Source organism: Rattus norvegicus, chromosome 18 (assembly GCF_036323735.1).
Source record: "Rattus norvegicus strain BN/NHsdMcwi chromosome 18, GRCr8, whole genome shotgun sequence".
NCBI lineage: Eukaryota > Metazoa > Chordata > Mammalia > Rodentia > Muridae > Rattus > Rattus norvegicus.
This window is the reverse complement of record NC_086036.1, coordinates 11925820-11997908: the sequence shown is the minus strand read 5'-3', so window position 1 is coordinate 11997908 and position 72089 is coordinate 11925820. Positions and strand designations below refer to the sequence as shown.

The 72089-nt window shown below is 40.6% G+C and overlaps 2 protein-coding genes across 2 annotated transcripts in view; both read right to left on the bottom strand.

Moving 5' to 3' along the window:
- Nucleotides 1–2007, bottom strand: part of Dsg4 (desmoglein 4) — a 37007-nt gene extending 35000 nt beyond the window's left edge. The window contains 1 exon segment of the mRNA NM_199490.2: nt 1828–2007. Coding sequence (NP_955784.1) covers nt 1828–1875 — 48 coding nt within the window. The 5' untranslated portion in view covers nt 1876–2007.
- A 15446-nt stretch (nt 2008–17453) lies between these two features.
- Dsg1 (desmoglein 1) lies at nt 17454–49811 on the bottom strand. The gene is made up of 15 exons (XM_063277680.1): nt 48106–49811; nt 39361–39396; nt 38802–38933; nt 37575–37730; nt 36142–36286; nt 33750–33916; nt 32154–32288; nt 31673–31858; nt 29012–29271; nt 28567–28706; nt 26901–27245; nt 24772–24908; nt 24333–24405; nt 21835–22043; nt 17454–20753 (listed from the first exon to the last, which is right to left on the bottom strand). The coding sequence occupies exons 1-15, from the start codon at nt 48151–48153 to the stop codon at nt 19740–19742; spliced, it is 3183 nt and encodes a 1060-aa protein (XP_063133750.1). The 5' UTR covers nt 48154–49811; the 3' UTR covers nt 17454–19739.
- Between the last annotated feature and the right edge of the window lie 22278 nt (nt 49812–72089).

Sequence of the window (72089 nt, the reverse complement as noted above, 5' to 3'; positions counted from 1 at the left end):
ATGTACATTCTCCTCAATCTTTTTGTCTTGAGGTATGCTGCACATCTTCACTCCCCATTTGCAGACATTACAACGGAAGCTTTGCAAATGTTTAAGAGCATACATCTTTCACAGTTACCATCCAAACCCAGCACAAAAAACTTCAGTTTCAGTGAGAATTGAAGAAGAATTCAGCATCAGTGACCATTAACATTACCATGGGAAAATAGATTAGCACTACCCAAGGGAGATCCTGAGAACCTGAATTATGATTCTCATTCCAGATCAAAGAAATGAACTCTTCAATTACACAATTTTATTGTTAAGCATGCCTGTGAAGAAAGCCATAGCCAGATCGAGTGCCTATACATTGTGTCTAAACTCTTGAGAAGTATAGTTTTCCATGCCTACCCTAAAGGTGTACCAGGGAAAGCATGAAAACAGCCACAAAAGCATAGTAAGAGGAGCATATTGTCAGTTGACTCTAGCTATGAAGTACCCAGTAGCTTCTGGAATTTTCTTTCAGCCCCCTTATATTAAACAATTCTTTTATTTTTTCAAACTGGCCATTGCAATAAGGCAGTGCACTGATACCTGGCATTTTCTAAACTCTTTTAAAGAATTGTTTTAATAATCTGTCCTCTAAATGGAGAATGGAATGTTCTTCCACTGTTCCCATGTTCCATTTCAAGCTTGGGCTCTGTGCCCTTGGGCAGTGTTGGTACCTGTGCCACACTTGCAGTCCATTACAAAGCTCTGGAATGATCTTACTGTGCCAACTGGCCAGGGCTGCACCCCCATCCTCCCAGCCCTGCCTGACTACCATGCCTGGCTGATAGAACTGCTAAGAACAATGTTCTGATAAACCAGGATAATGCCCCTTGCCTGAGTTAGCAAAGGTGTCAGTTTGCAAGTTTCTGTTAGCGCACATAGGTGGACATTTCTCAGAGACGGGTAGACAACCAGGTATTTGATTTTCTTTGAAAAAGGGATGCCTTCCTCCCCTTATCATTATCTTATTTGGAAGATGCTCTTTGACTTCTATGCTCTGTCATTTGATCATCAGTTGGCTTAAATTTGATCCAGTCCAAACCGTTTTAATTGTTTCTTCAAGCAAAATTTTCTAATTGGAAATGGTTTGATTCCTTGTCTATGCTGAGCTTGGCTTTCCCTACAGACGTAGGATTAGAAGTAGTTGTCACCTTTCTTCCAAGAATATGAGACGCTGGCTATGTTCACAGCGGGGCCACTGCAGAGTGGGACAGAAATAATTCTATAGCCAAGGCACAAGTGTTTACTTTAAATAAACAGATCATTTAAATGTTCCCTTCCTGGCCTTTAGGGATGCTTTTTTAATGAGACTTAAATATTTCATAAAAAGTTGCAACATAATTTTGACAAAGTTGACAGTCCTCTTCTTTGTACGACACTCATAGGGGATTAACCATTTATCAGAGGGTAGTAGCTGTTTATCAGAATTGGGCTTGATCAATTTCTGCCCCCTTCAGATTTCAAGCCCTCTGAAATTTTCATAACAACCTGTCTAATTTAAGTATAAATAAAAAGAAGTGGAATTATTTTTATGCCCAATCGTGGAGTTTAGAAGTTCCCTAGTAATATGATTTGATGTCATGCTGGATCAATTTAATTCTGCCCATTCTCACTCTCCTTCAACCCATCAAGTCCCTCGTGCCACAGAGAGGTCTTGGGGACCTACAGAGGCTGGGCTCTTTGCCAGATCTTTGCAGAAAGCAGATTAAAATAAGAAAGTCCATATAGAAACCTGAAGGTGGACAGAAAAAACAAGAGCTAGACCCTTTTCTTCCCAGACCTCAATTTTCCACTTACCATAAATAGGATCAGAAGGCAAATATTTCTGAAGAGAAGCCAGTCCATTGCGTAGAGTCTCTCTTGGCTTCGAACCCCAGTGAGAATCAGTTCTAGTCCTGGTCTTCCAGATCCCAAATTAGTCTTCGCAGCAGGATGTGCTAGGAGATGTTCTGTCAGGAGGGCATGGATGATAACTGTGGTGCTCCCTGGGCACAGGGATGAAGATATTCTATAATGACTCTGTTTCTCCACCCCAAACTCCTGGGCTGGTCTGGAAGGCTGGCATTGTTTGGGCTCTGGGTAAGAACTTAGACACACCTTGATTCTTATTGCAATGAAACCCTTTGTTGGACACCAAAGAAAAATCTTATAGAGTGAGGGCAAGATTTACAGGGAAGATACCCAATGAATAATAAATTACTCACAACATGAAAAATAATTAAAACGCTAGGGCCTATCATCATGGTGAATAAAATTAGAAGGCTCCTTCTGACTGCCAACATTGTAAAAGCAAAATTACATAGACCAACAACACACACACACACACACACACACACACACACACACACACACACACACACATGTCCACTACCCAACCAGCTTCAAGTGATGGAACCTTTAGCACAGGACATCTTAAAAAGGCACCAGACCCAACACTGACAGGAAAAATGAGTGCTAGAAGTCTCTTCATTTTTGTGATTTCTGCTTTCTGCTTAAGAAGTCCTGTGGTTGAAAGGCCATCTCAACTTTAAAGATTTCCTGGAATAGGCATTTAAGTTGAAGAGCATCTGATTTAACCAGGACTGGTGTGTTCCTTTCCAAAACCAAACCTCTAGGATACAATGGAACTTAGTTATTTTTACTGCTCATGGAATTTGTATGAGAAATTGATGACAATTTCAAGCCAAGTAATTGAGTAAATCACGCAAATGAAGGGTGTGTTTTAAATCTCCACACATATCTATTAAGAAGCTGAACATAGAAATTAGATTACTTTGAGAAAACAAGAACCAAAATAGTATCTAGATAATTTTGATAGTCATTTTTGTCTTCTAATTTTTTTCGTCTTTGTGAAAGCACACCTTGAGTGGAGTGTAGAGTTTCTAATGGGGGAAGTGCAGTTTGGCAGTCAGACCCACACATAGAAAGAAATGTAATTAAATGTTCTCTAATTGCTAATCCACCCCGACTAGAAAATTTCAAAGAGAAATTGCACTTTCTATCCCTTGTCACTGTAATGTAGAGACTAGGCTGACTACACTAATGGAGTATTTCTAAAGGTGCTTGGTCTCTTGAGAAACTTGGCTTAACATTTTCGGAAGCAGAGGGCAGAACATAGGCAATTAGAAGGCTAGTGTGGTATGCTGAAATGAAGAGAAATTAATTATATGTTTAGAACACTCTTAAGAAAGACAGAAGGGAGTTTTGTTCACGTAGTGGGAAAAAATAAATTGTTACAAAGAGACAGTATTTGAAGATACCTATCGGAGTGAAGCTTTAATTTTTAGAGTATCTGTCTAATTTAAAGTTACGTAAAGTGAACAAATGAAACATGTCCAGTATCAGTTTTAAAATGCTTCTTCAGATAGTCCCAAGTTACTTGAAGGGAGGCGCTATGGAAACTAAGCCCCTACAAATGGATTTCCAATCTAAGCACCAACTGCACTGTCTCAATGAACAGTTGGAAGGACAGAAGTCAGCTTGAGATCAGCTCCAGTTTATTTTAGTGTGTTTAATGGCAGAGCAGGCATTTGAGTTGGCCTGGTGTTTGGGGTAGACTGTCTAGAACAGCAAGCAAACAGCACTTTCCGGCAGTTTACTAACCCATGGTTGAGCATGCTATATAGGGCCTTAAATGTAAACACAGAGAAATAATATGTGCCCAAGTAACCATTTAAAGAAATTCTTTTATCATTGTTTTATGTGGAAATTAACTTTTATTTTCATGATTTTGTGTGTGTTATGTGTGTGTATGTGTGTGTGTGTATTTGTGTGGTATATGAGTGTGTGTATAGAATCTTGGAAAATATGACCCCCGTATCTATTATACAAGCTGTTTTTCTTTTATATCTAGACCAGAGCTGTGCCCAATTTTCACTAAGAACACGTACGGCTTGTTACACATCGATGACAATGAACTGTGGATGATTGGGACACAGGAAATGTCTCTTGATTCCCAGGGTGTGGGAAGTCCACATGATGTGGCTAACTGGAGACCCTGTGCAAGCAACAGTGGAAACAATTCTTTTCTACCCACAATGTCAAGCTTTTCATTGGCTCTAACTCCACTGCGGTCCTTTAAAAGTTATTCATTCGCCAACTTACTATGGAATAAGAAAGACAGTGAGAATTTGTGTGTGTTGCATGTGGAATGTCCCTTGGCTATCAATTCAGTGTATGTTTCTAACCTTACAGACATTTTGCCAACACACGCGCAGATGGTTTGTATCTCAGAAATTTATGATGTAAGGCTGCCTCAAATTTGAATCCTAGAAGCACTGGAGAATGTAAAGTGTCTCAAACTAATGGACTTCTACACTTAATATAATATGGCAGGCACACACATACACACACACACACACACACACACACACACACACACACACACATTTACTAGCTAGTTTACCACAGCTCCTGAATATAAAACGTTTTTTGGTCTTTTCATAAAGGGAATATCAGAGGTTGTTGGAGCATATTTAGAAATTTCAGCATTCAGTTATTGTGTTCTGGGGATAGCAAATAAAATTAAATACAGGAGACTTAAATCCTTCAATTATTTCTTATATTAATTAATTGTATGCATGTGCCATGCCACACATGTGGAATGCAGAGGACAACCTGAGGGAATCGGGTCTGCCATTCTACCATGTCAGTCCTAGGATTCTGGTTTTCAAACCCATGTCATCAGGCTTGGTGACCAGCACCTTTGCCTGCTGAACCATCTTGCCAGGCTGTGTATGACTTGATTGCCATGAGAAATCACAGTGGTTCTCACACCAGTCGATGTCACTACGGAAAGTGAGGTGCCAAGAAGAATTTTGAGGTGAGCTCATGGATGCAAACCATGATTCAGCCAGAGCATCAAACAAACAAATGCAACCTCCCCGGAAAACAAAAAATACCCAAAAGAAACCAAACAAACAAGTCTAAGGGAACAGAGAGAAGCCAGCAGCCAAGGGTTGCAGTGAGGGGTTTGTATTTTTGATTTTTTTCAAGGACACCCCAAGGTGATCTAAGCTGCTGTGTCTTGCTAATGTGCATTATGTAAATTTCCATGGCTTAGCTAGCTAATGTGGTAGTCTTAGTTTTGTTTTTTATTCAGGTAATATTGAATTAGGGCAATTCTATTGTTCTGAAAGAACTAAATTAACCAGTGTCTTTGTGCCACGTTGCGTTTCACAGGGGAAAACTGTTATTTATTATTTTTTATTATTGTTGTTTTCTTGTCTGGTAGATGGACATATTTTACATGTTTTCTTTTTCTGAAACACAGGTAAGGTTTTCTGTCTTTACAAATGCAATCCATAGAATGATTACAAAAACAAGCAACAGAAGCAGGTACAAGATCATTTGGTTGTGTTTCTACACTTGTAACTCTTGAGTGTAGTGTTTTCTAAAACCCAATTCTAGTCTATCAGTCTTTTTTTTATTGTTGTTGCTAAGGAGAAATACCAAAGACTAAGTACTATAAGAAGAAAAGAAATTATTATCATTATTAATTAATATTACTTTAGTTTTGGAAACTGAAAAGTACAAGAATGGAAGAACCCATTGGTGTGGCTTCTGATGAGGCTAACGCCATCCCAGGGGTCATGTCATTTAGAAAAATACAAATCAAATAAAAGTCAGAGTCCAGGTTTGCTTATTTTATAATTTGGGAAACTAACCAGATCCCTTAAGAGCCCCAGGAACACTTCCTGAGATCAGATCCAAGTGACAGGCAGTCTTGATGAAGTGTGGCCTTGGCTCTCACCACAGGCAGACAAAAATCAGCTAATCTCTTTCTCCTGGGGACTTCAGGCACTGTAAGAGCAGAGCATTAAATATTAGTGCTTGAGGTTAAGCAGAGGTCTTAGAATCCAATCTCCCTTCTCTCCCTTCCCTGTGACCTTTGTTTCAGTGATAGCTCAGACCTGCCAAAGACAGGCGATCATTCCATCCCCCACTCCAGAGCCAGTAAAGACTTCAAATGCCAGCCAGTTTTCAACATTGCCTGCATGTGTGAGGGTGAAAATTATTGGTGGCTGAATGCTACTGCTTAAAAATGACCATCCCATACGTCGGAACTCACCAAGCTGTTGTTCAGTAGTTGTTCTTATGAGCAGAATGTTATCTTAGTGAGTCCTCTACTTACTATATGTATAGCTGACATCAAGCTTGCAATATTTTCTCAGAAAAGAAATGCACCTTGAATTTTGAGGGTGTTCTGGATAGTTTATCAGTGCTCTTGCATTTTCCTCACGCTGTCTACAACAGCAGGACACTCGTCTGTCACATCCATGTGAAGCACAGTGAGAATTGCTCACACTTGTGATTTGTGAAGTAACTATACAGACACACGTTCTATTGTGACTTTCCCCAGAACAAGTTCTCTTTGGGGGGGAAAAAGGGACTGATAACATACATAGGTCAAGAGACTATGACAAGAATGTTACGTGAATATTTTCCCTCATGTTATGATAGTATAAGATCCCCAGAAAGTGGTACTTAGCCATCTACAGACAGCTTTTGAAAGATGATGTTAGAGGAAAAGAAATTTAGAAATATTTATGGTCATGGACTAGTTTGTCAAATACAATACAGTAGTGTTAGAACTGATGCCTGAAAAGTGATCTTTGTTAGCCTGGGTCTGGAAGATGGGCAAATGTAAACATCCTTTACTTTGTGTTGACCCAGTATAGCTGCTTTTGTGATGACATATCTGATGGGTCACCTTTAGCACTGAAGATAAACATCCTGTGCCCTCATTAAAGCTGATTTATGCATGGCAACCAAGAACTAGCCAGGTTATTATTAAGTTATTTGGTAAGTGTTAGAAATTATGGAGGGTAAATGTTAGTTTCCTGAGAGTTGTTAATACCATGAGGATGATGCTAGTTTGCACCCTAAAATCACAATGCACCCTAACTGAGGTGCACTGTTGATTTTCTTTGTATGTAGGATGTATTCCAAACACATGCACAGAAGAGCTTGGCTTCTGGTTCTGTGTTAATCAAAGTCTACCACTTACACGGCCACTACACACTTATCCTGAAAACGCCTCTGAATTCCTGATATTGACAGAGGCACATGTGTTATAATCACTTAGACGTCACTCTGGCTTGATCAAGGCCACTGGCTGTGCCCTTCCTTTGGCAAAGCTGTACTAGGTACATTGTTCACAATGATACATTATCTCCGTAGCTGGACAGCTCATAAAGAGGATTTGGGCAACTCAGTTTGGGGAAGAAATCCAGGAATAAGAAAATCTAAAAGTAGGTATGACTTTTGGATTGTATTTCTTGGCTAATATGGGAACTTGTCGATTTCTAGGCCTCTGGTCTACTGAGTTAGAATCTGGGGTGAGACAAAGAATTACTTTGTTCTATGCTTCCCAGATAATTCTGGGTTTGCTGGCTGGAGTTAAGACCTGTTGACTCATGGGTCATCGACACAGCTTCATGGGTAAACGTGCTTACCTCCAAGCCTGACAAGTTGAGTTTCGTCTTGTGGTGTGTTGAATGAGAATGTCCCCCATAGGATCAGGCATTTGAACATTTGACCCTCAGCTGATGACACTGGGGAGGTAGTACAGCTTTACTGGAGGAATGATGTTACTGGGGTGGCCTTCTAGAGTTCATAGTCTTCTTCTTCCAGATTGATCTGTGTGCTTCACCCTCAGGCTTGAGGATGTGATCGCTCAGATCCCTGCTCTCGTTGTCTACTGACATGCCTGTCTCCAGAGGGAAGTCTCCCTCTGTGACTGTGAGCCTAAGTAAAATTGCTCTTCCACAAGTTTCTCTTGGTCATGGCATTTATCAGAGCAACTGAAGTACATCTTCAGGATCTCCATGGTACAAGATGAGAACACATTCTTGAAGTTGCCTTCTGACCTCCTCAAATATACCATGCATATGTGTGCCTCTCCCTGTATGCCTACACAGAAAGTAAATAATGTATGGTGAAAGCATTTTAAAGCAACCAGGGATTCAGAGTCATTATCTTATTCTATGGATGACCCAGAGAAAAAGGATGTTACGTAAATATGAACCATAGTTTTTATTAAAAAATATTATTTATTTATTTTGTGTATGTGTGTTATGTGTGTTAGCATTCTTGTGTGCACTATAGTGTACATGTGAGACATAAGATAACTTGTGGGAGTTGGTTCTGTTTTTCCTCTCTTTACTGTATGATCCCTGCTGGATTGAACGTAGGTCCCCAACCTTGGTTAATTAGTATCTGAGTCATCTCGCTAGTGTGAGGACATTTTTCTAATGTAATTTAATGTCTTTTTAATGGAGGCAGGGTGAATTAGCCATTAACATTTATTTTTATATGAAAGGGTTTCTTCCTTTCCCCTTTATTCTATCTCGTTGATGATATCATTACTGCTAATTTATTTTTTTTTTTAATTTTTTTTTTTTGGTTCTTTTTTTTCGGAGCTGGGGACCGAACCCAGGGCCTTGCGCTTCCTAGGTAAGCACTCTACCACTGAGCTAAATCCCCAGCCCCTTACTGCTAATTTATAAACATGCACAACTTACTTAGAAAAAAGCACAAATGGCATCTCTAAGGAGCTTGACCTTCTATCTTCCCTCCCATGCTAATCAATGATGTGGAACCAGGTTCCCATCACCAGGTAGCTTTATAGTTGCTTCATATGTTATGGGGGATTATATTACTTTTAGAGAACACTATATTCTTATCTCAGCCCATTCACATTGCTAAAAACGCATCTAAGGCTATTTAGCTCATGCACAACAGGGATTTGCTGCTTATATCTCTGACAGCTTAGAGTTCCAAGACCACAACATTGGCAGATTCTGTGTGTTGAAAGCTCATTTTCTGTCCTACAGATGACACTTTCTTGCTGTTTGCTTTTGTGGTGGAAGAGTCAATGAGCTTCTTTGAGCCTGTCTTTGTTAGAGTAAAAATCTCATACATGGAAGCCATGTACTATGTCGATCATTTCTTGAAGGTCCCACGCCTGATATTGTCACCTTGGGTTTAGGATTATATAAGTTACTTTTTTTACGGCTGTAGTAAAATGTCTGGCAAGAGGTAGCTGAGGAGATAAAAGGTTTAATTCAGCTTACAGTTGAGGGGACACTGTCTATCACAGGGAGGAAGTCATGGCAACAGGTACTTGATGTGGCTCTTACATGTCGTCCAAAATCAAGAAGTGGAGAGAAGAATACTTGTGCTCAGCTGTCTTTCTCCTTCATGTTCAGTCCTGGACTCCTCTATATTCCAGTCTGTAGAATGGGGAAGCCCATAGTTATGGTGGCTCCTGCAATCTCAACTAATTTGCCGTAGGTAATCTTTCTTCACATGCTTAGAGGCTTGTCTTCTGGGTGATTTTAAAACCTGTCAAGTTGACAGTCAATATGAAATCTCACAAAGGTTTCACGGTACTGGTTTGGAGGCAGATAGACAATCAGATGGCATCGATTCTGAACTACAACTGCAAACTGAAACTACCAGGTACACTCACTGGATGCATAAGGCTGAGGGTCACTACAAATGTGGTCCAATTTACAAATGTGAGCTTACTTAAAACAGTGTGAGGTTTCTATGCATGTCTAATTTTTTAAAATTAGAGTTTCAGGGCCCTAGAGCTTGAACTTTGCTTGTGTTTTTGTTTTGAGACAAGCTTTCACTATGTAGCTTTGGCTGACTTGAAACTTGCTAAATACACCAGGCTGGCCTTGAACTTTTAGGAATCACCTGCTTTTACCTCCCAGGTGCTGAGATTGCAGTGTGAGCCAACACTCCTGGCTTCAAGGATCTTTAGATGACATTATCAAAAGACTGGAATGGTCTGGAAAGGTGGTGCAGCAGTGAAGAATGCTCACCTGGAAACCAGGAGGGCTGGAGTTTGGATGTGTACATCTACGTAGCGCACTTAGAGAACCACAATTCCTGTAACTGTACTTGTGCCCTCTACTGGCCTCTGTAAGCAATGGCGTATGGACCCACTGCATACACACCCACGCAGACTCACAAGCATATAAATAAAAATGTAAAAGACAAGAATTTGACTTGAAACAAACAAACAAAAAATTGGACATACTTTTTTCCTAGTTCGAATGTAGACTTCCTTAAGATGTATGAGACCTTCTTTGTGTTGCATGCGCATTTGGTCAGAGGCATGTTCCTTGAGAGGCGGGATTGTTCCCCAATTCTTACTCTGCGTCCTATTTTTATTTGGCTTCCTGGAACCGGGCAGGGTTAAATGCATGGGCTCTGCCATCTTTTCCTGAAAGTCCCCGATGCCTTCACTGGTTGTCATTATCAGGTCTGCAGTGCTGCTGTCACAGTGTATTCGTATTTTGAAAGCCTATCCTAAATTGTGCATTCCACTCTATTGACAGTTGTTAGATTAGATCCTTGTCTGCAGTTAAGTATGCTATGCCAGGGTGACAGCAGGGTGATGTGACATTTCCACCTGGTTCCACCAGTGCCACTCACCTGCTCCGGTTTTTCTGAGAGAGTTATTGAATTACTCCTAATTACAAATTTCTTCTTCTATTTTTCCAGGAGATTAAATTAGATCTATTTATGTAGCAAAGCTCGGAGATGTTAGATCCTCCTCTGAGCAGTAATTCTTTTCAACTTTCTAGTATGTCTAACCTTTAACCTATTTTATGTTTGTCAAGCTCTATGGCACCAGGTGTAGATGTGCTGTTTTCCTACACATTAACATACTTTGAATGAAAGTAACTAAATGTAGGTTTTATTTCTTATTTTTATTCTCACTCATGGAATCCTTCCTGACAGTTTTCACCTGCTATCTGAGATTTTCTTTGCTTTTAACCTGTACGTGGCTGCCCTGACACGTAAAGCACTTCATGTGTCTCCCGAGAATCTTGTCTCTTGTCCTTGCAGGCTTCACAGGACAGTCTTTCCAGGGAAGGCAGGCTCCAGGCTTTCTGTGAATTGCATTCTCCCTGTGAAATGTTCCTCCAGGCTCACGTTTGTCCTTTTCTTTGTATTGGAAGCAGCTCATTGTGAGGGCAATGAAGTCCCAGCTCCAACTGTAGATGTTGCACACAGGACTTAATCTGTTAACTGGTCGTGTGGAATAATGCTATCCGTGCCTGAGAACCGTAAAGTTCATAGCTTCTTTGCAAAGGCTGACCTCTTCTTGCCCTAAGAACCAAGAGGGCAGTCTAAAAATTACATATCCATCATGAGTAGAGCAAAGATGGAGGATTAGTTTGACATATATCATTGTAGAGGAAATATTTCTTCTCTTTTATTGCAGTAAACGTGTGGAAAGCTTTAGAAGTTTTTTTTTTAAATAAAATTTATCTCATTATTTAGGTAGTTTTAAAGATATTGTTTTTACGTTTTTATTTTAAATATCCTCCAAAAGTATGTATGTTAAAGGCCCATTTCCTAGATGGTGATGTGACTGGCAGGTGATACAGCCTATAGGGAGTGGGTCTAGTTTATCTAGGGAGTGGCCTGGGAGGGCGCACTGAGTACCTGCACACCTGTATACCTGGGTGCCTGTCGATTTCTATCTCTTTGTTTTTGGACCACAGTGCGGTGAGCAGACTCTACTACTGTGTCTGTCATGATGCTTTGCTTGGTCACAAGCCAAGCAACAGGACCAAGTAACCATGGCCTGAAGCCTCTGAAACTATTAGCTAAGAGTGACCTTTCCTCTCCTTTTTCCATATATAAAAGCTGTCTTCAGAAACACCAAAAGAGGGCATCAGATCCTATTACAGATGGTTGTGAGCCACTGTGTAGTTGCTGGGAATTGAACTCAGGACCTCTGGAAGAGCTGTCAGTGCCCTTCAGCCCTGAGCCATCTCTCCAGCCCCTCCTTTTTAAAATTTAACTTTTTATTGATTCTTTGTGCATTTCACACGATGCATTCCAATCCCACTTCTCTCCTTGTCCCTCCATACCCACCTTCTACCCTTGCAACCTCCCCTGCAAAAGAAAAAATTCTTGTGTGGAAGTTGTAGTGTTTTACAGTGTGTCCCATACCATACCCTTTTGTCCACCATTCTTGCCTTGCATGTGCTCATTGCAGTAAGCCATTGGTCTTCATTGCAGTAAGCCATTGGTCTTCATTGCAGTAAGCCATTGGTCTTCATTGCAGTAAGCCATTGGTCTTCATTGCAGTAAGCCATTGGTCTTCATTGCAGTAAGCCATTGGTCTTCATTGCAGTAAGCCATTGGTCTTCATTGCAGTAAGCCATTGGTCTTCATTGCACTAAGCCATTGGTCTTCATTGCACTAAGCCATTGGTCTTCATTGCACTAAGCCATTGGTCTTCATTGCAGTAAGCCATTGGTCTGGTTTGAGGCTTCTGCTATACTATTAATACCAGATCCCCACCAGGACTTCTCTCGTATATTCTGTTGTTGCCCTGTGTCATGGAGATCCTGCATCTTTGGATGTGTAAGGCTAGCCTCTTCTTATACTCCAGTAACTCAACAATGTGGTAGAGGTCGGGGTGGGTCAACTCAGAACCCTACATCTCAGCCTGGGTTAGCCCACCAGCTCTCCTGAGCAGAGCAAGCTCTACCACGCTGCCCTGCTAGCACATCTAATGTCACAGGCAGCAAAAGGCAGGGCCAGTTCTTCCACTCTCAGGACCCCAGGGCCAGCTCTCCTATTTGCCTCAGGTGTGGTAGGGGAGAGGGAGAGGGAATCTCTTCCTCCCTCACCCTTACCATCAGCCAGCAGGTAAGTGGCAGGGCCAGCTCTCTCATGCTTTATTTGAATTCAGCCATCAAGTACATGGCCAGAAAGTGGCATCTTTAAAGGCATGCACCACACTTGGCATTTCCATATATTTTGATCAATGTAATGTTCTTATTCTTCTTAACTTTTTCTCAAGCCAATTTCCAATGAGATTTAAGTTTTCCTGGCTGACCTGGACTGTGTCCTCATGGTCTTCTCAGACATTTTTCTGGGAATCTCATAAGACTAAAGCTCTGTTTATAATAAAGGCAATTCTCTTGCAGCCCCAGAGTCTAGGGTTTTACCACACCAGTTATAAAAACATCTAATGCTGGTCAGGAAATACTCTACAACTTTCCAAAACCATTTTTTTTTCATTTCCTCCTGAAACCAAGGCTTCCCAGCAGACCTTTGACATACAACCTCAAAAGCCACCAACATCAGTGCCTCTAGAGATACTGAACCTCAACTCTTCCTTGAGAAGTCCCCACATACTGCTAAATCCTGACTGTCCGTTGAGAAACCTCCATGGTATCTCTTACTCTTTTATGAGCACTTCTCCTTCTGTTAGCCCCCATTTTGAAATCTGTTGAAAAGTCTTCCGTTGAACTCCAACTCTGCTCTACTCTGGCTTATCCCAAAATTCTTTGCTGAGGCAACACCAAGACTCATGGCTTTTTTTGGATGGAGAGCTCAGAAAAGCACTGCTAGGCACTGCAGGATCTAACTTGGAAGCGTGTTTCTGCTCCTGCCAGTGCTGACATCATTGTGGGTTTGCCCAAAATCTATATATGGCATTGCCCAGCATCTATAAGAAGCACTGTCCAGCATCTATAAGAAACACTGTCCAGCATCTATAAGAAGCGTTGTTGGTGAATTTTCTCAATGGCTCTTCAGCTGCTCTGCTCTGCTCTGCTGTTTGCTTGCATGTCTTTGTCTTCTGCCCAGAGAGTCATAGTGTTTAACGAGTGCCACTGACACCAGAGAGAGAAATCCCCTTAGGGCTATCTATACCCTATTTCTGAGGCAAATGAAACAGTACACAGATTGTCCTCAAGACCTTTTAGATACTCCAAGACACTCCTTCACAGGACCTAGTGCAAAACTGCTTTTGTTATGCTAAATAGGCAAAATGAACCCCTGGAATTATATGCTAGGTAACTATGTCCGCATAGTGCTGTGTTAGCTTTGGTCAGAGAAGCTTCTCTTTGTAGTGGTCAGTGGTGACTGCAGAGATTCAAAACTGGTCAAAGGACTGGTAATGGAACTGTTGGATCCTTAGTCATAAGCAGGATACCTGTATCACTCCCTTCAAGGCTCGGGGAACATCACACCACAGAAGAGGTGGGAAGAATGGAGGAGAAGGAGGAGTGGGTGGCAGGGAATGGTATAAAACAGTGACTTCCAGACATGACAGCCACTGCACTCTTGAACTCATAGCAGCTATAATTACAGTGACAAGATCTGGAAAAGATTGGGCCTGTCAACAGTCTGTCATGGAAGGGGGAGGGGCATGTGAGGTCCCTTCCATCACCCCCCCCAATACAAGAGGATTTATATATACTTAATAGTTGATGGGAGGGGTAGAGATAATTTCTTCAGTTGCACAGTCATCAGTAAAGGGCCCACACTCCTGTAAACAGACCTCACCTAAGCTCATAGTGCCAATCCTAATGAAAAACACACTGGGACAACACACACACACACACACACACACACACACACACATGCTCATACATAAGCACACTCACACATATACATTCAAACCCACACACACATTCACACACTCATACACATATACACTCATACTTATTCATATACATGCACACACATAATCATACATACACACTCACACACACACACTCTCTCACATGCACATACTCACGGATACACACTCATTCACACACAGTCTCACACACAGTCACACATTCTCACACACATTCATATACACACACTCACACACATACACTCTCACACACTCACTCAGCACACTCATGCACACTCAGCACACTCTCACACTCACACCACCATGAAAGTAGAAAGGAAGGGCTGGAGAGATGGCTCAGTGGTTAAGAGCACCGACTGCTCTTCCAGAGGTCCTGAGTTCAAATCCCAGCAACCATATGGTGGCTCACAACCATCTGTAATGGGATCCGATGCCCTCTTCTGGTGTGTCTGAAGACAGCTACAGTGTACTTATATATAATGAATAAATAAATCTTTAAAAAAAGACAGTAGAAAGGAAGTAGAGGAGAAGGAGATTAGTGAGGATGGGATTGGGGCTAGAGAGGGTAATGGGAGGAGGGTTAAATACGATTGAAAAACACACACACACACACATATATCATAATGAACCCCATTATTATTTTAATTAGTATAGTGAAAGACATAAAAACTGAAACTAAACAGATAAGGAAAGACTATGGCAACTCTTGAAATTGCAGCGAAAGTATCCTTTATTATGAGGTGCCCCCCAGTCTGTCGGGCCAGGGGCAGGATACTGTGGTTTCAACATAAAACGCCTTCCATAGATTTGCCAATGGCACAGGTCAGAGAGGCAAAGGAAAGTTGGAGGCATTGTTCCTTGCTCATACCCACAGCATCCTGAGATTCCTTTTCTCCTTAGCGAGCTCATTTTGGACAAAGCCTGATCATTGATTTTTGTCACAGAAAGCAACTTGAACATGAACCAGTGAGAAGCAGAACAGAAGTTTATTGAAAGATGGCTTTTAATAGATTTAAGAACATCAGTTCCCAGACAGAGATACTGAGGGAAAGAACAAGGCACAGCAGAGACGATGGGTATGGGCTTCTCGAGGACAGATTACACCATGGTTTTTACAGTGGCGATAGGCAGGATTTGGGTTGATTATGAAGTTATTGTCTTAAATGGTTGCTAAGGAATTTCAATGGGATCCTGGGGTAGTTCCTGAGGACCACCTCATAGGCTTACAGTTGCTGAGGTGAAAGTATAGATGACAGGGATGCAGGATCTAGGGCACCTTCACTGTCTGCCATGCTAATACTCTCATTTATGAGGTTCCCAGAAAATGCCAGGGGCTGAAGGGACGATGTGCAACACGATTAAGCCTAACTCCTGCTTTATTGCTGTTTTAGCATTCTCATTACAGAAATACATCTGTAAATAGGAAACACTGTCTCTGAAGAAGTTTAAAAGGCAAACCCTATTACTATTTTCATCCATATGTCTCCTCTGTGGTGTCTCTAGGAGACATTTGGAAGAGGAGGTCGGCCAGTAACACAGAATAAGCAGAAGCTAAGAGGAGAATGAAAATGTATGTAAATATTGTGACAGCAAAATTGTCGTCTCCCTGAGTATGGAATTAAAATTATAACTGGATTCAATAAATCTTAATTATTTCTTCTAATCTAAAATCTCTCCAAGCTTTTAATTCTAGAAAGACAGTAGAGGCATGCCAATCAGTTTATGGTTAGAAACACAACTATTCAGAAATTACCAACTGTCTTAAAATAGTCAACAGATGATGAAGCAAGGAACTAGCAGCCGAACCATCCCCAAACGTTTATGGTAGAAAGAAATCACCTTTGCTTCGAACACTGCGAAAGGTGGTTATGAGAATTTAAAGTGCTTGGGGAACTGTGTAAAAATATAAGTTAAGGTAAGTACATTTTGGTCAGAGTGTTTATGCAAATACAACTAAAAGGGAGGGGATATAGAGAATCAAACAATAAATTACTCAGTGTTTCAAAGTACTCGGTGCATGGTAGGTTGATCTACTCAAGCTTCATCCTAACACCAAATGAGATCTGGAGGTAGAAGGCAGATTGAGTTTTGGTGATTGTAGTGTGGAAAGCCACATTATAAACATCCGAGAGCTATGTGCAGTGGATCCTATAAATACCAGAACTATCCCAAGGGTTAGGGCTTATTAAACACATGGGAAAGTGTGCTAAGGACTTGAGTGTTTACTTGGATTTCCAATGTCTTTCCAAAGGAGACTATAATGTTTTAAAGGTTCTATTAAAGTTATGTAAGGCATATTGGTTGTCAACCAAATCTTGGCGTGAATTCAGAAGTAAATATAACTGAAAACATCCATTCAATATAGAAGTGTGGTTTTTAAAGATGCATGATTAAAATTCTGTCCACCTATTACACTGTACATGGAGGTAAACAGCATACAACAGACATTTTGGGAGTTATATGTCAAAATCAGCTGAGTGTCATTTGATTTATGCTCAACAATAAAGCATTTGTGACATATTGACTCCCTCTTCACAAATCCAGATGTTGCATCTTGCTTTCTTTTCTTTTCTTTTTTTTTTCTTCTTTTCGGAGCTGGGGACTGAACCCAGGGCCATGCGCTCTACCACTGAGCTAAATCCCCAACCCCTTGCTTTATTTTCAAAACACATATGAATAACATTATGGTAGTATTTACTTCTTCCTTTGCTTGTGTTGCTTTGAGATTCAACCTGGTTTATGAATCACAAACTTTGCTATTTATTTGTGAAAGGATTTCATCTCTCTCCTATATGTGTGGAATAACACTCGTAGTTCAGATTGCAGCACGGTAAGAGAGGAGCAAAATCCTGCCTAAAGGGTATTGGTGAGCAACTGCCTTTCGGTGATACGATGATGTGTTTTTACAAAACAGCACTGTAAAATGCAGGACTAAACAGGGCACATCGTACAGTCTGGGAAGAAATAGTTTGGTCGGAAGTTAACTATACCAGGAAGAAGGAAGACAAGCTCTTCGTTCAAAGTTTTATTTTCCCAGGTCTTATATAACTGATGAATGATGATCACATTTATTAAAGATCGTCATATTACCACTTGTTAGGCAATGAAAAAAGTATTTGGGATTCATCAGACATCTAAGCAAAGATATAGCAAGGTTATAGCACACTAAGGCAAAAGTACACTTTCCTTTGGATGAAGGAATGAAAAAAGAAAGAAGGAAAACTATATTAATTATTTCTATCTGTTCAAACTTCCAAACCTAGGCATCTTCAAGTATATTTCAACAAATACCTTTTGAGTTATCTCCAAAAGCAAAAGAAACCAGTAAGCGAAAAATCAAAAACCAAACCATATCCTCAATGCATTACCCTAAATTTTCGAGCACAATAAAAGAAGGACTCCTTTGAGTGACTTTATTTATACCTCTGCATTTTGGCTTGCTACATGTTAGCAAAACTTTACATGTTCTATACAGTTAAAATTTGACATATTGTGGCCTTTAATATCCACTGTATCCACTCATATAGAACAAAGTAGCTCTTGCTGGAGCAACCAATTGCTCCTAGGTCTTTGATAAATGCTGTGATTCTGTGACACCCTGAGAAATGGATGGTAAGGTGATGAATATATCTTTAAAAGTTGTATACAATTCACAACTCAGGGATAGTATTTTCCCCATTCTTATATGCCATATAAACACAGCATTTTACTTTAGCCTATTTTAATGGTGAATTTGAAAACAAGAAAAGATTCCACTACCCTGCATTAATAAATGTACCTGTTTCTTAGAAAGCTTCGATTCTTCTGAGAGGTTGTAAACCAGGGAACACCAATTGGCAAACATACAGAAACAACACATCATAAATAGCACATTACTAAATTTCGAAGCTAGAAAAATATATCACACTATAACTTGTAAACTGTCTTTAAGTCAGAATGCTTAGAAGCCAAGAGATTATTAACAAAGCAAAATGAGAAACTTCCAAGTTGTGTGGATGACACATTTTAGGTAAGGAAAGGACTTGTCTAGTAGCCTAGTATCTACATCACTTTTTCCTAAAGTAACACCACTTCTGGTAAAGGGTCATGGTTAATCACTTCCAAATGACATCAGAGAGTCATTCAAAGGATGACACTAATTTCAACTTCATTAAATCATATAGTTTTCCTTTACTGAACAATTATTTTCTAACATTTCCCACTGAAGACAGTTTTCATGTTCTAAAAACAGCCCCCCCCCCCAGATCCCCTTGAAAAATTGCCCCAATGCTTAGCCATACTGCGAGCTTCTTCCCAACAGCTCAACTTAGGTACATTATCTTAACTATGGGTTTATTCACTAAAGAGCTGCACAGGAACGGGTATGACTTACTGAAGAGATAATACTGTCTTGTCTGTACTTGGGAGGAGAGTTAACACTTGTGAGGGCAGCCATGCCATTTACAACTTTCCCCTGAACCACAGTGGTATAGGCAAAAATGATTACGATACCCTTCTCCACCCAGTAAGCACTGTTCCTCAAGTCATACATAGGAAACACATGGGAGCCAGGAAAGTCCCCGACTCCACAGGAGACTTAACTAAAACCACATCTTGAGATCCAGGCTCAGTCTGTGCCAAATGAGACTCACTGTATTGTTCCTGTCTATGGGCTTTCCTCCTAGAACATACTTATAAATCTGGAAAGGATTCCATCTAATGGAGCTTAGGTGTGGCCACAGTAAGAATAACTGGTATGTTATATACATAACCATGTAGCTAGAAATCTATTAACCTTAGCCTGAATCTGTGGGAGGGCTTTTTAATTTGTATTACCTGTGAAACAGACAAGACACGTGCGAAGGAAATGTCAGATTTTCCTCACCTGTGTGAGCTCAAGCTACACATTGAAACAGTTTTGGTTAATTTCTGAACAGCGAGAAGAATTCTTCCAATCGCCACTTAAAGCCAGTGCATTTATGTAGCCACATTTTATTTATTCAACATGCTGGTGATACCCTACAGGGCACACATTAAAAAACACAGACAACCCTGTAGATCACATAGCCACAGATAAGATTGTACCTCAAGTTCACTGTCATTATTTCCTTAGTGCTAATATAAGAAAAAAATTACCACTGCTAGGGAGCACTCTTCTCCACGGTGATGTTACCGTGTGTTACTGTCACTGTGGTTCTTCCTTACTCCACAGTCTCCTATAGCCTGCTCTGCATCGTAAATTGCACTCTTAGATTTGGAGGGCAGGAGTTGGATGTAAATCACAGAGACAGTGGTGAACTGTATTCTGGGATCATGACTACTTGGTATATTGCACTGTACTGTACTTTGTGATTCGACTTCGAGCCATGCTAGGGGAGGCAGATCCAACTGCCTGGCTAAAGTGATGGTCAGAGGAACTCCTCATGTGGCCAATAGTGGCTGTCCCTCCCATGCTCATCCCGGTGCCACCATCACCTACTCCACCAGCACTCATGGTGCCTATGCCTCCAACCCCACCTATTCCAGCGGTGCCCGTAACTCCACTTACACCGGCACCAGAAACCACTCTCTCTGTCACAATCACGTTGTGGGCACTTGATAACTCAGGGGGCATGCTCAGGTTGCCTATCATGCCAGAAGTTGGTTGGATCACTCTTTCTGTCACAACTACATTTGAGGTCTCTAGAGGGTTAGGAATGGTTAGGGAGGTGGGTAGACTTGAGCCTGGTGCTATTACCCTTTCTGTCACTATAACATTTGATCCATCTCTCAAGTCGGGTATCTCTAACATCCCATGCAAATCAGCACCAGAGATGGGGCCCACCACCCTCTCTGTCACCACCACATTTGAAGCCTGTCGGTTATCATGAAAGTGGACAGAGGGTTTCAGAGTGCCAGAGGTGGTATAGGACTCCCTCACAGTGACATTACCATAGCCCAGAGGATCAGGAATTTGCATAGGATGCTGTATGCCAGGGCCAGAGGGGTAGGTGTTCTCAGAAATTACTGTGGTAGTGCCAAAATGTGGGGAGATGGGTGGGTGTCCACTAGCAAGGGGCTCTGTACGCTGGGGGCAAATTGGTTCAGTGCTCTGAGGAGGCCAAGAAGGATCGGGATCTGGGTATGAGTCTATTTCTTTTCCTAGGCTGATATCGGCCAACTTCTTAAACTTGGGCCCCAAGGTATCAAGGAAGCTTTCATCCAGATCTTCCCCGATGAAGCTGCAGCAGCCCACAGAGCCTGTAGGGGACCCCGCGCCTTCGATGTCATAGATGAGCAAACAGTCATTGGAAGGACGTCCTTCATCTTCATCCGCGTACGCATAGGCCTTCTAATTTGTACAGAACAAAGAACATTAAACAAAGAGTAACAAGGTCCCTTTTATGATTAGATGAATGTTTCTAAATTCCGATATTTACTAGAATTGCTTTAAAAGTTATTTCATAGATGCTTGAAAGAGTTCAGTTCGAAGTTATTTTAGTTATAGTTCTAATACATGTTGCTCTTTAAACGAGTGAACTTGCTTAAAATAGTGCACTTTGAAAACAAAATCATATATGAAAATCCATACACAATCTATCTTATCATAATTTAGGAGGGAAATAAAAGTAATGTGAACAAAAGAGCTGATGGGAGGAACTATTTTTGCTCTGAAAGGGAAATTTAGAGTTGACGGGTGGGTTCACTAACATTGTATTTTCTTTCATTGAGGCAAGTTGGTTGGGGTTTTGATTTTTTTTTTTTTTTTTTTTGGCAAGACAGAACAATTTGATCCTGTATTCAGGTTTTTCACTTGTCAGTATCATGTAAAGAATTTATGTGTTTGAAATTAAAATGAAAACATAATTCATAATTAACATGAAAACATAACACATTCCTAGCAATGATAAAATGTATGAACTGTGTTTGAAAAACAACATAACAAAGTAGGGGATAAACTTGTTTCTATTCTGAATGAAGGAATTAACTGCTAAAGCTTCAGAGAGGTGGGGATATCTGAACTGACTCTGGAAGGGTGCCTAGAAATGTGCAGGGAGAGCAGAAGCAATGGGGAACAACAGCCAAGCAAACAAACAAATCATAACTCAACATTTCAGAGTGGATCAAAACAATCAGAGGCCCGAGGCGAGCGGTCTCCTGTGGGCAAGGCAAGCAGGTTGGTGCTGAGGGGAAGATGGAGCTGTTAAGGTGGCGCCTGAATCATAAAATTTGGACTTCAAATTATAAACAAAATAGAGCCGTTGGCAGTGTTTAACCGGGAGAGTAAAATGCTCAGGGCAGAGCTTCAAACACATTAACCAACAAACAAGGACAGTTGAGCACGAAGAGGAGACCACTGGCCAGGCCCTTGGGAACTGGTGAGACCTCCGCATGAGGTGGATGCAGAGAAAAGCATGTGCTAAAAGCCTTACCTGGCAGAAGTAACTTTCCATGAAATTCATATTGAGGCCCCCATCTCTACATTCTCTCATTGAATTTCTTCTTAATGTTCCTGAGTATTCTTGGCATATCTCAGGTGCAGCTGATGTTTTAACTCCATCCACCAGTTCAAATCCTGTAGTTCTTTCTCCTCCTCCCAGATCTTGCATTTCTCTGCCACAATATTCATTTGTATAAACTCCTACAAACGGTGAACCCATCAAATTTAATTTTTTCTAGTGTGGTTAAGCTAAATTATCATGTATAAATTTTTTGACTCAAGTATGCATTGTGAGCAGAGAAGAGATGGATATGATGCACAGAGGAGGGATCATGAAAGTGTTAATTTCAAACCAGTGTTAATAGACAAAGTAATATTAACCATCTCGATAATTTTAGTCATCTGTTAAAAGACTTTTCTATATGATGTGCCAAAGAAGTGCAGAGAGATAATAAAAATCTGTGGGCTGAATAGTTGGATCTCAAATTGAGTCAGGTAGCTCCAATTCTAAAAATTAAATAATAGTATCAGCATACTTCTGATGTGTTCCTGGATGCCCGTGGCGTCCTGTAGAAGGCATAGGAGCCACTGAATTTCAGACAGAGGGCATAGCTACGATGAGAAAAACAGGTTGCTGGATTTATCTTGGGTGTACTTGGCTATGAAAGGGGGCGAGGAGGAGCATGCAAGATGCAGAGGTAGTGAAATAAAATGGTAATGAATTTAAATGTGGTGAACAGAAGCAGGGTTCACAGGAGGGCAGGTGCGCATGGCACAGCGCTCTAATTTGAGTCTGATGCCCTTGGTGCTACTTTAGGGTTTGTGTGAAACTTCATAGACTTAAGGAGAGAATCGATGCATAGATAATATTGGTGGTTTGATGAGCTGATGGGTCTCAGGAACCAACAGCAGAAGGGGTGGTAGGGTGGGGTGGTGGGATGTGACTCAGTGAATTTCTGTTTTCTGCATGGGGAAATATTGGCACCACTAACAAGAATAGGCACATCAGGAAGAAAAATGGGATCAGGGATCTGTTGCACAAAAGAAAGACAGATTATTGAATGCAATTCTACAAGATAGAAACATTTCTATGTCTGGTGCATTTTTAGACTCTTTAAAGTAGAGAAGTAATGCTGTCGGGGCTGGATGGCTCAGTGGTTAAAGTGCTTGCTGTACTTGCAGAAAACATGGGTTCAGCTCCCAGCATCCACATAACAGCTTACGACTGTGCGTAACTACAGCTCCAGACCATTTGATGCTATCTTATGGCCTCCAAGGGCAACACACACACACACACACACACACACACACACACACACACACACTCACACACACACACACATTGTGCACAGATATACAAGGAGACAAACACTCATATACACAAAATAAAAAGCAAATAATTAAAAAAAAGAAACAATTGCTAAAAAGACTAAGAGAAAACTGAGGAAATAAGTAACGTTTACTTTTTAAAAAGTAAAACAGTAAGACTGTTTCTACTGACAGAAGAATAAGTTATTTTCATTTATTTTTTTTATTACAGCAGTAGCTTCCTGGCTTCTGCTTGAGAGTTAGTCTAGATATTTGGTTCAAGATAATTGTAGATACCTTGTCTTAAGATTAAGCAAAGAACTCCCCTGTGTGTGTACAACCTTAGCTTTGAGAGGTTTTGAAAGTGTTTTGTCTATTTGCTTTCAGTTTAAGAATTTAAACAAATGTTTTACAGGTCAACGGTTATACTTATGCTAAGAAAGGACATATTTTTCTCTGTAAAATGTGTTGCTAGTGTTAAAAACACTGATTGAACAAACTGTGGGATAAGATTCTCTACACACAAACACTCACATACATACACACATGCACATACACACACACACATGCACATATACAGTACTTCATCTGTTAGATTATTCATGATGGTATTTTGGTACTCCTATTTATAGAAGCCTAATTAATCATCTTTCTTATGATCAAAGGAGATTTTAAAATATATAGCATGTGGGCCAGAGAGATGGCTCAGCTATTAAAGGATAGATAGGCTGACAACCAAAATTAAAATATCTAGCATGGGGCTGGAGAGATGGCTCAGCGGTTAAGAGCACTGACTGCTCTTCTAGAGGTCCTGAGTTCAAATCCCAGCAACCACATGGTGGCTCACAACCATCTGTAATGGGATCCGATGCCCTCTCCCGGTGTGACTGAAGACAGTTACAGTGAACTCATATACACAAAATAAATACATCTTAAAAATATTAAAAAAAATCTAGCATGCCAGATCAATTAACGTAGGCTTTCCTTTACCATTCGTTTAATTTAAAAATATGTCATTGGAAAAGGAAACACATTATAAAAACACATTTAAAGACCAACCCCTCCCCCACAACCCTTCCCCAAACCCAGAAAAACAAAAACCCTAAGCAGTAAGATGCCCAACCAGAGAAAACAAATCCCATCTTAGTCCCTTGAGTTGCTGGAAAGTGGTCTTTTTCTTACCTGAGTTGTCAATACATTCTATAATATTGGCATTACCAGGTGGCATTTGTGGCACACAGATGGTGGTTATACCCTAGAAGACAAGAGACAACATTTTCTCATTTAATGAGTCTTTCCTTCCTCTACTTGTATATTTTTATTCTAAAATTATCACAGAATCCCTTTTTTTTCTTTTTTTCAGAGCTGGGGACCGAACCCAGGGCCTTGCGCTTGCTACGCAAGCGCTTTACCACTGAGCTAAATCCCCAGCCCTTCGAATCTCATTTTTAAGCCTTGCCTGGTGATCTCTACTGCGTTTTGAGGTACATTTGAATCCTCTTTCTTTCTTCACTAGCTGCCCAAGAACCGCGAATTGTGTAGAATAAATAATTTCTATCACTGTAGGGCACGCCCGGAGATGGGATTTTGTTGAAATCTCATTCTTAGACTTAGCACTTACATCATGGGGTTCAGGCTGTGGCCCTTCTACGGCCCAAGTGTGAATTGCTCCATCAGAACATTCTGGAACAGGTTCGAATCCAGCTCCACCACCAGGGGCTCCTCCACAATCACAGCAGATCAACAAGAATGGAACCACTGAAGGAGAGAGAGGTAAGGGGTTAGTGGTGCACCATGTTGAAAGAAAACACTCTGATTTTCAATGGTCCAATGAGGTTCCTGAGCTGTCTGAATTTAAAGTCGCTATTACCGGAACAATGAATTAATAGTGGTTGGATCCCCAAATAACCATGATCTTGGAAACCCTAGACTGCCGTGAATTTTAATTTGCTTTACAGTATTGAGATCATATGTAAAATCATACAATTAAAATAGGTGATTTTCCCCCCCATCATCACTCAGGAAACGGCAGAGACTAAAGATAGGCATCAGCTCTGATCCTTTGCACTGCATTTACTTTCCCATTTGCACCCAGTCTCTTTCTCTATTTCAAGGGAAAATCTCACTCAACTGTCAGTTATTCTTAGGAAGGTTATTATTTTCCCCTACAGAGACATCTGTCTTCAGACATATTCTCACATAAAGGCATTCATACTTTAGCAATGTCTTTTTCTTTCTGTTTGAGTTTTTCGTTTATTTACTATTGTCATAGGATCTTGCTAGATAATTCTGAATGAAAAGATAGAAAAAAAAAGGATGTGTATTAATTGAAGGAAAAACTAAAGCAGAGAAGGTGGGGCGGGTGGGGGGCGGGGGGAGACAGAAAAAAGAAAAGGCAAAGAACCTGACTAGCTTTGCTGATTTTTGGGAAATCTGTAAGGTGGAGAGAAGAAATGAAATGTAAAGCTATTGACCCAAAGGCTTGTATACAACACTGAAAACCGTTATTAGCCACACTATCCGATTGTGGGCATTGATATCAGGGACACCTAAACTGAAAGTTAGCTGTTGTTTATGGCGATTATCAGCAGCTCTTTGGCGTTTAGTTTGCTTTAGTAAAGCAAAGAATTGACTACAAAACGTAGAGGACTATCTCTGTTCTCATGTAGTCCACACGTTTGCTAGCATTCGGGCATCTTTTGGTTTAATTTGATGAAAAGACTCCATTTCAAACTCATTATTTTTCTCATAGGACTTTCCCCGGTTCTTCTTTCTGTTTGTTATGAGCCAACATGGATGAATTCCTGTTATTTAACACTTCTTTTTGAAGTGTATTTCAAATTCTAGAGAAAGTGCTCCATTTTAAACTGTGTTCTCCCTGTGCCCAAATTTCTTTGTGGTTTACATGGATCTGTGTTGAGGAAATGTTCCCAGAGGTGAGTTCCTTAAAGTCAGAGAAAACCTAGCGAAGAAGTAGTCAGTCACTCATTAAGACGGACGAGGAGGGGCTGGCCAGGTGGCTAAGCACGGTCTCAGGGGTGAAGAGACTGTTCCCAGCATCTGCAAAGTGGCTCTCAGCCATCCATAGCTACAGTTCCAAGGAATTCGTGGGCCAGGCCCACGTGCTTTTGTTTACATTTATGTAGGCAAAAAAAACGTATACACATAAAATAAAAATAAATATATTTAAACAGAAAGAAATGAAGGTAGAAAAATATTTTAAAATTTTGTGTGAGTTCTTTCAATGTACATTTTGTGGTTAATTATTTTAATTATGTGAAGCTTGCTTTACCACCAATACTTTATGATTCTATATTTGAAAACGGCAACCGCCCAACTGCTTGGATGATAGGTGTGTGCCACCACGCTCAGCTGCAACTGTCAATGTTTATATTAACTTAACGACAGTGTGTAGGCTTCAAGATATTACCCCCCCATTCCATTCCAGTTTCTGTCATAATTTAGGGCAATATTAAATTCCACCAGGAACATCCACTGGACTCTATATTTCTGTTTCTGTCCACGACTAAGGCTACTGTAGTGGCCCCAGATGTAGCATAGCCTTCACTCGTGGGGCCTTTCCTCCCCTAGTGGTGTTGTGAAGTAAGCAAGACCAAGAGCAAAACTCAGAACAACCGGTTAGGTAATCCTTGCAAGACATACACTGTTAAGTTGAACACCTAAACGGTTTGATTTCTTTTGCTGTATTTTTTGGGAGACGCATGTCAAAAGAAATACTGGAATACTTACATCCTAAGACTAGGAACCCCATGATGAGCAGACCGATGCCGGCAGGACCAAGGTGAACGTTGTCTTCGTCGGCTTGGTAAGTGTCAGTATTGTCAATATCCCTTGTTAATGTGGTGCGTTGCGGTTCCTCAGTGGAAGTGTCTTTATATCCATTAGTCACTTGGCCACCACCATCTCCACCGCCGCCATCACCACCGCTGCCACTGCCACCGCCACCGCCACCGTCACCACCACCGCCACCGTCACCACCACCGCCACCGCCACCGCCACCACCACCACCTGTTTCCCAGCCAGTGCCATCAAGTTCAATGATGATTGTTCCAGTGCAGGTCCTCTGAAGGGAATCTGTAACAAGGTTCACAGTGGAAGAAACTACTGTCTGTACACAGCCTAGCAATTAACAGATTACAAGTGTCCACCATGCCCAGCAGCTTGTGGGGGTTCTAGAAACTCCCATCCTTGTGGGGGTTCTAGAAACTCCCATCCTTGGAAAGCAATTGCTTCACCGATTCATCTACCTCCTTTGCCCTTCTACTCAGTTTTTAAGCCAATCAGGGATTGTATTATTATAACCAACCTTAACATTATTACTGACAAAACTGTTTACTGGATAGTTTATAGTGTTGCCAGTTACATATTCTATCTAGGTTGAAAAGTGTAAAAGTACAGAAAGATGTGAAACAAAACCAGAAGCTAACCCATAGGTTCAGTACCTAATAGATACCCTTCTAGATTCCTTCAATACCAGTTGCCCTTAGTGATAAGGCCTGTGTTGTTGTACATTGATACATTGATACAATCTTATGGTTCATTCTAGTTCCAGTGGGACTTGAGATTTTACATTAAATTGTGTGCACTTTTTCATGCCATAGTACACCTTTAATTAACATAGTTTCTGTTGGGTACGTGATTTTATAGCGAATGGGCTATAGTTTCCGTCCTTAGTTACCTGCTTTCAATAGAACTGGTAAGGACACAGGTGTTATCATCTCTGTTCAGCCCTCCATATTTAGTGCTTTCCCAACGATCATTGTTACTGATTATCAGATAGGAATAAAGAAACGAGCTGAGTTTGTTTTGTGCTATTCTATAGATATGAGTCTTACTTTCACTGACAGAGCCCTAGAGCCTAGCAGGATGACTAGCATTATTTAGTTAAGACTCAGTAAATACTCTGTGAATAAAGGAAATGAAATCCCTGGAGATGTGCAGCAGACATGGTTCGAAGTCTGGTTATCTGACCTTAAAGGTCATTTAATGATGTTCATGCTATTTTTACATGTCTCGCTATTTTCTTTCCTTTTTTAAAAAAACATTTATCAGCATATATTGTTATTTCCCCATTGTGCAGAAGACTGGAGTGTAGATGGGTGAGGTGGCTTCTCTAGGATCCAATAAGCAGTAAATGATGAGACAGGTCAGTTTGAGTATCCAGTGCTCAGTTCAACAGGACAACTTCTATTGAAAAGGGGCTTTTCAAATTCACTTGTATTCTGATCACAGCTCCTTCTTCCCTGCTCTACCCTTACAAATCCTTTCCCATGTTGTCCCTTCCCCTTCTCCTCACAGGGATCTAGAAAAGAGGTTTTCTTTTTACAATAAAAATTTTAAATTGTCTAAGAATATTTATACTTGGCTTCCTCTGGAAGTTAAATTGATTTCTTACCATCTATTGATAGCATTGTTCCTTCATATCTCCCATTAAGCCTTTGGTATTGTTCCATAGTAACTCTGTTTCTTAAAGTTATTATGCCTGTTTTTGAGTCAACAACCAGCAGGCCCTCTGGGTTGTTTCCCATTACGTATCTGTATTTAAAAGAATACAGCAAAAATCAAAGCTCTCTTTCAAATCATGACATTGTAAAATTACATTTGAAAGGTTAGTATACAAAATAATGGGTTTCTTGTGCCTCTTCAAGTGCGTCTGGAAACATACTTTGTCAAATACACTTTGTGCTCAGTCAATCTCCTACCCTCCCACCCACCTCAAGCTGCCTGCCCTCCTAGCTGCTTCCCTCCCTTTCCCCAAACAGTTCTTGCTTTCATTCTTTCCCTCTCCATTCTCGTGATCCCCTAAGGTTAACATTTTAGTTAGACAATGCCATTCTTACCTAACATTGGTGGAGGTCATACCCGTGTCCAGGTCTGTAGCTGTGAACTCCCCCACTCTGTAATTTGCGTCCATTCTACTATGTACCACAAATGTCTTTGAACCTGGTCGGAACACAGAGCCCTCGACGACATTCAATACCTTCACAGTGATCATAGTCACTGTGAGTGTATATTGAGAAAGAATTGACTGGTGGAATTCAGCTACATTTCGAACACCAATACTAAGCTGTAGTTTCTGCATGGCTTCATAATCTAGGGGCTAGAAAACACAGAGAGAATTAGTTATGCTGTAAGAAAACCATTCAGTGGACAGAGAAATCCTTTGAGACAACTCAAAGACATTTGTTATGTTACTATTTGAATTATGTGTTTGAACTCAAATTCACGTGATTACCCAGTCTAGTCTTACTTGCTGGGTATTAAGTTCAAGGTAGACACATGCAAGCATAGGAAGGGGGAAAATCTAGTTGTCCTGGATCTTTTGTTGAAAAGGTTGAAAGCATGGGTCATGAGCTCCAATTGCTCACCAAACCAGTTAATTGCTTAAATTCAAAATATGATTCACTTAATACATTTGCAGTGCAAAGACAATTTGTTAGCTGACATTTCATGCTTCTGACACAGTAACTCTTTTAATAACAAAACATGAATCAAATATATTAGAGACTTAACTAGTTTTATCCCTGAAGAACTATTTAAAATATTCACCTCAGTGTGACATTTTGAATGTCAATGTTATACATAAATGCATACATATATGCTTTTCTTCAATATGTTCTAAAATTATTTCATACTATAAGATAATCAAGTAGTAAGTTTTCTTATACAAGTTGATATCCAAATCCATGCTGCATAGAATTTACTAGATGGCTGATGTATTCCTCATGCACCAAATATATCTTTTCTGAATTTTTATGAATATCTTAAATAAAATATTCATACACTGAGCTCTCCTGATCATCTAAAATTCTGGAATTTAGAATTAGTTTTATTTGCAACTTTAAACACCAATTATAACATATATAAGTGTGTGCGGTTATTACTTTTCCATAATTATAATAAAGTAGTTATCATATTACTTTTCCATAATCATAGTAAAGGATTTGATGTATACTATCATATCAGGGAAAAGCATCCTAGTTTTTAGGTAGAGATATTAAGAGCAGATAAGTTGAGTAATTTTAAGAGTAACATTAAATTGAAAGTGAATAGATTCAGAATTCATTTTCCTAGCATTCAATTTTAGATAGTACCAGAAAAAAATGAATTTAATAGATAAGGAAACCTAGGATTAAATGACGGTGTCATTTACTGGTAGTAAAAGTTAGGACAGGTTGCATGGTTTCTGAGCCTCCATATCTTTGTCACAATATAGATTTAGTATAACCTAATTTTCAAGGGATGCTGGAGGAGCTGATCAGAAGCATCTGGAACCTGTTTCAAGCAAATGGAAGCAACAGTTTCAGTGAATACAAATTTAAGAGACATGGGAGTCATGAGACCACACTTCCCTAAGGGACCGAGTCTATTGGAAATCTGCTTCATAAGGTTACTCTGAAAAGCAGACTCAAGTTGGATTAAAGATAAGTCTGGAGAGACCAGAGTGAAGGAGCTAGGGGAACCCTGGGCCTACACTAAGAGGCAGAATTCTCAGGGAATGGAGCCCACCCCTACACCCCTGTGGAGGTATGAAAGTAAGAGGTAGATGAAGAGGGACTGTGCTGTATCCTGAATGATTCACTGTGAGTGTCACATACAACTGTCAACAATTATTGAAGACTTAAAGAGGTTGAAATCTTCACTCTCAGCTTCTCCTGAGTCAGATTTCACCTTACATTGCACAGGATATCTTACTGAATGTACATGTGGTGAGTGGTTGATACAGAGGAGAACTAAAATAAGCCTGGCCAACAGCCATGGTGAAATGAGAATACGAAGGTTCTATAATTCTATGATTGTTACCGTTTAATCCCATAGAACCACACTAGCAGAATCACAATGATTTAATTTTATCATCCTGGGGGAGGGAATCAACTCTTAATTTTTATGATAAATATTCCTAAAGCATGATATTAGCATCTCAATGTTGGCATGGGCATATTTAAAAATCCGGTTTTAAAAATATTATTTAATTACTGACTTTGAAGCTGGAGAAATGGTTTAGTGGTTTAGAACACATAATGCTCTCGAAGAGGACCAGAGCTCAGATCCCAGGACAGACACTGATCAGCTAAGAACCACACAAAATTTTGGCTTGAGGGGATCTGGTACCTCTGGTTTCCGAGGGCACTACATCCATGTGCACATGCCCTTACACAGATACAGAAACACACACATGCAATTCAGAGTGATGAAGTAAATCTTTAAATAAATGTAAACAAAATTTGAAACCCTCTTATATAGAAATGCTTTTCCCAGACCTGATCTTTGGAAAGAATTGCATGCGTAAAAAGAGTTTCAAATCTTTAATGCTTGTTTTCCTGAGATTGTATAAGCATATACATTCACATTGAAATTACTTGTACTTTGCATAATTTTAAAGCTTGGCGATTTTTGTTATTTCATAGACTCATTTATGAAATGCTAATATCACTTTAACTTGATGTTATGAAATAGAAAAAGACCAGCAAAACAAATGGTTTAGGGTAATCATGCCATACCTTGACAACCTTCAGAGTTCCTACATTTGTTCTTTCATTCATTTCTATTTCAAACCAATTTCCCTCATTTCCAGTGACAAAGAAAATGACTGCCTTCCAGTTGTCCGAGTATTCTTCATCCAAATCAATGACTCTGAACTGCTGTAGATTGGAGTGCAGTGCGTTTTCTTCAATTTTGATGTCATACTGGAACAAGAGGCAAAGTATCAGAACAAAGCACGGGTGAGATCTGTGGACCAAGCTGTCTGCACCAAGCTCACAGTTAACTATTTATAGCTAACGACATCCCTGCGTGTAACTGCATACTTAGTTCAAGTCCACTTGCCCACTGAAGAAACAATTCAAGAGAAAGTGTGTGTCTCCGCTGGTGTTCTAGAGAGCAAATCTAGCAAGTGAACCTGAAAACTGAGTGAGTTCCTTAAGAACTGGGATGTGGAGAATGTAAAGTCGCGGAGTCTGATCCTTAAGAAGGATTGCTTACGGATGACTGATCCAAGTACGGAATGTTGTCATTGACATCCAGGATGCTGATGCTGCACTCGCATTCTGCAGACATGCCGTCTGCCCCACCGTCACGGTCTGAGCCTCTCACCACAAGAGAATACTGGCTGTATTGCTGAAAAAGACACATTACAGGCAATCGTACACTGGACGTAGACACTGGCTCAACATCTGCATAAATCTACCATAGAAGACAAGGTAACAGAAGGTAAAAATCGATAGATCTCATATCACTCAGTATGGAACCTGTGACGTCCATTTCTCATGACGCTTACCCAGCATGCTCTCGAAGACACAACCATGCTGTTCAAGACTTCATTACTTATTCATTGTGTGTGCAGAGAGAGAAGGGTATAGAGGATGAGACAGGCCAAAATATTTAAGGTAAGAAAGATTTAGTTCATTAAAGACGCATGCTATGAGTAATACGCCACTGAGTAGTTAAGACAAGTACAGTGGTATCTAGTGGAAGGGGGAGAATGAGAAATAGAGTCACATGATGCTTCTATTTTAATTCTATTCAGTGGCGACTCCATTTTTAGAAGTTGGTGAATGCTATGAAAGACTTATGCATAAACATATTAATTCCCACTCATGCATATAACTTCAGCACTTCTCCTTATGACTCAGCGGTTGAGAGCACTGACTGTTCTTCCAGAAGTCGTGAGTTCAAATTCCAGCAAATACATGGTGGCTCACAACCATTTGTAATGAGATCTGATACCCTCTTTTGGAGTGTCTGAAGACAGCTATAGGGTACTCATATATAATAAATAAATCTTAAAAAAAAAGAAGTTGGTAAAAGCTATGGGAAGACTTGTGCATAAACATAATTCCCATTTATGGATATAACTTCAGCACTTCTGTTTATGTTCCGCAGAATCATCAATGATTGTGGATGACCTTAACTTCTGACCCCCTTTCTTAGAGAACTCGACTGCTAAAATTATTTTGATGCTAATATCTTTTTGTTGGACTATGTAAAATAATCTGAGAGAAAAGGAAAAGGCTAGGTAGCCATACCTCTTTTTCTAAAGGTGTTTTTCAAACAAGTCAGTAAAGAAATGTAAGTAACCTAAAAACCAGACTCGTGTGTGTGTGTGTGTGTGTGTGTGGTTTGTGTGTGTGTTGTGTGTGTGTGTGTGTGTGTGGTTTGTGTGTGTGTGTGTGTTGTGTGTGTATGTGGTGTGTGTGGGTGGTGTGTGTGTGTGGTGTGTGTGTGTCTGTGTGTGTGTGTGTGGTGTGTGTGTATGTGTGTGTATGTGTTGTGTGTGTGGTGTGTGTGTGGTGTGTGTGTGTGTGTCTCTGAGTGTGTGTGTGTGTGGTGTGTGTGTGTGTTATTTTAATTGTTTATCACTAGTTTTTGTGAGTTTGTTTTGATCTTTTATTTCTTTTGGGAGAGAGGGAGGGAGAGAGAGAGAGAGAGAGAGAGAGAGAGAGAGAGAGAGAGAGAGAGAGAGAGAGAGAGAGAGAATACAACACTTGAACACATTCTTTTAGTTTTTCTTTCTCTTAAGTACCATTGCTTTAGAGTCAGTTCCTTTGAATTAAAATCCATTAAAAGACGAAGGATTACCTCTCTGTCTAGAAAATTATTCATCGTTCTGATTTCTCCAGTTTTTCTGTTGATGATGAACATTGGTGCTTCGGAAGGCTCCTGTCTTACGATCTTGAAGGCTATGAGTGAGTTTAGGTTATTGGGCTCGTCGGCGTCGGTAGCGTTGAGCTTCATTACCAGTGTGTCTAGAAATCAAGGACAGTTGGCCGGATTGGTAATGAACACCATTACAGTCCAATATGCTACCTGTGTCCATACAGCGTGCGTTAACTCTCTCCCCTTTGGACAACACCAACATACCAATGTAATAGCTCCTCCCTTTACTTTTGTCCTAATAAAAAGACCACAGTTAGAGAGGTGCCTAGACATTACAGAAGGGAAGAAGGGAGTCTGTGTCCTGACTCTGTTTATTTATCCAACATAACTTGTTTTAAGCAAGATGCTTATTGTTAAGTAAAATAGCATGAAAACACTATTAATGTGTTTCTCAACAGTGCTATAGGACCTTATTTATAGCCACATGATCTTGTCCTTACTTCCCACAGTTACAAATGAGAATGGTAATAACACCGTATTTATGAAGTTCATGTGAGAATTTAATAGCGAATGAGAATACTGACTGATGTTTACACTGAAAAATGCACTTTAAATAAATATTATTGTTCATCTTGGGCATTTAATAAGTGGCATTGTTATTTAGATTGGAATTGGCTCTTGGGTAGGTGCTGTGTAACTAGGAACTTGTAGGAAATGTTTGACCGCACACACTGCCCTGTCTGTATCTTCTTTCATAATCTAGTATATAGTATTGATGAATGACACTCGTGGGTGTGAAAGCTGTTGACATTCCTTCATCATTTGGAATGCTCTGCTACTCTAAATTGTTTTCAACATACTTTTCTAGTCTTCCAGGACATCCCATCCCTTCTCCTTTTGCTTCTTTCCCCTGGGTCATTTTTTCACCTTCCTCTTTTCTCGCCTCTCCCTCTTAGCCTCACATCTTTTGAACAATCTTCAATGGTGGGCACTGTCCCACTTAGTTACTGAGTATTTGGTAATTACATTTTTAGGTACATGGAACCATAGGGCAGCAACTGTACTCCGAGATTGTCAGAGTCCTTTCAGAGAAATGCTACAGTGGACTAGACTGCTAGTGCCACCAGGTAGCACCATTTGAGAGATATGCTTCCAGTATTTATGGTGAGCCCTATGGAATTACATTTATAACACATTTCCAATGTATAAAACCAGCAACTTGAGCAAAGCGAATCATTGTAATTGGCCTTCTGCAGCTCTGGGGTCCATGTCCACAATTCAGCCCAGAATGAATGGGGAAAAATCCAAAGAACTTACATTACATCTGACAGACTATGTAAAGACTTTTTCATGTCATGAGGACAATAAATATTTATATGTCATATTCATTGTATTAGGCATTATTGCCATATAGAAATAATTAAAAATACGTGAAGGGAAGTATGTGAACCTATGCAAACAAGATATGGTTTATAAAAAGATATGAACTCCATAGATCCCTTTATCTTTAGAGGTCCTAGAACCAAACCAGATAAAGAGGAATGACTACATTTATTATAGCTTGAGTAAAAATGGGAAGCAAAGATTTCTTGACATTCATTTGTTGTTAAGAAAAGCTCTAAGCATCAAAACAGATTACGTGTATTGAATATCTTTGAGTGACTTAAGGTAATCAACTTTGTTCTGTTTCTGGTACTTACTACTCCCCAGTTTTTACTGGGCGCTGTTTACTCCATCCCTCTGCCTTGGAAATGAGTGAGAACATATGATGTCTATTTTTTTGTGTCTGGCTTGATTTGTGTAGTGGTGATCTAAGTTACAATGCATGAGCTCTTTTGAGCTCTTCAGAATAGAGTGTCAATCTGTGTTCTATTTTGAAATGATTACAGAAGGAAGAGTATGGAATTCTTCAGTGCTTACTGGTTAATGACCGGGGAATTCTCTTGATCCTTGTTTGGTTATTATGTATTTTATTGAATAATGTACTCCCATAAGGAGGAACATTTCTTATGTCTGGGTAAAAAATAAATTGAAAGTGAGGATTTTGATCATATGTGAGTGGAATTGCCTTTCAAACACATTTGGGCAGAGAGTAAATTCCCATTTCTCCGAGCCTGTAGGCACTTGCAGATCCTGTCGGGATGTAGTGTAAGAATCTCCAAAGAGCTAGGGCACAAGGCAGACTGTCAGTCCCACTTGTTGCTTTGGAGGTGCTCCTGGGCTGACACCACAACTATGTCTTGAGTCGTTGGTTCCGGATGCTTTCTACACTTTCTCCCAGTTGATGTTTACCTTGCCACAGCTCAGCCCCGTTGCCTAGCAACAGCAATTTAGTCATCAACACATTGTTTCTTTAATAGTGCAGGTGACTCACTTGCGTTAGAGTTTTCCTCGATTTGTCCTAGAAATGTAGTCATTGAAAACACAGGAGGGTTGTCATTTATATCCATCACCCTGACTCTAAGCTCTAGTGGATTCTCCAGGTCTTGACCTTGTGCATTCAGTGCTCGGCAGTAGATCTAGACGGGAAAGGAAAAAGTCAGTGGCAAGGCATGTATTTGTCACTTCTCACAGAATGCAGGCATCCCTGGGTACCACAGGATTAAGGGACACATTATTATTATTATTATTATTATTATTATTATTATTATTATTACTTCCCACTAAAACAGCGACACGAGCAACTTATACAATCAATAAGACAAGGCAAGGAAGAGCATTCAATGCAAGTTTAAAAACATCCTGGTACGTTAGATAAAAGGAATGATGCATAGTCTATGTTTACAATCAAGCCATGCCAGAGGAGGACGTTAGAGAATGTGGTCAGGGATAGTCAGGAGCACTGTAAACAATAAGTGGCATTCTTAAGTGTTGGAATACCGATTTGGACTTGGAAGCCAAGTGATTAAAGTAATTCTAGGGACGCAGATGAGCAGTGTGAATTAAGGCAGCAAAAAGTAAGGAATATCTGAAGGTAGCTTGGAATATGATTTTTTTTCAGGGCTGGGAATCAAAGCCAGGCCTTTTCATGGAGTCAGCAAATGCTTAATCACTGAGTTTCATCCTCCGATCTTTGATGGGATTTTAATAGAAGAGACTGTAAGATCAGTGAAAAGTTTGTTTTCATTTTTATTTTATTTTTTTTTTAATTAAGAAATGTCAGCCATGTGATTGATGGAAATGGAGGCAGTCGATAGATGAGGAGAACAGAAGAGAAAAGGTAAGTCAGAGGTTAAGGCACATTAGAAGAGAGGCTACTGAAGTTGTGTGACAGTGTCTAGGAATAAAAAAGAGAGATAAGGCCAGGTAGGGATGAGTGAGTTTCTGAAGTTAATTTAGAGCTCAGATGAGTTTGATTATAATGAAATTTGTTCACATGAAACAACTGGCCTCCAGGAGCTCAAGGCTCATCCCTTGGCTTAAAAGGAGAAAGGCAGGGGGACATAGGGGACGGGGAGGGAAGGGGAGGGAAAGCTCTGATCTGGATGCAAAGTAAATAAGTTAATTAATGAAAAGAAGGAACTATTGATTTCCACTGATGTTTCTCTTTTAAAGATTGAATAGAAGTTAAAGATTTGTCCTTCCAAACAAATTAATTTGTTACAGAGCTGATGTAAACTAAGATTTTTGTTAACACATAAGGGAAACATTTCTCTATTAATATTTCCTCATCTATTGGGGTAATGAATTAAGAAAGATCTCAGAAGGCCCAATATTGAGACTCTTGAAATCAAATCTGGTATGGTCTAAGATTTTTCCAGGAATAACATCTACTTGAATAAAGATATTGACACAAAGCCCACTTACAATGAAAAAGGGGGTGACTTCACGATCAACAATGGATGTTATATTGATTTCGCCAGTCTTCTGATTAATAATGAAGATTCCATAAGGTGGTTGGTCAATTCCTACTCCGGAGATGCGGTATGTCACTGGTTGGTTTGCAGCACAATCTGAATGAATCTGTATAAAGACACAGTGAAGATGTTACAAGGGCCATGTGAACTTCTACACGCAACAGATGACAACTGTCTTCCTGGAGAACTGTTGAGTATGCGGTCTACAACATCACCTGGGAGTTTTTAGAAACGGGGAAATGATAAATAACAATGTAATAAAACAATTCCATTTCTATGTCTACCAAACAATAAAGAAACAAATGTCACCCTAAGAAGTCTTTATATACATCAGTCATAGAGGTCATAATCATCAAACATTTATAGTTTTATTTTCATATTAGTTTTGGACTCTGTGCTAGCTCTTTGTCTAGAGATAGCCTTCTTAGAGAGTTATCATGTAATGTTGGTATTTAAATTAAATATAACTTTAAAAATACAAAGATTCAGGAAAGTATTTAAATGGACTTTATAGTAGCAGGCTATTTGAAACTTCTAATTTTAAAAGTGGGGAGGAGAAGGAAAGTACCCACTCCAATAAAGGGTGGTAACTTCTAAATAGTTTATGAATATAAGCAAATCTTACAAGGGAGTTGCCTGTGTATCTGTACAAATGGCTGTTTTTACATCTCTGTGTGTGTATCTACATGTCTGTGGGGGTGAATCTGTGTGTATGTAGGGAGTAGGTTCCTGAGTTTGTGCTTTTGTGTATGAAAAAAAGAAGAAGGAGAATGAGAGGAGCTTGAGGTTATGAACGAGACAACCTCTGGATGTTTGTAAATATGGGCAAACAGGAGTTAATTCTGAGGGTTATGCAGCAGAAAGAGCACATGGTCTGACCACGTTGAGTCCTCAATGCATTTGTAAATCATGGTCCTTTTGGAGTTTAGTGTTACGCACGTTCATGGGTGTTACTTTTGCCAATGAGACAAAACGGTGTTTAGCGCTTTATTCAAGCACCCAACGTTCTTGGTTTATCCCTTTAGGAATTTTGGTTTTCATAATTTGAGTGGGGCGGTGCTGTTAGACCGTACCTTTTCAGTAATATGTGTTTACAAAGCACATGAAAACTGGGCTCTTCCAGAAGTGCGCCCTAGCCCTTGTGCGGTCCAGACTCCTGTTCTGGGTTCACACTTACTTTGGCAATTGGGTTTCTTTTTGAGTTGTCTTCTCCTTCCCGACAGGCTGCGGCGAACTTGATCCATTCTCGTTTCTGCCTTCTGATGGAATGCCACTTGATGGTACCATTTTTGGCGTTATGATCTCTTACCTTAAATAGGTAAAACGTTGTGTCTGTTAACTGTTACTTATGGGTATTCCACTGGGGATTTTGGAGGAGGAGCAATTATGTCAGGAAGAGAAGATGGATAGTTTAGTGGCAAACTAAGAACTCTGGTAATTTTAGCAGTTGGAACTGTCCCACTGTAGTGGTTTTGTATTTATAAGAATGAAGGTTTTCTTGAGGACAGCCAAGTCAACTCTCTTTTGGTCTGCTCCCTCTGTCCCTCTGTCCCTTTCCCCATTTTCTCTTTCTAGTTTTTTCTTTTCTTTTGTTTATTACATGATTTGAGACAGGGTTTCTTTCTGTAGCCCAGGGGACCGCTTATCCACAGTTCTCATGCCTCAGCCTCGGGAGTGCTGAGGTCACAAGCCTTCACTACTCTATTAGTCTGGGAAAAAAAGGTTTCAAATCTTACCTGGATTTGAAATTCACTGTTAACTTCAAGCACCACCTGTGAAAAGCAGCCACAACGGTTAACTTTAAACTATTTTAAAGTCTATATTACTCAATAAATAAAAACACACAAAATAAAAATAAGATCAAACAATACAGGTGTGGGGTAAATTAATGGCTCTAACTCTTCCTTATCTCTTTCTCCTGATCAGCAAGCGCTCTCTACATTAACACATGTGCTATGAGCAGTGTTCTGTTCAACTTAAGTTCCAGATCTGAATGTTGCAATAACTTGTGGTGAAGTAGCAGGATATATTAAGTGATTTTTAATCTAAAATTGTGATTATTTTTAAAACACTGATATTCACATGTCAAAGTAATGTGTCTGTATATTTGTTTAAGACATGGTAAAATGTACAACTAAAAACGAAACATTTTTTACATTCCTTACTTTATTTTGCACTGAGGGTTAGTTTATGTGAGTGTGAACCCTTAGGTTTTGCAAATATATTTTCAAATAAGAAGTATTCAGCTTCTAATTGAGTTTTTCATAAGAGCAAAGCCTCAAATCCATGCTTACAATCAGACTTTAGTGACGATACAAAAGCTATAGTGTACCACTAAAATATGAATAATCCCTTTTAAACAGTGATTAGCTTTTTATAGCTGGTTTCAGGTTCATCCTTAATGAAAATACGAACTTACAGTTTCCAAGAAAATGTTTTGGAAAAACTGTCAAAATGGAAAAGTTAACCAACCAACCAATCATATATTTATAGTCTACATGAGTATCGTGAAGAGAAATATTGCCCACAATATTATGTCAGTCATTGTAATTATTATTAACATTAACCGGACGATAATTAAGTAGAAGACAATGTGGCCAGTGAAATCTGCACGTTCATCGTCATCTCAAACACAGGAGGCCATTATTATCTCCTTTATACAGGCAAAGAAACTGAGATGGGGCTACCAGCTTACTGCAAAATGCAATCTTACACCGTTTAGTCTAAACATGTGTTTATTTCATAGTCAAATGTAAGACAGCCTATTTTCTCAAATAAATTATTAACTAAAACATTACCCTGATATTACATCTTTGAGAACTAAATCTCATATTAGTCATGTTTTTTGCGCTCTCTCTCTCTCTCTCTCTCTCTCTCTCTCTCTCTCTCTCTCTCGTGTGTGTGTGTGTGTATGTGTGAGTGTGTGCATGTGTATGTACTTCATGTATGAATACATGTGTGCTCAGGTGAATGCCTATGTACATGTGACCTATACAATGCTGTTGTTTGAGTTGGGCTTGAGTGCAGAACTCCTTTATCCCAGTGAGTTCTTGCTGCCTGTGTTATTTTGGGCGTTCTTTCCTTGCTTGTGCTTCTGGGTGCGATGGCGTTGCAGGGCTGCCTTATCTGTCTGTTTGGAAGTCATTTCTTCATAGCTACAGCCTGTGTACTCATCGGCTATCTGTTATTGCACTTCTTTTCCTGGAGTGAGGTGCCCGTGCCTGCCGCTTTGGGTAACTGGCCAGATGACTAAGAACTCTGCCCAGCTTTGTGAAGCTAGGTCATCCTCTTTCCCATGAGAGGCGACTTCGGCAGAAGACCAAGGTTTCACCACAGTGTCAGACTCACAATTGGATGGGTAATTAAAAAACTGCCTAGTCTGCCTTTTAAAATGTGTGTGAGCTGCTGCTGCTCCTCCTCCCCTCCTCTTTCCTTCTTCATTTTCTCAGAATGCAGAATAAACTCATACACTAAGTATTAGGCTTTTACAGACAAAACAATGACATGGAAAGATCATTATGTAGTCTAAAAGCAACACACACACACACAAACACACACACAGAGACACACACACATACAGAGCCCTATCTATATGTGTGTATATGTATATATATTCTATATAAATTCTATATAAAAATAGCCCAAAAGACACATGCACATTAATTTCTATATCACTTTTATAGCTCTATCTCATTCAAGATGTGGGTAATCAGACCTCACACAGATGCCTTTCTAGTCCTAACATCATTCTTTGTGTGCTACAGGGATGCTGAAGCATTATGGTCATGGGAAAGGCATGCTGAAATTATAGGCTTGAAAGATTACTTGGACAACAGTTGGTAGGAGCAATGGGAAGACTAAGAAATTACAGGCTAAAGGTTGTTGGGTCTTAAACACCAATCAAAGCAGAGGTGAGGAAGAGCTGAGTAGATGCAGAGGTAGTGGGAGCCAAGGGAAAAGAGCAAGGGAGAGATTCTGGACTGACAGGATCCACAAGGTTAGAGAGCAGATGGGATGGGAGATAGAGAGCAGGCAGGATCTCAGGAGCTCGCAGTGCTAAAATGTGGGATAGAACTGGAGGAAGGAGAAGGTTGGAGGTGCTGGAGGGATGCCAGATAAAGGCATGTAGCCACTAAGCAAACACCTAGCTTGGGTTTGTAATGCTGAGCTGTATCCACTCGGGCAGGGTTGTTGAAATCATAGGAGAACTGGATACTTGTAAAGTCGAAGATTCGGCAAAGAAACAGCCTGTGGCCAAGGATGGCACAGGGAACTTTGTTTAACTGGGAGTAACTGGAAAGCTGAGTGGTGGCATTGGTTGTGAAGAGACAGTGAGGAGGAAGAGAGGAGGAAAGAAAGGAGCAAGGGAGGTGGAGGGAAGAAAGGCAGGTGTGAAAGGGTACCATACAGATCGGAGGGAATAAAACGACTCACAGACACCAAAGACCAGGTGTTGAAAGACCGGATGAAAGGTTAGATGATGTTAAAAAATTGAACTGTGTGAAATTAGAGGAAATCTTGGAGTTCCAGGGTCCTTCCGGAGAACGTTTTCAACTAGACAAGACAAAGGTTGGCCTTACCAAAAGAGAACAAAGGATGAAGAGAATTTGGAAGACATACAATTTCTTTCCCAAGAATTTTGATAAGATAAAAGAACAAGACAGAATTGTAGCATTAGGTGTGGGGATCAGGAAAATTTTTGTGGAGGAGGGAGATACTACGTTTGAAAGTTGAGAAGAGATTTTGATTAGAAAGAAGCTTACTTTTAAAAGAGGTGTAAGGGGGTGGTTAGGCACGCAATGAGGAAGATGGAGATTATGATAAGTTGATTGGAAAAGCACTGTCAGAGAACACTTGTCCTAAATGACCTAAATGGTAATGTTCTGACAATGATGGAGTAGCTTGAGCTCCGAAATAATTCTGAAATTTCTGCAGTGGCAGTTTCCCCAGAGACATGGGCTGTCAAGTGTTCAGCGAGACTCTATTCTCTTGCCCACTGAAAACCTCATCTGTCTGTGTCTCCGTGTCATGTCACCAGCACTGAAAACTAAACTCTCTTGGAGTCCAAAAGTTGTATAACATCAGTAAGTAGTTCATCTCAATAGGCTCTTCCCTTCACACCTGCTTCCACAGCCAAAGTTCATTCACTTAAAAACCAAAGGACGCAAATTCATGGCACTAGACGTGAATTTTAACAAGTTTTTTATTTTATTTTATTAAAACTTGTCATTTGGCTATAATAAAATTTGGCTTGAGGGTAATTTTATGAGGAAAATATCCTATATTAATAATGAAGGAAGTGGCAGCTTGTTGAATAAAATGTCTTTGTTAAGTATTAGGTACTTTACAAGCATAAGCCAGAAAGAATGGGTAAGATAGAATGTTTCTTATAAAACAAACAACCCCCACCCCCAGAATAAACAGCAAAACAAACACACCCGTCTTTTATATTTCTTTTAGATTTCTCCGACAATGGCTATGATGTTGGGGTTGGCCATACCTCAGTGTGTTAATTTCTCCTATTTGTTCATATCTTTGAGGAACGTGTGCTATAAGGGTCTAAGACAGCATGGTGTCTTTAAAGCAGTGCTTCTTAACGTTCTCAATCAAAGGTCATAACCCTTCTGGAGGAAGAACAACCCTTTCACAGGGGTCACATGTCAGATGCCCTGCACGTAAGATTATGATTTGTAACAGTAGAAAACTATAGATACGAAGTAACATGAAATGATCTTATGGTTGTGGATCATCACAATACAAAGGAACTGTATTAAAGAGTTACAGCCTTAGGAAGCACGAGACCTTGAACATTCTGGCAAGCTTTGGTTGAAAGTTCAGGTGGAGCAACACTTTATCACAAAACATTGGGATAAGGCAACATGATTATTTCCATACTGACTTCCTTGATAGCATATAATTTTGGAGTATGTGTGGGAAAAGTAACTTGAACTATTAAAAATTTCCCTTTTGGGTTACTGTTCTGAGTAATGAGACGCCATGGAGTCGTCTTGCATTCATTGAGAGAACTGTGAGGGATGCAGAGGTTAATCTGACATGGGACTTGCCCTCAAATAGCTTAGAATTAGAGAGTTTCAAAAGCAGCAATCAGCTGTTAATTTGTAGGAATATAATTCTAATTACACAAGTATAAAAGACTACTCACGCTCGTAGAGCAATTAAGAGCATGGATCACCAGCCATTGGCATGAGAAAAGTTGGACCTATCTAAGACCATTACAAGAGTTCGCATGCCAAGCATAACTAGTACAAGTGGCATGACCCAGCACCCTGGAGGGCGTTACCTCAGCGGAGGAAGCAAAAGAAATTTACCCACAATGCCCAGCAGACCAAGTTTCCTGCCTGGGCATTAGGCAATGACAGTTAAGGTGCTGGGATGTTCAGCAACAGAGTCCTTGTTGAATAGAGAGGTGTCAGAAAGCAGGAGATGTGCATAGGGACCAGCGGGTCAGGTGCTTCTCGAGTCACCTCTACTGCATCCTTGCTTTGGCTTTTCTTGCTATTGAAACGCTTTCTTTCACACTGGGACAGCCCGAATTGCCTGGTGGTGGATTTGTCCTCTCCATTCATATAAAATGGAAAGAAGATATGACTGCTAAGTTGTCAGATTCTTAGGAAGGTTTTGCAAACACCACATTTGTGGAGATGATCCTGTGTAACTACAGTTTATATTTCACTCACCAGAGGACTAGAAACACCAATTCCATTCCCTATAACATGAGGGACTGAAATGCTATTCTCGGCAGTGTAGGTCCAGCATCAGGCTCCATGCTGGATTTTCTTCTGTTTGGTCTAGAGCAGCTGTTTAATACTTTTTCTTTTTTTCTTTTTTTTTTTTTTTGGTTCTTTTTTTCGGAGCTGGGGACCGAACCCAGGGCCTTGCGCTTCCTAGGCAAGCGCTCTACCACTGAGCTAAATCCCCAACCCCAATACTTTTTCTTACTTTTGGTGTCAGTTAACAAAAATAAGGGAACTTTCAATATCTGGTTCAAATAACATAATAAACTATGTCATAAACGAGTACCATTTTAACTCTTTCATGTATGCTTAAAAAGTTCAATCAAGTTCACATTGCGGGGTTAATCTATTGGGCATTTAGGCATTTTACTTTTAATTGAACGAAAGAGTAATATCATAAAAATCTCAGAAAAAGGGTAGACTAGAGCCTACTCTAGTGGTGCGTGCCTATAACTGAAGCATTGAGGAGGCTGAGACAAGAGGATATGTTTAAGAGTAGCATGCACTGCCTGGTGAGTGCAGGCTAGGCTGAGCTGCAGAGGAAGACCCTGAATCAAAAATTTAAAATCAAACAAAAACCAAAACTATGACTAACATTATTTTTGTTAACAGATAAAAGAAGGAGTCCCCCTCCCCGCTCCACCGTGTTCTTTTTATCCTTAAACTGTAGAAGTTGCCTCTATAGGAAAAGCTGTCTTCAGATTTATACTCATGTTTGTCAGATTAACCAGACCTGGCAACTTTGTAAGTGAAATGTCCAGCAATTGTTCGAGCTCTCAGATCCTGCTATTCTCTACCATAGAGGCTGAGGTCATCATAGGCATCACAACCATCAGCAAAGATTTTCTTTTTTTTTGTTGTTGTAAAGGTAGCACTGTTCTCTGGCAGGATAAATACAATATTCTTTCCATACATTGAGATAGATAGAAAGATAGATAGATAGACAGAAAGATAGATAGTTAGATGGTAGATAGATGATAGAAGATAGAAGATAAATAGATGATAGATTGATAAATGAGAGATAGGTGAGAGAGATAGATGAGAGAAGATGGATAGATAGATTGATAGATGAGAGATTGGTGATAGATAAGAGAAGGAGGGGTGAGGAGAAAGAAGAGGAAGAAGAGGATGAGGAAAAGGGGGGTGAGGAGGAGTAAGAGTCAGTTCATGCCTTTATCTTGCAGTGCTGCAACAGATATGAGCTACCATCTACCCAGGTGGATGTGTGAGTCAGTGGGGAGCTTATGCCGCCATCCTGGTCCTTTTAGGAGTAACTTCTCTGCTGTAGTCTCTCGGACCTAACTTACTTATTTAGGGAAGGCTTAAAGCATGACTTCCACATGTGCTGAGCAGGTCACGAAATACACCAACACATAACTGTCCAGCCCTCTAAACAGCTTTATATAAAAATATTATCAGCTCTCACATTTGAAAGAAGTTGGCATTTTTCAAATGCATTCCTAACATGGATTTTTATTTATCAACTTTTAACAGCGAATAGACTTCATATTGCTTTCCACTCTTTTACTTTGGTAAAGGTGAATACACTCAGTGAGGCTGGGGACTGAAGACTGGGATTGCAATATCTGCTAAAATTGGCAATGCAAATAGGATACCCAAGGCCTTCAAAGGGAAATATTTCACCAGAAAGAGTAGAATTAACTGGAAAGATGCTATTTTAAGTTGTTACAGTAAAAGTTTCTAAAGATGGGCTGGGGAGAAGCCTGGGTGGTGAAGAGTGTGCTCTTGCAGAAGACTGAATTCAGTCCTCAGCACCCACACTCCTTGATTAGTCAGCACTGGGAACACCTGCTCAGGGGCACCCACACACCTGTATCATACACTCACACAGACTCATTCATACACACACACACACACACACACACACACACACACACACACACACACAAGTAAAAACAGAAATAAAGATAAAATGTCTGAGAAACATGTCTTAGATTCCACAGACTTCTCTCTTCTCCTAACCAATTCTCTCTCTCTGTCTATCTGTCTGTCTGTCTCTCTCCCTCTGTCTCTGTCTCTGTCTCTCCCTGTCTGTTTCTCTCTGTCTCTGTCTCTCCCTCCCCTCCAAGTCTAGAGAATAAAACTATATATTTCCAGAACCTCTTCCCCTAGGCCAACAGTTCCATGAGGACTTTGGTAAGATGATCTATTTTATTGACAAATCAGAAATATCCTGTTTGGAGGAACTTTGTAAAATGCAGTTAATTAGAAATACTTTTATAAATGAAGAAACAAAGACTTATTCATAAATTCAATGAAGGCTAGCAGATAGGCGCTAAAACAGCACAAATGAGTGGAAATGCTACACGAAGCCTTAAGGAGTCAAATTTATATGAAATTAAAAATTAAAGCATTGGATTATTTAGCAGTACACAGGTGTCCCTGTGGTTAAATGACATGGGGTATAATAATCATTGATTTTTTTTTCCCCATAGCCCAGGTTGTGACATCACGTGAGCCTAGAAAGTCAGTTAAAAAGCATCTGGACAGCAGTCACACCTGAGGGTGACTTCGAACTAAAGCTCCTGAGACTCACTTGTAACTACACGTTAGTACTTACGAGCCCCTGCCCTTCTATCATTCCCTTCTGAGAATCGAACCCGGGGCCTGATGCCTGCTAGGCAGGTATCCCCTCATTGAGCAACATCCCCAGCCCCATGGCTCCTCCTAATAAATAAACTGAATTCAAACTAGCCAGCATATAGTAAACCAAAACTCTAACGTGGTATGATGCGAATCCACCATTGCAGTTCAAAAACCAAGCAGGTGAAAACAGTGCAGGGCCATATCCTGCCAAAAGCCAGCTGGGGAGGGATTTGCCTGGCCCTGACCCTTTGAGATGACATTTATCCCACTGGGAGAGAGTATGACTTTAAAACTCTTTGCTGAACATGAGATCAATATCCTGGTGTGGCACATTTATGAACTGTGAGAGAAAATGGGTGGCTTGGAAGGGGGCAACAATAAATCGTTCCCATGCATGGTTTGACTAACAGGTGTACGGTTCTGTGCCATATCCTGACTGGAGGACACGGACAGCAGCAATCACACCTATCCCTTAGTGAAGCTCATCCTGTCACCTGCTATGTATTTATATAAAACTCCTCCTGTATTCGCAGTTTTTGGAATTAGCAATGGAATTTTCATTCACGCTCTAAACAGCAGAGGGATTTGGCGTTAGTAAGATTCTGACAACCTCTGGGAAGGAAGAGATGGCTGGGACTGTGAGGTTCACCACCGACAGCTGTAATCCTCATGTCTATAAATCCTTTCCTGGCTTTAAAACACAATGTCATTCTGTCAATCAAAACACCCAGAGAAGGGGAAATGTTTCAATTCATAACCCAGACACATCTGGCATATCAATTTGAAAAGATCCATCCATGCGAATGAGAACTTGAACAAGCAAACACAGCAAACTTAGGTCTATCTTAAATTCAATATTTTCCCGGAGTGACCAACCATTGACTGGGATGTCAGACATGGTTTGGTGAGTGGACACTGGGGCGTTAATATGGTGTGGAGTCTTCAATTAAAGAGAGAAACGCCACTTAAAATCACAGTTCATAAAAAACCACCTTGTCATTAACATAAACTTTTAATGGTTTAGCACAGAAGTACCTGGAAATAACATTCTCTGAAAAGTCCTCGCTCGGCTAAGCTGGGGCTAGGGGGTAGGGGATGCTTGGAGCAGAATCCACTTACCAGGAAAGCAAGCAGCAGGGCAGCTCTCCTGAAGGAGTGCCAGTCCATCGCTGCAGCTGGCTTCTGTTACATCCACAGCCAACGGAGTTTGTTTGCTCTTCTCTGCTTTTTCCTTTTTTCCTTCTCCTACTCCGCTGGTGTCTGATTAAAATAATTTCCCAGTAGATGTTCTTACATGCAGGCTTTGAGGTGTTTCTGCCTTCCACTGGGAGAAGGAGGGAAGGTACGTATAACCAGTCTGGATCCCCACCCTAAAAACTTGGGCTGGTCTCAGTGAAATGCTTGACAAGATCATCATTGCTCCCAGGTAAAAGCTAAGGGACACACCCTCTGCCAGTTGAAAAGCTGCTCTCTGTGGGGGTGGGACTTGCCTCTTCTCTACTGAAGGCTTTTGGTGACAGACAGTCAAAAGGGCCAAAGCATGGGGGCTCCTGCTTGTGCTGAAAGGCTTCTCAGCTGTTCAGAAGTTCCCGCTTTTCATCAGATTAATAAGACAAGAATATTTGGACTGTCTGTGTCATTCGTAGACTCGTATAGCTTATGTTCAGAGCCAAACCCTCAGGTCATAGTAGAGAATTATAAGCTTCTCATTTTAGTAGATGTTAGGAAAGATGCAGCTAGTTCCAGAGTTATTAAGGTTAGAATTACTAATGACGAGTGAGGATTTTTAAAAAGCATTTTTGAACGAACAAGGCATAACTCTTCCGATCATTTACTGCCTTGTGTAACTCCTGCTCTCCTTTATGTGACCTGTTTAAGGCCAGGGAGCTCCCCATTTTCTCTCTATGGGTATTTTCATCTCCCTCTTTAATTTTCTCCTCTTTAAGGGCCTGTCCTTTTAAAATGCATTAAAACAAACTTGAAAACTTCACCAAGGTAGATTCGAAGGAAACAGCCACAGCCTCCAGTTAAAATCCTGTCCAGTGCTGAAATGCTAACGAGGGTACGGAAGATTCACTTCGAGTGAGGTGGTTAAAATCAGTGTGGATTCCCAAGCACAGGGCCAAGACTGCACACGGAGCCAATTAAGACACAGGGTAAGGCTGCCCACACATGCAGCGCTGCAAGAGCTTGAGGCGAGCAAGAATGTTGACCCACACACAGCAACAGTCTCTTGGGATACCTTCTCTCAAATACCCTCTCAGGAACCCAATCGGAGCTGGACACCCTCGGGATTTGTTACGGCACTCGGAAGCAAGGCCAGTGTGATAACGTGTAGATTATTGTCAGAGAATGCTAAACTTGTCCCAGAAAAGGAAGATCTCTCTGGGGGCCAGCCTATACGGTGTTGTCATTTTGCTCTTGGTGTGTGGCAACACTTACCTGACAGCGGTTTGAAATGTCACATGATTCACTGGAGGACACAGAGGGGTGGAAAGGGGCCTTCTGTGCTTGCAGTGAGTAAAAATGGTAGGTAGGGATTGGTTGCTGTGACTAGACAAAGTAATGAGAGGAGTAGGCTGAATTCCTCACCAGTAACCGAGAATATGAGGGTCCACCTATGACTCAGTTTGAACAATGCATTATTAGTAAATAGATCATGTGACCGGGAATGACAGAGCACTCACCAGGCACCAAAGACTGGAGGACCGACTCTTGTAGGCTGGCGTGACCAGGGAATATTCTACCCATCTGGAATTCTGGGCTTGCTGCCAGGAAGCGCCCGGCCCCTCTTCACCCATTGAATTATCTTTCCCTGGCCCCACCCTAACTCAAGGCCCTACTCCAACAATCCCAACCAACCAGATGGTGTGGGGAACGAGCAACTTATCTAGCAGCTTTCTGGGGAGGAGCCCCGATCTCGAGGAGCAGGGACAATCTCAGTGGGAGAATCAGCCACATCAAGCAAAGCGGGGAGGATGCTCACAAGTCTCCATCGCTCTTCCTTTGCCTCTTGTCTTTTCGTCTTTCAGTGCGTCTAAGCACTGAGGAAGTGCTTTTATTTACTTAGAGTGTGGTGCATATATGCATTCGTACGCACTTTTTTTTTAGGCGAAGCTTCTTTACACAGTCCAAGTTGGCCTTGAACTCAGCACCTTGCCAGAGCCTGCCTAGAGTTGCGGTTGCAGCTGTACGCCATTGTGCCTGCTTACCCTTTATTCCCTTGTTTAAAAGGAATTGCATCGGTCATGGGCACAGCCTCTTTTCCTGACTCCGTACCACTCCCTGGTCCTGATGCTAAGGAGTGACGCTCCCTTGAGGTGAACTGTGGAAGTCTTCTCATTCTCCACCATTCTTCAAATGGTCTTCGCTCGGCAGCCCCTTCCTCATCTTGGCGCAACCGCTACTCAGTTTGCACCTGTCCATCTCCGCGCACCGCAAACCTCCCCTCAGTCCTGGTTACTATTTATTGCGATTCCCATTTCTTAGAATTTTTTATGAAATTTGGCAGGGGAGAGGGTAATTTTGAATTGGATTTTCCCTAGTGAGCGGACAAATTCAGTCAACTTCCCTTTTTCTTGATAATACATGGTAAACCCTGGAATGTTACCTCAAAGGAACAGCATTTCTGCCTCTGTACGGCACTTTCCTGGAACACAAACAAAACTTTAAGGATAATAGATTATGCTAAGTTAGAATTCTGTTGGCATGCTCTATGGAATTTATTTCCTATCTGACCTCCTTTTTAGAGGGCCCAGAGCAGACACTCACATTTCAGAAAAACCTTCGAGAATGTGCTACTTTGATGTATGGGTCAAAACGATCTTACCCAATCCTATGCTATAGAGAACAGATGAGGAGGTTTCATCCACAGTTCTGCATAAATCCCGTCGGTGGTGCAGGCCTGTAATCCTGAGCTCAGGTGGTAGAAACGGGAGGATAGACCTTCTATGTCATTCTCAGCTACAGAATAATTTTCCAGTGACATAGTGTTTAATATTGCTCAAAATGAGGTGATGCCTTAATGAGTTAGTGTCATGCACAAAAAATGCCCAAGAGATTGGTGTCTACACTAGATGAAAAAGAATTTACTCATATATAAAAAAAATGAAGTGCAAATTTATGTTTAATGGTTGCCGGCTCAGAAAAGCAGCTATGAAAGTAGTCATGGGGATGTGTAGGGAAGCTTAAACACGATTATTAGAGAATTAGTATAAGGTTTCCTAGGGTGGGTCACATTATATATTTATATATCAGGAAAGGAACTCTTGTGATAATGTAAGTTTCTCCTGGTTGCTCAGCAATTAAAATAAATGAAATAAATACAGTAAGATGTTAGCAACTATTAATGCTCAGTGCTAGCATAAGACATTGGGTTTTTTTTGCTGTTTGTTTTGGTTTATTTAAACATTTCATAATAATAGACCAGAGTAGGAGTTAAGAATGATAAACATTGATCAAATCTGGCTATTGGCCTGTTTTTGTTTATAATTGGAATGCCAGCAGTCTCACGGGGTCTTACCTAGGGTTTATGGGTAATTTCATTCCGCACTGAGTTTTCATAGAGAGCAGGTGGTCAAAAGAGCTTAAGAGATAACAGCTTATGTAATTTTACAGACGGTAGTAACTGGTGTTCGCGCACAGTATTTTTCACTAATGGCTTTGAGAACAGTCCATCTACTGTTTTTCCAGAATTTTCAGAAATTATTGCCTTTGCTGTGTTTTTAAAATTCAGTTCCACCAACATTTCTTAGGATTATTATGAACTACTGGGGTTGTAGGGACACATACACACACACATACATATATATATACACACATATATATTCATAAAAGTTCCCGTTTATTTACTGTTGATTTGAGTGTGAATTGGTACAACCCATGTGGAAATCAGTATAGGGGTTTATTAAAATCTAGAAATAGATCAGCCGTGTAAGCCACCTATGTCTTTCCTGTGCACGTTTCCAAAGGACTCTGTGCCCTACTTCAGAAACACCACCTGCTCATTCAAGTTCATTGCTGTGATATTCACTCAAAATGGAAATAGAAACAGTGTAGGTGTGCATCGACAGATGAATAACAAAATGCAGTACATATACACAATGGGATATTGATCAGCTGCACAGAAAAATGAAATGGTAAAATTTGTAATTAAGTAAATGGAGCCAGGAATAACTATTTGGAGGGAAGTAATCGAGAGCTTAGAGACTAAAACCTCATGTTCTCTCTCATACATGGAATCTTTGGATCTTTAGAACTTTGAATCTTTAGATATGTATGTTTAAATTGGGGCACGTACAGAAGTTAGGACATCAGTGAGGCCCATGGGATTGAATTTCACGGGAGTGGGGACAGAAGCAGGTGGTTATGAAGGAGAAAAGGGAATATGAGAACAGGAAGGGGCTAATGGGGTGGGTAATGGATGGGCAGGTTAGAGTAGCGAAACTTAAAAACTTGGAAAAATCTGTATGTAATATAAATATGCTACTTTGGAAATTTTCTAAAATATATACATACAGTGCGGAGACAAGGCTTCCCACCGACACCCTGGGCTATCAACAAGAAGCCCATTGCTTGAGGCTCTCCTAGACACCACAAACTTTGCAGGCTATTGTCATTGCTCCTGGGTGCTCTCCACAGCCTGACTGTAAGATCATTTTGCTGAGTCACCACCTACTTGCCGAGGAGAAATCAAGCTAGCATCAGTGCAGAAGCTTCGTCCTCTCATCCCTATGGATGTTCTGTGCATATTAGCTGGAGAGAAAAGCCATCAAGAGTCCTACAAAGCAGCATGAATACTGAGAGCTACAATGACTGGATTGGCAAAATATGCTCTGGTTCAATACTGGCACAAATGTTATGGTAGTGACCATGATGGTTTGAATGAGAAAGACTCCCATAGGCTCATGGCTTTTAATGCTTGGTTCCCAGTTAGCAGAGCGCTTTGGGAAAGACTGGGAGGTGTGGCTTTGTTAGAGTAGGTATATCCTTGTTGAAGGGATGGTGTCACTGGGATACATTTGAGGTTTCAAAAGCCAGGGCTAGACTCTGTTGCCCGTCCCTCCGTCTGTCTCTGGGTCTCTCTTTGCCTGCCTGCCTGCCTGCCTGCCTGCCTGCCTACGGACCAGAATGGAAGCTTTCAGCCCTACACATGCTTGCAGGCTGCCATGCTTCTTGCCATGATGATAATGGATTAATCCTCTGAAACAGTAAACAAGTCCCAAGTTAAATGTTTTCTTTTATAAGAGTTGTTCTGGTAAGGATGTCCTCACAGCGATAGAACAGTAACAAAGACAGTAACAAACCACTTTACTATTGGATTTAAAATCTGTTACAGAGGATGAAACTCATGTTGGAACCATTAACAGAGCCCAAAATCTATGGCATGCAGGGTCCACAGGTCATAAAACCTAATGCTATTATTCTACTGTTGGCCACAGTAATAAACTGCCACCCGAGTTCTAACCTTTACCCATAGATTAGTGCATCTCTCAGACTTCATCACAGTAGCTTCCCTCTACCATAGATGGTGATTAGCACAGAGACTCCGGTGGTTTGTTGAGGATAAGAGACTGTGGAGTTCTCATCTATATCACACCTTTCCTCACGAGTTGTTGGGAGCACAGCATGAAGGTCCTGGTGCCCACAGATCTCCATTGAAACCAGTTATGAGAAGCACACAGGATTGTCTTTCCAATGGGAAAGATGAAAAACCTGTCCTTCCACCCAGAAAGCTGAGAATTAACAGCTGATTAACAGGTGATCTACATTATTTGTTGAGCCAACCGTATCAAGCTCCTACAACCAGAAGCAGAGGCAGCTAATAATCTAAGTGACCTTTACAGACCAGAGCTCCGCAAGCCCCCACAAACAGGACAGGAAAAACCTAATGGTCTAAATGACCCTCATGAGCAGAGGCTCCTACAAGCTTCTACAGCCATAACTGGAGATTAATAATGATCTAAATGACCTTTAGAGCCAGAGGCTTCCCCAAGCTTCTACAACCAGGATCAGAAGTGGTTAATAAACGCCCAAATGACATCTAGGTTATCTGTAGGTCCAAAACCAAGCCAGACCTTTAGTCCTTAAACTAATGTAGGTAGCCTATGTTTAGAACCCATCTTCTTAGAAAAAAAATGACATGTACCCTGAGTTGAATTTAGATACAATTACAGTTCCTTGTGCACAGGAGACTACATTACACCAGGAAATATTTTCCCCAAAATCATTCTGGGCTTAAATAAGTTGGGAATAAACCTAATATCAGGTTCATTAGAAGGCTTGATCCAGGTTGAGGAAGTCAATCTGAGCTGAGTTTCCATTCTCATCAGTTTGTGATTTGCTTCTCTGTCTGACACCTGCAAAGAACACCCCCCCACACACACACACCAAGTCAGAGAAATTGGAGTGGAAAAAAGAGTGGACATAATGTAGATAGTAGATGTTTCCAGTGGAGCAATATCTGTCAGATACTAAAGGTTATTGCTTGAATATTGCAGCTCACAGAGTCTATAAATGCAAGCATAAGACTCATGTATGATCAAGACAGTCAAAATCCCACATGGATATCAGAGGGGCTCATTCCTTTGCCCCTAGCTGAGAAATTATTAGCTATTGATGGTTCCTAGGAGGTGAAGAATCAGTTTTCTTCAGGGATACAGTCCCCGGGAGGCTACCTATATTCATGTAGAAGGTCTTATACTCATGCACATATAGCCAGCACCAATGGACTCAGTGGATTACAAAACAAAACAAAATGAAAAAAAAAAGAACCCAGGTTGAGTTAGGGGGGATAAGCAATGAGAGTAGTAGGGGAGGAAATGGAGCGGAGGGAGTGGATGTGGAGTTAGTGAGAACATGTCATAATCGGGTATGAAATCCTCAAACTGAAAACAAATTCTAAAATGTTCTCATCACAAAGACAGTGGTAATGCGGACAAGATCTTAACAGGGCCAGGGGCATAGCTTCAGTATTGAGGGGGCTGGCTGAAGAAACTTACCGGAGACATGTGGAAACTTTGTGATGATCACAGTCACAACGGATAGAGAACAGAGGCAGGAAGAAATGTTATTTCTCAGGCCATACATTGTAAGACGTAGCAGGGCTGAGGGCGGGCAGATCAGGGGCAGCGTTTGAAGGTCCAGCTGAGGGATGCCCTTGATATTCTGTGGCATAGAGTTACTGTAAGGTGTCACATCAGCATTATACGGTATGAGTTTGTTCTGTAAGCTTTGTGAGGTACGGTTAGAAAAGACTCGATACCATACAGTTTTTATGACTATTGCTCTGTAATACTGCTGGAGGTTAGGGATGGAGTTTTTCCCAGAAGTTCTTTTATTGTTGAGAATAGTTTTTACTAACCTGGGTTTCCTGTTATTTCAAATGATTTTGCAAATCGCTTTCTAGCTCTGTAAAAAATTGAATTGGAATTTTGATGGAGATTGCATCTTGCTTTTTAGCAAGATGGCCATTTTTACTATATTAATCCTGCCAATCCATGAGCATGGGACATCTTTCCATCTTCTGAGGTCTTCTTCAGTTTCTTCAGAGACTTGAAGTTCTTGTCATACAGATCTTTCACTTGCTTGGTTAGAGTCACACCGAGATATTTTATATTATTTGTGACTATTGTGAATGGTGTTGTTCCCTTAATTTCTTTCTCAGCCTGATTATCCTTTGAGTAGAGAAAAACTGATTTGAGTTAATTTTATATCTAGCCACTTTGCTGAAGTTGTTTATCAGGTTTAGGAGTTCTCTGGTGAAAGTTTTGGGGTCACCTAAGTATACTATCATGTCATCTGCAAACAGTGGTATTTTGATTTCTTCCTTTCCAATTTGTATCATTTTGACTTCCTTTTGTTGTCTGATTGCCCTGGCTAGGATTTTGAGTACTATATTGAATAAGTAGGGAGAGAATGGGCAATCTTGTTTAGTCCCCGATTTTAGTGGGATTGCTTCCAGTTTCTCTCCATTTAGTTTGATGTTGGCTACTGGTTTGCTGTATATTGCTTTTATGATGTTTGGGCATGGATCTTGAATTCCTGATCTTTCCAAGACTTTAAACATGAAAAGGTGTTGAATTTTTTCAGATGCTTTCTCATCATCTAATGAGATGATCATGTGGATTTTTTTCTTTGAGTTTGTTAATATAGTGGATAAAAACTGTATGGTATTGTTACTGAGAAGGTAGATAGATCAATGGAATAGAGTTGAAGACCCAGAAATGAACCCACACACCTATGGCCACTTGATCTTTGACAAAGGAACTAAAACCATGCAGCGGAAAAAGAGATAGCATTTTCAACAAATGGTGCTGGTTCACCTGGACGTCAGAGTGTAGAAGAATGCAGATCAATCTATTCTTATCACCCTGAACACAGCTCTAAGTGGATCAAGGACTTCCACATAAAACCAGATATACTCAAACTAATAGAAGAAAAAGTGGGAAGAGCCTCAATCACATGGGCACAGGGGAAAATTTCTTGAAGAGAACATCAATGGCTTATGTTCTAAGAATCAACAAATGGGGCTTCATAAAATTGCAAAACTGCTGTAAGGCAAAGGACACTGTCATTAGGACAAAATGGCCACCAAAAGATTGGGAAAAGATCTTTACCAAGCTTCCATCTGATAGAGCGCTAATATCCAATATATTCAAAGAACTGAAGAAGTTAGACTCCAGAGAATTAAATAACCCTATTAAAAGTGGGATAGAGAGCTAAACAAAGAATTCCCAACTGAGGAATATCAATTTGCTGAGAAACACCTAAATAAATGTTCAACATTCTTAGTCATCATGGAAATGCAAATCAAAACAACCCTGATTCCACCTCATACCAGTCAGAATGGCTACGATAAGATAACAACAGATGCTGGCGAAGATGTGGAGAAGGACACTCCTCCATTGTTGGGGGGATTGCAAGCTGGTACAACCACTCTGAAAATCAGTTTGGAGTTTCCTCAGAAAATTGGACATAGTACTACCTGAGGACCCAGCTATACCACTCCTGGGCATATACCCAAAATGTCCTCCAACATATAAAAAGGACATATGCTCCATTATGTTAATAGTAGCCTTATTTATAATAGCCAGAAACTGGAAAGAACCCAGATGCCCCTCCACAGAGGAATGGATACAGGAAATGTGGTACATCTACACAATTTACATATTTATCACTCAGCTATTAAAAACATTGACTTCATGAAATTCATAGGCAAATGGTTGGAACTAGAAAATATCATCCTGAGTGTGGAAACCCACAAAAGAACACACTTGGTGTGCACTCAGTGATAAGTGGATATTAGCCCAAAAGCTTGGATTCCGAAGACAAATTCAGAGACCACATGAAGCTCAAGAAGAAGGAAGACTGAAGTGTGAATGTTTCATTTCTTCTTAGAAGGGGGAACAAAAATACTCACAGAAGGAAATATGGAGACAAAGTGTGGAGCAGAGACTGAAGGAAAGGCCACCGAGAGACTGCCCCACCTGGGGATCCATCCCATATACAGTCACCAAACCCAGACACTATTGTGGATGCCAAGAAGTGCTTGGTGACAGGAGCACGATATAGCTGGCTCCTGAGATGTTCTGTGAGAGCATGACGAATACAGAGGTGGACGCTTGCAGCCAACCACTGAACTGAGAATGGTGTCCCCAATGGAGGACTTAGAGAAAGGATTGAAGGAGCTGAAGGGATTTGTAACCCCATAGGAAGAACAACAATATCAACTAACCAGACTCCCAAGAGCTCCCAGGGATTAAACCACCATCCAAAGAGTACACATGGAGGGACCTATGGCTCTATCTGCATATGTAGAAGAGGATGAGCTTGTCATGAATAAATAGGAGGAAAGGCCCTTGGTCCTGTCAAGGCTAGATACCCCAGTGTAGGGGACCTTGGTGGGGGGAGGTGGGAGGGAGTGGGAGTGGGAGCACAGTCATAGAGGGGGGGGGAATGGGATAGGAGGGTTCTGGAGGGGAAACCAGAAAAGAGGATAGCATTTAAAATGTAAATAAAAAATTATCCAATGAAAAGAAAAAGAAAAGAGACAAGACTCGAGGGAGCCACACTGGATACAGTCGGAATGGGTAGGACAATGACCCTGAGGCAGGAAAGGTCGATGGAAACATGATGAAGTTGAAATAGAGGTTTCAAGAGGAGATTGTATAGAGGGAGAGGAGTGGGGAATGAGGGTTTGGGGGCAGGGAAACTTTTCTTGTAGATGGTAAATGCAAAGGGAGGATAATAGATAAAGCATAGTAATATGGCGGACATTTTATCACATTAGGCTTTTCTGCTGTTTCTCCTCTTACCTATTTCTTGTTTCTATTTTATTAAAAGATCGAATATAACTTGAGGATAGCATGTTGCTTTAATTCCAAGACTATGGTTTGTATGTTTTAATAACAGACTTTTGCTGCATAATAATAGCTTAAATGTCTTTGATCCAAGAAGTATCAAAGGAACGATGATGCTAATCGCCCCTGGTTCTTTGACTGAGAAGGAATTCACAAGATCTGTGCGCTCACAGGGCTCCTTAGGTGGGAGTCGTGAAGAAAAGCCAGCTTTTCCACAGAGCTTATTGACAGCTAAGAAGGACAGGGAAAATGGACTTGGAAGACTTTAACATTGCTCTTCATTTTACAATGGGAAACTGAAATGCAAACAAATAGTACAGTCAGCAACTTACAACTTTTGCATCATGAAGTGAAGGAACTATCAATCAAGTGAAAAAATTCAGTTACTGGATACAACGTATAGCAAAAGAAATATATACCACTCAGTGTACCAGCTGTAAATCTGAGGTATTTTGGAATAAAACTCTGACAAGTGAAATGCTCATGAAGTAAAACTTAACAATTTCCAGAGAGACATGGAGGTAATGTGGATAAAAGAAACCTTGGTTTTGTGCAGAAAAAACTCAGTATTGTAAGCAAGTCCCTGTGTGTGTGTGTGTGTGTGTGTGTGTGTGTGTGTGTGTGTGTGTGTGTGTTAAGAGATCTCCTGTCTAAAACTAGGATGACTTGTTAACACTGAGACACATGACTAGGCACTTGGAAGGAACTTGGCCTACTCCTTTATACCAGAGAAATCTCTAACAGAGTAAAGATTGTGCTCGAATAGAAGACCACAGTATAGTCCTGTGGAAGCTCAGGCTAGACCAAGTTCCAGTATGGAGAGTGGAGGTGGATGTGAAATCTGACCCCCAGCTGAGGAGTTATTGACAAGTCACAGCTGCTGCAGATGACAGTCAGGTTTTTTTTCCTGCGTAGCCCCTGATGAGTTGACCACACCTCATATGGGCAGCACAAACTTGAACATGATGGGTAGAAAGACAAACATAGAGGAAAAAAAAAGGATAGGAAGTTAGGTGGTTAGGGAAATGGCGGTGAATCTGGGAAGAATTGGGGCCTAAGGGGTGGATATGCTCAAAACACATTATACAAAAGTATTGATAAAAGTTTTTTTTTTTTAAGGAAAAAGAAAGAAGCTGACTGTAGAAGAAAACTGAGTGTAAATTTAAGAACTTTGAAGTGAGCAGTACCTGTGCAAACCCAGAACCCATCAAGTAAAAGGCTGATGACATTTGCCAAGAAAAAGTTTGAAAGTCTATCTGGAAAGCAAGCGTTGGCCCAGAAGAACACGGGCAAAGCAGGACAAGATCATTTACATGTGTAAAATGCAAAGGTCCGGTTTCCCTAACGCTCACTGAGTACTGGCAAATCACTAAGAAAGTTGATGATCCAAACCCAGGCAGCGGTTGTAACTGGAGCTGCCATTCAACAGGATGTGTAATGAGTAACAGCCAGAACGAAAGATGTTTGACCTCAGTTGGAAACATAAAAATAACACTGAAAACAAGCAAAGGGTTTCACCAATCATATGAGCAAACACTAGACATTTGTTAGCAAAACATTAGACAATGCCTTTAACGGAAGAGGATAGGGAAACAGGAAAATGTCTCTCTGAAAGGGAGAGTTGTGTTGGTTTAATGATGGCTGGCAAGTTGACACAGTCTAGCAAAAATTAGAAAGCACAAACACTTTTGTTGCAACAAGCTTTTAAGGTATGTATTTCATGATTATTTAATGGTATTCGTGTGTCCGTGTGTGGGATGTGTACAGAGACCACAGTGTCAGTCAAATCCTCTGAAACTAGAGTGACAGGCATTGTAAACTGTGGGTGTGGAGGAGCAAGCTCAAGGCCTCTGCAAAAGCAGTGTGCACTCTTACTGTACCACTGAGTCATCTCTCCAGTCCCGATCAGCAATTTTTAGGCTTCGAATTTAGCCACAGGTATAGCAACTCAACAGATTATTAATCACATGTGAGGATGTTTGCTGCATTGCTGGTAGACTAGTGAAAAATTGCAACAATGTAGGCCAATCACGACAGAGTTGACGAAGTGACTGGTGCGCATTTGCATACTGGAATAAAACAAGGCACATATCTAGGTATTGGTAGAGGAAGAGGTCAAAGTCATAGTCATAGACAGCATAGAGATAAAATCTATGTTATAGATACATATTTATATGTGCTCAAAACATTTCTGGAATTATTCACATAAATCTTCATATAGGACAAGGAAATGTTTAAATATGTACCCTTTCAAGCCATTTCAATAGTCGAAAGCACTCTTCATAATAAATGATAGAAATATCTTATGCTTCGTGCTTGTCCTTCTGGTGTGGCATAAGCAGACTGTCATGTTGAATGCCCATCTGAGTCTGAGAGGTATTAGAAAATTGCCAGTTGAAACATGCTAATGGGATTGGATAGTGCAAGAAACCATCTAAAGAGGGCCTGGAGAGAAAGGCAGAAGACCTTACTTGAGGGGAGACTCCGGTTTTCATTTGCTTGGAAAAGAGTGAGCAAAGAAGACTGAAAAACTGCTGCAAAGAACCACTCAAACTAGTTCTGTCCAGTGTAATTCAAATTATAGTCAAACCTTCAACACAAAATGTTTCTAAAGAGTTCAGAAGATCAGAGAAACATGAGAACAGAGCCATTTTCCTGTGTGTGTTTTTTAATAAAATAAAAACAAAGTGAGTTTTCAAGAATAAAGCGAGTTTTATTGAGAAATATAAGCAAGTGAAATGAAGTACCTAGAAACAGCAAATGAATTTCAGAGAATTTTAGAACCATCTTGAATAATAAGAGGGTGCTCTTTGGAAAGAGTGACCCTATGCTGGACTGAGGACTGTTCTGGAAGGTAAAGAAAATGAAATTGTGGAAGGTCCTGTAAGAAACACCAGGTACAAGAATATGAGGCCTCGATAGGTCAAAAGAGACACCAGAAGTGAATGTGACCTCCAGGACAGCAGATTGCAGCCCCCAAACCTTCACTTAGAGGTTACGTGCCTGGACGTCAGATCTCAAAAGCCTTAGGGTGTGGCCCTGGGAACTGGTGTTTATGGAGGCATGAATTATGGTCTGGAGCTGTGTGCATACTCCCTTAACTGACAAGGTCTTTAGGTGGAGAAACTCCTTTCTTCCCTCAGCTTCTTTTGCATGTCGACTCAGTAAGTGTGGAAAATATATCAGTTAAGACTCATTTTTCGGAAAATCTACCACTATGTTTTTGCATTATCTAACTCTGCCTCATGGTAACCTCTGTACAAACTCAATCTCATTGCAGTTTCTTGAAGGAATAATTGAATAATTAGTCTTTATTAAATCAACTGTTTTCTCATCACTTGCTCTCAAATGAGATGGGTATGTATAAAGTGCCTATATACATTAATATTATATATAACTTTTCTAGTATTGATGACTTCAAGAATTCAGTTGTAGTTGTAGCCAGAATAGTGTCTGATAGTTATGATACCATTTACAAGAAGAAACCAGAGATCAGATTTTTAAAACATGTTTCTGGTTTGGGAGAAGTTTTTTTTTTTCATCTTAAGCATCTGCAAACATCATCAAAATTCCATGATATAATCAGTGACACGCTTTGAAACTCCAATGACTAACACTTGGAAGCTCACATCCAAGCTGTCGAACTCGTCTATTCTGAGTCACAGAGCGGTGGACTTAGGCAGTGAGAAGACACCCAGCCAAACCTGTGTATGATCAGAGACACCAAGAAGATGGACTGCAGTAACACATGAGTCTATCAGGAACCTTGGGTCTGTGTTTAACCAACAGCTCTAACTCAAACCAGTCTGAGGAGAGGTTGGCCTAGTCAAATTCAGACAAATAGGGACTCTATCAAGAATTTTATCAAACATGTATACTTCCTACTGGAGATATTTAACAACTGCCTTGTATAAAAAAACTTATAGAAACTATTTCTGAAAATGTGATTTTTTTTTTGCTAGATTTTTATGTCTTTCCATCCATCTTTTGAGAGAACACAGGCAGGAAACTACTTAGTTCAAGCGTCTGTAACGAAGTAGATGTCTTCTTAAATTTGAAGATCTTTGATATGGGAACATGGACTTTGGTAAGATGTCGCCACAAGGGCCTGGTTCACGTTTTGGAAATATCCTCTAAATGACCAGAGACCGGTCACTCAGGGAACATCTGTACCTGAACTGCTCCTGTTAGTTTGTGAGCTTTTCAGCAGTCTGGGTGCCACTGCTGATTTGAGGAGATCAGGCATAATGGTTCATCATCAGGTTCAGAAAAGGCCAAGCTTCTGAACCATGCAGAGGTGAGCTCCTCTATGCCACTTTGGTTCAATCAGAAACTATGTCTTAGTTTTCTTACTTGCAAAGTGGACATCAGTATCGTGTTCAGCAGGCAAGTGGGGGCTTAGATGGAGGAGTGAGGAACTATGATGAATTTGTGCAGCTTTGTGTGATGTGAACTGTAGTGCGAAAGGAAATGAGAAGAGAGAGGAAGCTCACAGACGTGGTTATGAATGGTTTTAGAGCCAGAGGGAGTCCTTGAACTTGATGATGGGTTTCCAAACCCCATAGTCTTTTCATGGTCTTCAACTTATTAGAGATATCCAGAGTCGTGCTTTGTCCTTGAACAAACCCAGCCTCATTAGACTGTAGCCTCCCTATCTAAGAATCTAGAAAAGGAGGTGGCAGTTTGGGGAGGAAGGGAGAACACTAATTGCTTTAGGAACAAAGGTGGGGAAAGATTTGGTATCGAAAACAGTGCCAGCGACAACCTGAGCTCCATTAGAGGAGGCTATCTGGCATCAGAGAAAGTTATGTACATTGGGTACTTCAGGGAGCAGCTGCACGATCTACTATTTACTAAGTACACTATGGAAGCGAGGCCAGTGGGTGGACTCATTAACACAGTCTGTTGGGTGGACATGGAGGTCAGACTGAATTAAAATGTCATGGGGCAAATTTAGGCTTTTGTTGTTGCTTTTTTGCTTTTGTTTTTGAGACAGTGTCTCACTCATAATTTATCTCTGGATGTCCTGGTCATTCTGTAGACCAGGATGGCCTTGAAATAACAGAGATCTGCCTGCCTTTGCTTCCCAGGCACTGGATTTGAAGGTGTACACCACTACACTTGGCTAATGTAGCTAATTTTGTAATAAAACTCTGCATAAAACTCTATTATAGGAAAAGGCAAGGGAAAGCCACTAAGGACTGACAAAGGACTTCCCAGAGGACTGAATGTTTGAAGTGTGTCTCAAAATGGGAGAGGAAGAGGGGGGATGAGGAGAAGGATAGAGAGGAGGGAGAGGAGGGGGTTTCTAGACGGAGATGGATGGGAGGAGGGAACTGTCATTCTAGGGAGCAGAGATGTGCCAAGCCTAGCAAGTTGGAAGAAATGCAGTCTTGACACTTGTTGCTGGGATGAACTCTGCTGTAAAGGGCTCTCCCTTCTTTATTTCACTAGCACTCATCAGTGAACTTCCTTTTCCTGCCAGAGAGTGGGCTGCTGAAGCCTCACAGGGTTGGCAGGCCATGTGGGCTGTCATTCTCTTCTCTACCTGTTTCCTCACCAAGCTACGCCCTCACAGGTGGCTTTGCAACCATCACCAGCCTGCTCACAGCAGCCCACATCAGAGTGACTGTTCTGAAGGCCAAGTGCTATCTTCCTGATGCTTGCCCAGCAGTTGCTGCGAGCTCTTTTCTTCAGCATCTTGGGATGCTCTATAACAAGCATTTCCCCTTTAGCTCAGGTGGAGAAGGACAGTTCTATTGTGACATTTCACATCCATTTTATTTATACAACTAGAATCCAAAACGCACTTTTAGAACCAGATATTCCCTTCAAAATGTTTGCTTAAAGTATATTACTGTCAATCTCTGTCATGAATGTTCTGCTGGGGGTGGAGTGGGGTCTTCTTAACCTGTGTGTGCGCGCGTGCGTGCGTGCGTGTGTGTGTGTGTGTGTGTGTGTGTGTGTGAGTGTGTGTGTGTGTTAGTGCATGTATGTTTCTTGGTGTGTTATGTAAGGCTCAATGTGTTAAATGCTCATTCTCCTTTCATGACTGCCTTTTATTTATTCTTAAGACTTTGGGACAGAACCAGGTGCAGTGTTGTACATCTTTAATCTCAGCATTCAAGAGTCAGAGGCAGGCAGAGAGTTTAAGATCTGCATTACAAGTTCCAGGACAGCCAGAGGTAAATAATAGAAAGACCCTGCCTAAAACAGAAAAACAAAGCAAGACGGCAACAGCAGAAAGGCTTTAGGGCTCAAAAGGTTTCTTATGAAGTTACGTATCTCTCAAGAGATGTCCACATTTTTCTTTCTAATTCTAGGGATAAGGGTTCTTTGGCCTTGGGTTTGACATTACCAATAATGCTTTGCTCAGGCCAGGGTTCTTTTGAGATCAAAATTCTTGATAAGAGTCAGTTTGACCTTGGGGGACATGTTCCTTTTTAAAAAAGAAACCTTTTCTAGACCCACCCATTTACCTGGAAATGTCATTTTTCTTTACAATGAGTAATATTCCATTGTCTGTATGTATATTTTCATTATGCATTTATCTGTTGATGGTTATGTAGGTTGGGCCCATTGGCTGTTGCACACAGAGCAGCAATTACCATGCAGTGCACGTGTGTCTGTGGAAGGTTCTGGAGACCTCAGGGGTTAGATAGTCCTATTTTGCTTTTTTGAGGCAGCTCCTCAGAGTCTCATGTTCAGGTCTTAATCCTGTAAAGCACCATTTCCCAGACTTCTTAGTGCTCCTCATGCTGGGGTGACCCCAACCATAAAATTATTTTGTTGCTACTTCATAATTCTAATTTTGTTAGTGTTATAAATCATAATGTAAGTAGATTTTAGAGACAGGTTTTTGCCAGAGAGGTTGCAACCCACAGGCTGAGAACACTGCTAGAAAGCATTCGTGTGTGCATTTAACCGGATGTGAGCGTGAATAAATCCTAAAAACTAAGAATGGAGCCCAAGAGAGAGCAAAAACTGCTGGTGAGGAAAGATAATGTGTTGGGCAAAGGGACACATGGAAGGGAAAAAGAGACTTGGAGATCAGGGTTAGCAGAGGGTGGGACAGGCGGGGAACAGAGTCACTAAAACACTGAAAATACCATGACATCTAATACCTTGCATGATAATTTTTTAAAAACATTAAAAAAGAAGCACAGCACAGGCTTGCTTCTCCCTTAGAATGACTGTACACCACACTCCACCACACTCTGCACCATACACACTCAAGAATCTGCACAGATTGCCAAACAGAAAGAGCTAACAAAAGAACAGTTTGAAGACCTGGTAGATAATGGATTATGGACTTGCTAGTTAGTGAAATTTGACCATTTATTTTTATTTGTCAACTTATTTCTTCTTCCTTTCTTTTACTTTTTATTGATTTTTTTTTGTGAATTTCACATTATGCACCCCAATCCCACTCATCCCCCTCTCTGTGTACTTACCATCTGCCCTTAGAAGATTAAAACAAAAACAATAGAATAAAACAAACAAGCAAACGAACAACAAACCCATCTCGTTATGGAAGCTGTAGTGTGTCACAGTGTGTCCCACAGTATAGCCCTTAGTCTACACGTCTTTACTTGTAAATGATCATGGCAAGGAGTCCTAATTGACCATTTATTGATTCATGCAGAAGTTAAACACTTACTTTCAGGTGCAATGCTCTGTGTAAGTGTGTACACTTACGGGAACTCACAGTCTGGAGAGCCCTGTTTTATATTTCTATTAGTCTGATGTGTTTAATAAGGTTGCTAGGAATTGGATTGTCGAATTCTCTGTAAGGCGCCTCTGATATTGTACATGAATCCATCATCAGACTCTAAGTAATTGTTAGATTGAAACCTGCACATCTTCCACTCATTATTTGGAATAAAACATCTTAGGAACACTCCCAAGTATTTATAGGGTGTGACTTCCTTGCAAAGTGCTTTAACATTAATAAAACACTAATTAATCAATTAGTTGCAACTTTAGTCATTGAGAATTTGCTTGACAAACGTTATTGTGTACTATAGTAAAACCTTTTTATACAACCATAATATCTATAATAACTAGAAGAAAAATTTCATACATTAAAAATTTCAAGTTCTTGAGAACTAAGAGTCATCAGAACTTTGAAAGCAATGGTTTTATGTCAAATGATAAGTGTGTACAAAATGAGCTACTTAGCAAAATGCATGAATCAATTAATTTTTCTGCAATGAATATATTTTCTTATTAATTTTATACAAAGTTGTTAATATTCAGCTAAAATGTTATCAATTTTAGTAGATAATATGACCAGGTAAGAGTTTGGGAAGCAGTGACTGCAGAGCCAGTGTGTTTTAAGTGAGAAAAAGTAGAAGTTTCCATTTCCCCTGATCCTCTTTTTCCCTTGATGTCTAAGTTACCCTCGCCTCTCACAAACTATTTGGGAAATTATTTTAAAAAGAATTATAAATCTTTCCCGTGTGTGTGCCACCTTTCCTGTACAGGTGTGGCCCTAGGCCCTTGTTGCTGAAGCTTTACAGCAATTGAAGATCATCACGGAAAAATACAACAAGATACGAGGCAGTGATCAAAGGATCCTGGGTATTCCTGAATCATAACCACTGCATCTATGGCTCAGGACATCACAGAAGAGGGGATAGAAAGATTGTAAGAGCCAAAATACTAGGAAGTTCACTGTAGGACAGAAATGCTGCATAAATAAGACCAGGACATCGATAGTGTCAGTAGATGTGCTAACATGGAAAGGGGACATTTCAGGGGGTCCTACACCTAGTGACTAATGACTGCTGCTAAAAGGAGAATTATTAGCCTTTTCCTGGGACAAGCTCCCTTATTGGTTGTCCAATACACACAAACAACAAAATATGGACTCAAAGAAAAAGAGACTATCAACTTATCAACTTGAGAGAAAGGGTATGAAAGGGGTTTGAGGGAGGAAACTGGGGAGTGATGTAATTATATTTCAATTAAACTTTCTCTAAGAAATGTCAAAAAGAAGTATTAAGGTTTCTAAAATAAAATCAACAAATGTATTGAAGTAATTCTTAATGGTATTGTTTTGTATCTAAAATAAATACATGGTCTGAAAGAGTTGGAAAACATTAATCTACCACATATATTTTTACTACACTAGTGTGATAAAAGGACTTTCAAGCTGAGTGGAAACGGCTGAGAAGCCTTCTTGACCTTTAACTTACTGCATATTTTGCAGAAAAACGATTTCTTTCTTTATAATCGTTTTGAAGTAAAATCTTTGCCACTTTTTGAATCATTTTAAAAGGGTGTTTTACATAGTTTACTTAACAGCTCTTGGGTTTCAGGAAGCTGTGGGGCTTAAGTCAGCTTGGGTTGGTTTAGTGTTCCAAGCCCAGGCTAGAAGCAGCCAATATCAATGCTAGGAAGAAATCAGATGTGGCCCCTTTGCTGATCTGCACACAGCCTTAGTGCTTTGTGCTTTCTAGAGGGTCCAAACATATCAAGACAGTGTTCACAGAATCTACTTGGGAAATGAGTCTCCTGAACCTCGGGCAGTTGCTGAATTTTGATGTTGTTACATTGCAGAATTTTCAAGAAACCAACTAGCAAGGAGCATTAACGTAAAATGGTGATGCCTTGTTGCCAAGCTCTGTAAGCCGGGGTGACTATTCAGTTAAAACATTAAGCCTTGCATCTCAGAATGGTTTGAGTTTAGAGATATTGCTAGAAGCAGAATAGTCTTCTTTTCCTGACTAACTACATGGTCAGTCCTTTGGCGGCAACTCCCAGGTAGGACCACAAGCACGGAGTAGACACCTCCCACTGGGCTTCAGCACGGAGTAGACACCTCCCACTGGGCTTCATGGTTCAGGTTCGTGTTGAAGTGGAATGAACCTTGCACAACTTGGGAAGGTTTTCCCACTGTTTTATGCTGGTTGCTGTCTTATTATCCTACTGGCTACCGTAGTTGCTTATACTAATATTACCATTATTTTTCTAAATTAATGGGTCTGGTTAAGGGTGTGCCCAGCAGGAACGTGTTAAACTTGTTTCTTCTCTGCGTGGGTGCGCCTTGCTCACAGAACTTTTCACTCTACTTGTTCTCCCTCTTGACCAACTTTTAGTCACACAAAACAGTTTGGAGGATGAAGGACTTCAAATAGTTTAGACATACAGAACCTTAAGAAGCTAAGCTCAATTCGAAAACGTCTCACAGTTTTGTGATATTAAAGTTGAGAAGTTTGCTCGGTGACATTTAAAGGAAGTTGTGGGTAATTTTCATCAGGCCTTGATGCCATTCACTTTAAAGTAATTTATGCTTAAACCATGTTGTCCCATCTCTGCATTGTAGACCTCTTTCCTCTAGAGTGAGTTGTTTTGTTAGGTGAAGTAGTGCTGCTCTTAGCTATAGTAGTGTGAGAATCCAGGAAATAAACATCAGCGATAAATGCAATTACTTCTAAATTTCAGAGAAAAGGATCATTGGAATTACATTGAGCTGGACGGCTCCTAAGGCAATCATTAATTCCCTGATGATTGTTTTGCGTGCTGAAAATTTTAATCTGGTGTAATAGCAAGTTGTTTCTTTTCCTGGCGCTAGTGAGTTTGTACTTCCCAGAATGCATTCTGTATTTTTTAAGAGGAATCAAATCTGAGTTTGGGAGCAGCTTTTCTGTGGTGCCACCACAGACAGGAAAGCGTAGGCCAAGAGTCACTTAAGTCTACTGACTCCTTTTATGCGTGCTTCCATATGGTGTCCGTTCATCATTAGATACGACACTGTGACTCGGAAAAATTAGCTGTAGTGAAACTAATATCAAGACTTCTACTTGTTTCACAGTTAAACAAGGCAAGACAAAATTAATAGTTAAAATTGTGGACAAAATTGAAGTACAGAGTCAGAGTTTTGTTGTTTTCCCTAACATGATAGTAACATTTCTATTTAGTTTGCTAATCCTGTTGATTTTTAAAAATGTTTTTATTTAACGTTTGAGAATTTCATATGGGATATTTTAGCCATATTCTTTCCTCTTCTTTAGCTCCTTCTGGATGCTCCCCAATGTCTACCCATTTAAATTCATGTTTGATAATAATAATAATAATAGTAATAATAATAACCAAATAAATGAAGTTATATACAATGAAAATAAACTCCCAACAAAATAACAATAAATAAACAAACAAACCATAGAGTTTGATTCGTGTGGGCCAACTATACCTGAGCATAGGACCTACCCTAGGTTGATATATTCAGGGTTACTTCATTGAGATAAGTGGATTTTCCTTCTCCCAGTAGCTATCAATTTCAAATAGACCTTTAGAGTGGGTGGGGATAAGACTCTTGGTTTTAAGATTGTGGGAAAATGATTATAGTCCCATTTTTAGGATTTCTTTTTCTTTTCTTTTCTTTTTTTTTCTGCCATTCATTCTGGTATTGTTACTAGTACCCACTTTCTCTCCTTTAGTTAAAGAATAAAAGAAAGATACACAGGAGGGTTAGCTTAAAGCTTTTTATGTTTTAATTTATGATATCCATCTGTCTGAAAAGTTAGATACATGATTGATAGAAAATGTATTTTATATTTAACAGGAATGTTATATTGTTAAGAACAAATTATTGTATTAAGATGATTACATCATTTCAAAAATTTACTAGAAAGTGTAAAATGAGTGTTTCCTCTGAATAGGGCCTGTAGCTACGATAACCACAATCATAAAATCTGCAAAAAGCCTTAAATTACCCTGAATAGCAATATACTTCAGTGTATGAGCTACTCTTAGGCAGTGGTACGAAGTCACACACATGTGATACCAGGGCTAGGGCCTCAGTGGCGAACTGTATCGGTGTGGGTTCAGATCCCACTCTTACCACTTTCTGTCTGCCTGCCTACACTCTTCAACCTTCCTGCTTCTGAGGATCTTACCAGAAAACCGAGCAAAATCCATGCTTATTTGATACCTCAGAAAATTGTGTAATTTAACACATTTTCTAGACTCCAGCAAGTGCTGAGCAAATATAACCTATTATTACAAAACAGAAATGTGTAAAGCGCATAAAATAATGAAAAGCACACATACACAATTTTAATCTCTGTTTTTTTGTTGTTTTTTTTTTCCGGAGCTGGGGACCGAACCCAGGGCCTTGCGCTTGCTAGGCAAGCGCTCTACCACTGAGCTAAATCCCCAACCCCCTCTGTTTTTTTTTTTTTAACCGTGTAGTTGAATTAGTGTGAATTAATTGTATATACATACTATCCTGTACATTCAGTTATTTCTTCTATTGTGTTGGGTTAATTTCTATTTTCTTTGGGATGTGTGTGTGCGCGTGTGCGCGTGTGTGCGTGTGTGCGTGCATGCGTGCGTGTGAATGTGCGCGTGTGCGCGTGCGTGCATACATGTGTGTGCGTGCGTGCGTGTGTGTGTTTGTGTGTGTGTGTGTATGTATTTTGATGTGAAGAAGAAAAAGATGGAAGGCCGCTCGCTGTCTTAGGGAACCGACGCTCCTCCCAGGAGCCTCCTGAGAGGGACTGAGTGCTGCCTCACGGCTTTCCACCCTCTAGTGAATAATGAGCAGTAAAACTTGCTCTGGGGCTGGGAAGAGCAATAACTAGCTTGGCGGGGCAGGTGATCACCTCTGGGAGTAGACTGGCGTAGGTGGGGGCGGTGGGTGGAGAGAGATGGCAGGGCAGGCGGAGGAGATCCCTCTGCAAGCAGCAACCTGCTTTCAGACTCTGGGCTGGGCTTAGGACATACTGAGGGCTGAGGAGGCTTTGCTGAGATTAGGCATGTTTGGGCCTTGCAAAGGTGGCATGAAGACTGAGAGAAGGGAGAAAAACATGTGAACGTTTGCCAGAACTTGCACGGTGCAGGGTGCAGTTCTGAGGAGGATGCTGTTGAAAACTTGGGAGGGAAAAGGCAGAGGGAGAGATGGGGTGGGGCAATGATGATTGAAGAGATGAGCTAAGGAAAGGTTGTCATCAACTGAATAAAACTGTGGACACTCTAGCGTCCCCGTGACTCAAGATGGAGCCTTAGACTGTGCTCCTAAAGCCAAGTAAGAGATGCGTGGAACAATGGCCACCAAGGCCATGCTGCAGTGTACGATTTACACTGGATCCATCGAAGAAGGGCAGAAGGCTGTTGCTGCCCGCAGTAGCAAAGCCTAAATCTGGTGTCTGATTTCAGCTGATGACGGGTTGAGTCTAATCGAAGAGTTTATAAAAAACTGAAGCCGATGTGTAATGTTTTTAGTTACGGAATCTGTTAAGGACCTTCTCTGAGGAGATATTAAATCACATGGTAACCTAGCTAAGGTTGCTAAGGATTTATGTACCTATTTAGTAAAAATAAATAGGGCTAGCAAGACAGCTCATTTTGGGGAGAGTCTCTCCATCAAACTACTTGACTTTTTTTGTTTTTGGACCTACATGGAAGGTCAGAGAGATGATTCCTGCAAGCTTTCCTCTGAGAACTACCACACGCACACAAACACACGCATGCGCACGCACACATATATGCACGCACGCACGCGCGCACAGACACACACATACTCACGCACGCGCACACAGAGCTAGGGCTATGGCATAAGGTCCTGTCGTGTAAATAAGCAAGTAGGTTTTTTTGATGAAGGGTTTGGAATACTCGCTAGCCACCTCTCAGGTATACGTGGAGCAGAAGGTGTTCTGCTGATATACCACACTATGTGCTCCATAGGCTCCATCCTCTCAGAATCCAGACTCTGCTGCTGGACTCGACTCTTCCTGT

Coding starts and splice junctions, on each gene's coding strand:
- Dsg1 (XM_063277680.1), bottom strand. CDS start 48,153: ATGGACTGGCACTCCTTCAGGAGAGCTGCCCTGCTGCTTGCTTTCCTG. Junction 33,917..36,141: donor CGAGGAAAACTCTAACGCAA/GTGAGTCACCTG, acceptor CTTGATTTCTAG/ACACACTGGTAATGAAGCTC. Junction 22,044..24,332: donor AGAATGTATTGACAACTCAG/GTAAGAAAAAGA, acceptor CACCGTTTGTAG/GAGTTTATACAAATGAATAT.